The 70,999-nt window shown below is 52.6% G+C and overlaps 2 long non-coding RNA genes across 3 annotated transcripts; one reads left to right on the top strand and one right to left on the bottom strand.

Moving 5' to 3' along the window:
- Nucleotides 1-9,519: 9,519 nt before the first annotated feature.
- On the bottom strand, nucleotides 9,520-45,111 carry LOC146404288 (uncharacterized). The gene is made up of 2 exons (XR_014844917.1): nucleotides 44,881-45,111; nucleotides 9,520-18,123 (listed from the first exon to the last, which is right to left on the bottom strand). It is a non-coding gene; the product is annotated as an uncharacterized LOC146404288 (long non-coding RNA).
- Nucleotides 45,112-56,399: 11,288 nt separating this feature from the next.
- LOC146404289 (uncharacterized) lies at nucleotides 56,400-68,422 on the top strand. Of its 2 annotated transcripts, XR_014844916.1 has the most exons (7): nucleotides 56,400-58,163; nucleotides 62,661-62,835; nucleotides 63,471-63,689; nucleotides 64,792-65,320; nucleotides 65,542-65,778; nucleotides 65,932-66,103; nucleotides 66,981-68,422. It is a non-coding gene; the product is annotated as an uncharacterized LOC146404289 (long non-coding RNA). The 2 variants fall into 2 exon arrangements; XR_014844915.1 differs by lacking the exon at nucleotides 56,400-58,163 and having other exon boundaries at nucleotides 62,517-62,835; nucleotides 63,484-63,689.
- Nucleotides 68,423-70,999: the final 2,577 nt, after the last annotated feature.

Here is a 70,999-nt window from a genome sequence, read left to right on the forward strand (position 1 = left end):
CCGGCACAATCACCAACAGTGTGAATTCAAATATCCACTTGGTGGCTTAAGGGACCTTGACCAAGTACCTTGACTGTAGTCTAAGGCCGAGCTTCCTCATCTGAACAAAAGAATAAAATAGTGCCTATGGCATAGTAGGGTGGTGAGAACGTACTGCGTGGATTGAAATAAAGTGCCAGGTGCGTAGGAACTGTCTTAGCCGTTGCAGTTATCGTCATCAGCATCATCATTATTTTACCATGAGTAGTAGTTTAATTGGCACCATAGCAGCAGCATAATTATTATTATGCAATTATTACTACTACTATTAGTATAGAAGATTTCAAGCTAATCCAGCTACTTGCTCTCTTTTCTCCTATTTGCCAGAATTTCTAGTAAAGAGAAACTATTACCTATCATATTTTGCTTAAGAATTTACCCATTTAGGAGTTCCCGTCGTGGCTCAGTAGTTAACGGATCCAACTAGGAACCATGAGGTTGCGGGTTCCATCCCTGGCCTTGCTCAGTGGGTTAAGGATCCGGCGTTGCTGTGAGCTGTGGTGTAGGTTGCAAACGAGGTTCGAAACCCATGTTGCTGTGGCTGTGGTGTAGGCCGGTGGCTACAGCTCCGATTCGACCCCTAGCCTGGGAACCTCCATATGCCACAAGTGCAGCCCTGAAAAGACAAAAAGACAAAAAAAAAAAAAAGAATTTACCCATTTAGCCTAATAAAACAATAAAAATGATAGCTACCATGTATTAAACTCCTCATATACCAGGATCTTTCCACAGATGATGTCATTATTCTTCAAAGCCTATTGAAAATAAATGTCGAGACAGCGAAATAGGGACAGAATGGTCTTTTTAACAAACGGTGTTAGGACAACTGATAAACGCAAAACTCTGAGGAGCAAACGCAGGAGGTAAATCTTCATGACCTGGACGTGAGCAACGGTTTCTTAGACATGACGCCAAAAGTTCAAGTCACTAAAGAGAAAAACAGATACGACGGAAAGCTTTTTGTGCTTCAAATGACACCATCAAAAAAGGGAAAAGACGACACATACAAGAGGAAACAATATTTATAAATCACATAACTGCTAAAGAACTTGTGCCAGACTCTATCAAGAACACTTAAAACTCAATAATAAAAAGAAAACCCAAATAAAAATCAGTAAAGCATTTTCTCCAGAGAAAATGCATCAATAACCAAAAACGCACAGGCAAAGACGTTCAGCCTCATGAGGCACCAGGAGGACGCGAATCAAAATCACAACTCTTTTTCCGTTCGTACCCAGGAAAACGGCTAAGATCAAAAGCACACACAGCAACAGGTGTCGCCAAGGAGGTAAAGGAATCAGAAAGCCCACGCACTGCTGGAGGGGTTAGAAAGTGGTACCACCACTTTGGAAAACAACTCGTCAGGTCCTCAGAAAGTTAAGCCTAGAGTTTCCAGGTGATCCGGCCATTCCACTCCTAGGCACAGAGCCGGGAGAAACGAAAACATGTGTCCCCACACAACTCTGTACCCAGATGTACAGCATACTCGTTCTAATAGCCCCCAAAGCGGCAACAACCCAAATTTCCACCCACATACCAGAGGAATAAACAAAACATGGTATCTCGACACAATGGGAGCGCATTCGCAATAAAAAGAACGGAGTGCTGCTAGTACAGAAAGGTGGAAGCTTGAAAACATTACATGAAGTAAAAGAAGCCAGTGGCAAAAGACCATACCTTGTATGACTCCACCGACAAGAGCTGTCTAGAGCAGACAAGCCCATGGACCGAGAAGAGCAGCTGAGCGGTTGCCGGGGGCTAACAGGGGAAAGGAGGCCCAGAGAGGCTGCGCGCACGCGGGCATTTTGGGGGTGAAGAAAAGCCTCTAGAGTTAGAGCGTGCTGATGGCCGCAGACTGCGAAATAAACTAAACCCGCTGGAATCACTTTAGAAGGGTAAATTTGATAGAATATAAATTATATCCCAATAAAACTGTTAATAAGAACACTCCCCCCACCAGAATCCTAATGAGGCCAGCTCATTTTCCCTGTTTTGTGGGCAAGAGAACAGAGGTCCAGGGGCGAAGCAGCTTGCTCGGGGTCAAAGAGCAAGGCAGCAGGGCCTTCCATTTAAGCCATCATGCATCTCCTTTCCGCCTCTACTCCAAAGCTTTGGAAACCAAAAATATTTCCTCCTTAAAAGGAAGAAGCGTCTCCGGCCCCAGCTGGCTTAGATCCGAGGTCACCTAATTCAATCCTCATTTTCCCAAGCCCTTTAGGCCAGCTCGATCCCAGGTTCCGGGCAGATGGGTAGGTGGCGAGGCCCGAGGGAAGCTGGAAAGGTCACAAACTTATGACGGTGGGACCGCCCACCAGACGGTGGCCCGCTGGCTGCGATCGAGAAGTCTGTCCCAGCCATTGATGGTGACGGCAGAGCTTCAATCCAATTGCTCACAAATACCCATTCATCACTGGGACAGCAGGGTGACGGCGCCGGCCTTGCTGGGACCTCATCTTTCACGTGCACGGGCTTAATGAAGTAAATGGTCCTTTCAGCCCTAATGAGCCCCGTTTCTGGAGCTTCCCCCAAAGTAGCATCCAGAACCTCCTCCTGTACTTATTACACACAGTAGCTATGCGAGCTATGGATCCTAATTATCCACTCACCTGCTTCCGCCACTGCCTTCCCCGTGCCATTCGTAAAGGAAGGGCGGTGTTCTATTGATTAAAAATATATATATATTTTAAGGCAATGCCCATCCTTAACCCACCGAGAGAGTGCAGCCTCATAGATACTAGTTGGGTTCTTAGCCTGCTGAGCCGCAGTGGGACCTTCCACACCATAGAAATTTCCCGTCACTGAACAAAAGCTGTAGTACCGTGTCCTGAGTGGATACTGTGTGCCAGGCTCTGGGCTGAAGTTGTATAAACTTGATCTGTTTTGGTTCTGCCAGTGACCCAATGAGGTAGCGACTCTCACGACCCTGATTTTTCAGCTGGTAACGGTAGCCCAGTGAATCTCTGAATGTCTCTGAAATTTATTCTGAGTGGAAAGATTCTCTCTGGCTCACAGACACGGTGAAGACGTGGGCTATGTCTTCATTGCTTTAGAGCTTGCTGTATACACCTGCAAACAGCGATGCCAGGCAGGGAACGGGCAGACAACGCGCATCGTCTTCCATCTGATCCCAGACGCCATCCATCCCAAGCGTCAGCTGCCGCAATTCCAATTTTTCCATTCATAAGGCAAGAGTATACAATTGTGTGCTTGAGAATGAATCGGTTAGAATTGCTATCATTATGCTAAGGCCAAGGGAGGAATGGAAATATGTTTTTAAAATCTGAGTAGTTTAGGGACTTCCCACTGTGGCCCAATGGAAACGAATCCAACTGGTGTCCACGAGGACACAGGCTCCATCTGTGAGTTAAGGGTCCGGCGCTGCCGTGCGCTGTGGTGTAGTTTGCAGGCCTGGCTCGGATCTGGCATTGCTGTGGCTGTGGTGCAGGCCAGAGGCTCCACCTCTGGTTTGACCCCTAGCCTGGGAACACTCATATGTTGAGGGCGCGGCCTTAAAAAGCAAAAAACGGCTGAGTAATTTAGCCGAAAGCCTTTCTTTTCCTTCTTGGTAGAGATGAGATGTTCTCCCACCATTTGGGGTTATTGTTCTGACTAGAGGCTGTGGCACCCACGTTCTGACAGTTGGCAACAATCTTCTGGCACTTGGGAGGCCGCCCCCAGTGACTCAGGCAAATCCAAAGCCAACAGTTGGACTTCGTGCTTCCGCTCGCACTTGGCTGGGGGAGCACGTGAGGTGTTCTCTTCCACCCCCAGCGCTCAGAGCCGTGGTTTTGAAGACCCGCCTCCCAGGTCAAGGTCACTCAGCCAGACGTGCTCCACCAGCCTGTGGCCTCAAGGGCTCGCCGTGTGATGGCAGCGCCATGGGCAGGATCCCACGCCGTCACCCCTGCACGCGAAAGGGCCCCTTTTCAAGGGCCTTCCAGTTTCCACTTCGCCCTTGGGGACGGGACTTAAGGCATCGTCCCAGGGGCTTACGCTGAGGATGACCGAGGAAGGCGTGAGCCCCGCCCGAGGCTGCCGTCGGTGGCCCTGGTCCAAGGCGGCCTCTTAGATTCACCCCTCACTCCCCAGGCGATCACGTACCAAGGCTGTGTTGGTTCTGCCTGTTCCCACCTCACTCTACCACCTGGAAGGTGAGTTTTCTTGTCGTGGAGGTGGGGGTTGCGGGGGTATGAGGTTTCTCTCGTGGTGCCAGGGTTGGCTGGGGGTATGAATTTGTTTGGCTTTATCCCCTTAGGCAGAGGGAGGTCTAAGAAATGGAACGTCTTCATTTCTTTAACCCTCTTTTCTTGGTCTCTGCCTCTCTCCCGCCTCTCGATGCTCCATCTTCCTAACGTCCTTGCCCCAGTAACACAGCACCCGCGCCGCCCGCTGGACACCTAAGTGTGCCCGCGCCCCTAGGGGACAATGAGGAGACGGGGAAGAGAATGGCTGCGGTCCGTCCGGGGCCGCGCAGGCTGGGAGAAGCCGGGAGCTGCTGGAGGCTGGGGTAACCCAGACGCCCGCCAGAGGCCCCCCAGATCTTTGTGGTATGAAAGAAGCCATCCAGAACCCACTTGACCCATGCTGTGGCCTTGGAAACCCAAGCCTCCACTCCAAATTTCTGCTCATTCCCGGAGCCTCCTTGGGCCCTTGGCTCCAGCTTCTTCACTAGCCGCCTCCATCCCTCCCAACCCCAGTAGGGGCTCCAGGGCCTTCTGCCCGCATCATCAAGATGTAACACCCATCACCCAGCTTTCACAGGTTTAGAAACGGGGCCGAAACGTTGCAGGTGGGCTGCAGACTCCCCCTCCCCACCCTGCCTCTGCTCCTCCCTCCTCCCCTCCTCCCCCTCCCCCCCTCCCCCTCACTCCACCTTCCACCCACCCGCCCAGCTTCCTGCAGCCTCACGAGCTGATCTCAGCCACACGTGTGCTCACTCACTGTGGGCAGGGTGTGTGGGTTCGAATCCTGACTGAGGATTAACGAGCTGTGTGACCAGAGGCAGTGGTTTGAGTCCCAGTTTCTTCACCTGTCAAATGGTACCCCTGACTGATGGGGGTCCCTGGGGCCTGGAGACAACGTTTCCAGGCATGGCGGGACTGACACGCAATGGCACTCAGTAAAGGCGGCTGCTTATAGACATGAAAGTATATGAATCATTTCTCTTTAATCATCACTGCAAATAATAATGAAGGCAGCATGACTCATTAATTTTGTTGTTTTATTTAACGACGACCAGCGGTGTGTTGGTAAATACACACCTCTCATTAGGGTTAAATCACAACCAGATGGAGGGGCGGGGAGCGGCAGCCTGACCTGCTGCGTTGGCTGACTTCCCTGGGGTCAGTCCTCTCACCACGGCCACGTTCAAACCAGCAAAGTGCGTCGCCGAGCACGGGGCTGGGGAGAAACGAGGGCCGTCAGAAGCCACGCGCGTGGCCCGGCACATCTTTGACTGATGCTCAGATCACGTGTCCAGACATCGTATACTGATGCTGACAAATTATAGTCATATGCTCACCACTGAAAAAAGGAAATATGGTATAATATTCCCGCTGCGTGGAGAAGCGCCTCCTCACAGGAGGCAAGGCTAGATCTGTCAGCTCCTTGTATTTTCTGGCCACACGTGCAGCATGTGGATGTTCCTAGGCCAGCGATAGAACCTACACCACAGCAGCAGCCTGAGCCGCTGCAGTGACAATGTCAGGTCCTTAACCCACTGAGCCACCAGGGAACTCCTATCTCCCATATACCCTTGATCCCACACACGGTCACTTCTTGTCACCATTTGTGTTCTCATGATTTTTAAAGAACAAACCCCTAAGGGGTGTGTGTGTGTGTAGATGCCTAAATGGGCACTGGTTTACGACACTCTTCTCTGAAGAGGGGCATAAATATGGCTTCTATTTGAAAATCAGCCTGGACTACATGAAACTCTTCCAATAGCTTGTAACATCCATTTAATGGAGGACAAGGTACAGGAAAAGGACACACTCCTTCATTTAAACAGTAAGCGCTCTTAATTGTTTCATCTTAAAAAAAGAATTTCCGCCTGTAATTATCAATATGTTCCCATCACCCCAGGAAATAAAAAAACCTCCTTTCAGGGCGTTTTTAACACCTGTAAATCCCCCAGATGTTAGACTGAGTCTGTGCGAACTGAAGAGGAGGAGTGCTTGTTTCATAGTCTGGCAGTTCCTCAGCTTGCTTTTTATTTTCAAGTCCTTCATTGTGTTTTGATCAGCGCTGGGTAAGCCACGTTTGGATTAAAAGCCCTCGGCATGAGGACGCGCAGCAGCCCCGCGCCGGCGCCCAGACTGCACGCCTCCAGGCCTCAGCGTCCCGGGTGGGGAAGCTGACATCCTCAGACCTACAGGGGCCGAGGTCGCGCGCCAGCGCTCCCTTCGCAGAGGAGCAAACCCAGGCCCGGGGGGCCCACGATTTCCCTCCCGGGGTTCTCAGACCTTCCACAGGGCTCTGGGCTGCCCAGCCACCCTGCCCCGCACGTCCCCAAACCCACGTGCACGTGAGCGCGCGCACACACACACACACACACATGCATAAACACATACACAGATATACACGCACACACATGCACACATGCATAAACATACACATATATACACGCACGCACACACATGCATAAACACATACACACATATACATGCACATAGACACACACATACACACACTCAATGGGATGTACTGTCAAAACAAACTTTGGCTATGCTCAAAAAAATACAAACATAAGAATTTCATTTTTTTGAGATAAGCAAATATCTTTCATTTTTTACACTTTTATTTTTTTTTTTTTTTTTTTTTTTTTGTTGTTGTTGTTGCTATTTCTTGGGCCGCTCCTGCGGCATATGGAGGTTCCCAGGCTAGGGGTCCAATCAGAGCTGTAGCCGCCAGCCTACGCCAGAGCCACAGCAACGCGGGATCCGAGCCGCGTCTGCAACCTACACCACAGCTCACGGCAACGCCGGATCGTTAACCCACTGAGCAAGCGCAGGGACCGAACCCACAACCTCATGGTTCCTAGTCGGATTCGTTAACCACTGCGCCACGACGGGAACTCCTCATTTTTTACACTTTTAAATTATAGTTGATTTACAGTGTTGTGGCAATTTCTGCTGTACAGTGAAATGACCCAGTCTTACATGTAAGCACCCATTCCCTTTTTGTATTATTTTCCATCGTGTTCTATCCCAAGAGATTGGATGTCGTTCCCTGTGTAAGCAGGACCTCATTGCTTATCCATCCTAAATGGAATAGTTTGCATCTCCTGACTCCAAACTCCCTGTCCATCCCACTCCGCCCTCCCCTCAGCAACCACCAGTCTGTTCTCCATGACCGTAAGTTTGTTACCGCTCTGTAGACAGGTTCATTGTGCCGTATATTAGAGTCCACATATAAGTGATATCATATAGTATTTGTCTTTCTCTTTCTGACTTACTTCACTTAGTAGGAGAATCTCTAGTTGTATCTGTGTTGCTACAAATGGCATTTTTTTGTTCTTTTTTATGACTGAGCAATATTCCATTGTCTATATGTACCACATCTTCTTAATCCATTCATCTGTTGGACATTTAGAATTTTAATAATAATCATTTATTTCTTTAACAAGTACTTACTGGACACCTCAATCTGCTGAGTCCTGCCACTTTGCTACCGTATATTCTGAGTTTATGATGGCATCGCGTTTCCTCTCGGGTAGAAACAAAGGAGCCCTTGTAGACGTGCCCTTCATGAGCACCAGAAACTCGACCACCAAGATACGGTGAGATCTGGATTAACCCGGATAAAAAGCCCAGGAACGTCACTTTCTGTTGTTTGTGACTTCTTCTGTCGTTTGTGACTTCTTCTGTCGTTTGTGACTTCCTGGACCTTACACAGACAAGAAGGATTTCGCTGGAATGATGAAACCCTCCCTGCGGAAGGGGAACGGGCTGTGGTTTCCTGGACAGCTAACTGCCACGTGACTGTGACCATGGACTGTTAAGGTTTCCCCCGAGTCATGCCGCCAACGGAGCCAGGATGGATTCGAGAAACAGACACTTCCAGGATGGCACCATGGTCCAGCCCCTACCTGCTAAGTGGCCTTCAGCAAGTTACTCCACTGCTGAGGCTCCTCATCTGACAAAGACAAGGAGCCTCCCACTTGGCTCCACGTCTCATCAGGAGAGAAGCTGTAACCACGCCCGTAGAGCTTCCAGGACACAGAACCTCCCACCCCTCAGGCCTGTCACCCTGCGCACGAGCCCCTTTCCTTATTTCCCCCCTCCCTGTAGGGACAGGGGTGGAAAGGGGTGAGGAAATTCAGGGGGATAAACAGGAGGAGAGAATGGATGCAAAAAGAGAGGGTGTGGGATGGAACAAGAGAGGCTGACACACGGGGCCCAAAGAATAAGAAAGGGAGAGAGGGCCAAGGAGCAGCAGGGCCTCCAAGACCCGCCTTCTGGGACCCCGGCAGCATCAGAAGAAAGCCCTGGGGAAGCTTCAGGCTTCCTCTGACCTATGCTTGACCATCACATGGTGTCATGTCCATTGCATCCTATCGGCTACAAGCAAGTCACGCGGCCACCCAGACGCAAAGGTGGGAAATTAGAGTCCTCCCTGAAGCAGAGGGCAAAGTCATGCGTTTTGAAAGCCACGTGGGACGGGGCCATCATTGCGACATACAATTTAAACTGGGGACTTGGGACAAAAATCTGACCATCTCCCCGTGATGTGGTACCTAACGTATGCAGCTGTAGCTTTAAGGTCAAAAGTGCCTTTGTCACCGCTGAGAGATGCTGTGCCCTGATCTTAGGTTGTCTGTTCACTAGTTCAGTCCTCGAAGCCCTGCCAGCCCCGTCAGAGGCCAGGGAATGACTCTAGTGGGACCAGAAGGGGAACAATTTGGGACACCAATCTATACAAGATTTAAAATAACAGGTCTAAAAGCAATCGCTGGAAATGTAATGCTAATTGAATCTGTCAGAAGTCCACGAAGCTAGCAAGCTATGCATCATGGGAACAAATGACTCAATACGATTCCAGAGGCGGTAAATGACCCTCCTACGGGGTGTGCTTCAGTAACAGAGGGTCCTGGAGTTGCTTCCTCATGAAGGTGCGGCCAGCACTTTGGCTACCCAGGGTGGACCCTGCAAGACTGGGCCTGAGCTGCGTGGCTCCTGGAGCAGCACGGGTGCTGGCCTCGGGGTCCTCACCTCGGCCCGCCCTTCAGGAAAATCTGAGCCTCCCCTCTAGGGAAACAGTAACCAGATAATTAAAGGGTGATCCGCCACTGTCTTGGCCTTGGACTGCAGATCCGCTATTCCAGGCATCAAATCCCCGGCCAAAGTAACTCTGGGTCAGTGTCAGGTGACTGTTCTGATGCTGGAGCAATGGGCTTACGACGCGGGCAGGTCTGCTTCTACAGCTTTGCCCTCTGGAGTTTACTCTGTACTTGGACGTGTTCCTTCCAATCTTAATCCATTTTTCTTTTTCTTTTTTGTCTTTTTAGGGCCACATGTGGGGCATAGGGAAGTTCCCAGGGTAGGGGTTGAATCAGAGCTTCAGTTGCCAGCCTACAACACAGCCATGGCACCTCGGGATTCAAGCCAAGTCTTCGACCCACACCACAGCTCACGGCAATGCCGGATCCTTAACCCACTGGACAAGGCCAGGGTTCGAACCCACATCCTCATGGATACTAGTCGGGTTTGTTATCGCTGAGCCACAACGGGAATCCCATTTTTCTTATTTTTAAGTGGGGATAACAATGACCCTTGTCTCCACAGCATCATTGTATGAACTTGATCACGGGAGGGGGGGGCATTTTCGTCCTTCCTCCAAAGCACGTGCCCAGCTGAGATCAGCAGCCACAGACCAGCTTCCGAAGGCGTGGGGTTGACCACGGTCGGCCCCACCACTACAAACCTCTCCCTGTCTACAGAGTTTGGCTTATGGTTTGCACATTAAATAAAACACAGAAGATATAACCTCCCCTCTCTGAACACACAGTACTTGGTACTGCAGGGCAGGGAGCATCTTGGCCACAGAGGCTTCTCAGAAAAAAATGTTAGTTGCCACAGGGGCAGTGCCAGGACTCAGCCGTGAGAAGCCACCAGCCAGGCCATGGGTTAGCAGTGTCTTCAGAAGACACTTAAGGTTGATCTGAATCAGAAAACTGGGTCATGCCTGAGCTTCTCTTATCAGCCTGGTTTTCTTTAGGAGCAAAAACCACCCCATTTCAAATGCCTGAACAGCCTCAGAAAGTCAAAACCAACCAGGCTTTTGCACGGAAACATGAACCAGACCAAGGGCTCCCCTGGAGGTGACTCAGAGAAGCGCCCACCTGCATCCCCTGCTGAGTCCCCTGCAGAGGTACACGTCCCACCAAGCCAGGCAAGAGGTCGTGGTGGCTTCGCAGCTGCGTTGCTCGGCTGGTATCAGCGTTCATTTGTGCAGGCTTCGTTTCCAGAGCTGCAGCGTGCACACCCTGGGGTGTGCCCGGGGGGATCTATGCGGCTGCTCTAAAGCCCCCAGCCCCCGCCATGTCCCCTGGGACACCCACCATGCCGCCCTCTGGTTCTAGGACGGCGGGGCCAGGCCGGGAGGAGAAGCAAAGTCAAGGCAGAGACGGGAGCTGGAAGACAAGCACGTGGAATGAGGCCTCCCTCTCCCGCGTTCGAAGCCAATTTCCCACCTGGCCACACGAGGACATTTAATTACTGCTGTGCTCGTCACCTCCTGCAAGTCATTCATAATGACCCTCTGTAAATACCGGCCCATCTCACAGCCAGAAGCCACCGGCCACCCCCTCCTGCCCCACCACGGCCGCCCACCGGCTCCCGCGGGCCTTCCTGCAGGTTTCAATCCTGGAGACGGACCCTAGAGGCAACCCGGTTGAATTCACCTTTCAAATGAGATTTCTGGATGCATCCATTTCATTTCCGTCGCCCCCTAATGCTGTGGAGGGTTTTTTTTTTTTAATTCTATTAAAAAATGCAATTAAATTTGTCTCATGGAATTTGCTCTTTAAAAATCCGGACAGCTGCTTGCTCGTGGCAGCATCATGCCCTTGACTCCTTCGCATGGCTTTTCTTCATCTCCGTTCAGTTATTTCACTGAGGATTAAAGATGGGCTCACCAGATGGCAAATGCCAGGATCTCTTCCCCCCCACCCCCCGACTCAGAACAGTATCCTGTCGGCCGGGATGCACAGCCCAGGCCCCTCTGTGCAGCTCTCCGGACAAACAATTGTTCCTTTTAAATTCACTCAACTCCAAAGAACAATGAAGACACAGCTCAAGAACAGAAAGCTGAGCACACAGCTCTGGGAACATTCCGGAGCCCCGCCCCGCAGGCCCCGCCCCACAGGCCCTTCCTCTCTGCATCTTTCTTGCTTCCTTTGGGCCAGGAAGCCCATGAGGTCGTGTCTGCGGCGAGATGGTGGGTGTTTCCAAAGAAAGACTCCGTAGACACAGCATTCTGCTTGCCGACAGTCAGGGATGCGGGGGATTTGGCCTGGCTGGCTTTATAAACTACCGACGGGCCTGCTCCTTGCAAAACACTATTTTTATCAGTTAATTACACAGTTTTCTTATTAAATAACAACGGGAACACATTTCTCGTGTGTTTTCTTGTCGCGATTAATTGAACCTGCCGCCCTGCACAAAAAGTCCGGTTCTCATCTCCGCTGCCGGACGAGGCACAGCCCTTGACAGTTCAGCTCCTTCTATGAACAGGAACGCGTTCCACTGCCAGGCCGGTCCTTTCCCCGAATCCCCGAAATGAGTTCCTTCCCTCACAAGAACACGTCTCTGGGTCTAAGACCAACGTCTGCAGAACAGACGTCGCCCTGGAAATGACTTTCCTGCTGCGGTTCTGCCTGTGCCTGCGGGCACGTGGTCAGGTGCAGCGCAGAGCCCGAGCAGCCCGGTCGGTCACACTTGGGGAGGAGACGCGACGTGGGGAGAGAGGCCTTGTCGTGCTCATTTTTCAAACAGGCCCACGTGCGATGTGACTGGGCTGGGGGTGGAGCAGGAAGGGAAAGGCCAAAGCCAGTGACAGTCACTGCGGCCTGGGCTTTTCTATTGCTGTTGGTTATTCTAATTGATAATCACTTTAAAACTAGTTTTATTATGTGCTTAACCCTTGACCTAGAAAGGGGACCCAAGTCAGGCCCTCATGTTATTGCTCCAACCCACAGAGAAAGACTAGAAGGCCAACAAGAAAAGCCACAATTTTTGAGGCCAAGTAGTTAACCACAGCAATTACAGAAACGGTCCCGAGAAAAGGAAGTTCAGGTGTTTTCTCAATATATTCCTTGTGGTGGGCGGGCAGCCTCTAAGAGAGCTGCCTCGGGATCCCCCCTCCTGATAGTCAGTCCTCCTGTGCTCCCTCCCTCTTGAGTGTGGGCTCAACTTACTGATCAGCTTCTAATGAAGAAAACGCTGCAGAAACAGGAGCTGTCACTCCCAAGACTGGGTTACCCATAGCCTGAGGCCTCTTCCTTGGGGGGCCCCTCACTTGCTCGTTGACCGTAAGGAAAGCCGGCCCTCTGATGAAAACCAGGCCACAAGATCCTGAGAGGGAGGTAGAGAAAACCAGGGGCCCCGCGTCTTACAGTCCAGGAGCCGCAGAACCCTCCCAGCAACCACAGCGGGGAGCTTGGAAGCAGGTGCCCCCAGCCCAGAGCACAGGCTAGTTTGCAGGCCAGAAGAGAGCCTGACTGCAGCCCCGCTAGAAAGTCTGGGACAGGAGCTCCCGTCCTGGCTCAGCAGAAGCAAATCGGACTCGTGTCCAGGAGGATGCGGGTTTCGATCCCTGGCCTCTCTCCGTGGGGTGAGGATCCTGCATGGCTGTGGCTGTGGTGTAGGCCACAGACGTGGCTCAGGTCTGGCGTGGCTGTGGCGTAGGCCACAGACGTGGCTCAGGTCTGGCGTGGCTGTGGCTGAGGCTGTGGTGTAGGCTGGCAGCTGTAGCTCCGACTCAACCACTAGCCTGGGAACTTTCACATGCCCCAGGTGCGACCCTAAAAAGACAAATTAAAAAAAAGAAAGAAAGTCTGAGACAGCAGCGCACAGCTAATCCATACCCATGACTCCTTATCTCATGGAAAACATTGGCTTTGTGGGGGTGTTTTGGTCATTTCAGGGCCCCACTCACAGCATATGGGGATCGAACCCCCCACCGCACGGCTCCTAGTCAGATTTGTTTCCGCTGTGCTACGATGGGAACGCCTGGCTTTGGTTTGTTTTTAAGCTGCTAAGTTTGGGAGTAATTTCTTAGTCAGCAATTGATAATTCATACCCAACTTCTCCCCAGTAAACTTAATCCAGAATTAACACGACATACTGCAGTGATGGCGGGAAAAAGTCGACTGCTTCCCTGTCTTTTACTCATGAAATGATTAATCAACCAAAACCCTTTTTCCCTGCCAGATATGATCTTAAAAACTTCGCAGCACCCCCCTCCCCGACGCCATCCCCAATGCTCGGGGTTGGCAACGGAGGGAGAAGCTAGTCACCGCCCCCTGAGCCAAGGGCAGACTCAGAGTCAGCGGGCCTGAGGTCTACTCGCAAAAGCCCAGAGACTTTGGGGAAGCGTTTACCCTCTTTGAACGTCGTCTTCATCTTCCGTAAAATGGAGACGGTCTCTTTGGACGCTCTGCGGTATAAGCAACAGAACTCGACAAAAACAGTCTTCGGAGGACTCCTCGTCTTCCCAGGCACCCTCCTCAGGGGCTGGGCTCTGCTCTTTTGGCCACAAGCTGGTTCCAGCAGCACCACGTCCTCCTCAGGGAGGCTCCCCAGCATGAAACGGAAGCGCTCTTATCTCCAGGTCTGTAATTGAGTAAAGATGCCCCACCCAGTCCCCAGCAGAATTCCCCAGCGCCCTCTTTGCCAGACTTGGCTTTCATGCCTCATCCTTAAGGAACGGATGGCCGAGGGCACTGAGGCGACCGTGACCTGCTAAGACCGCCCCTTTTCACCCCTGGTGTTGGAAGACACCCAGCCTGTCCCGAAGCATCTGGTCCTCCGGAGAGGAGCTGGCAGATGCTGAGCTCCTGTAGACAAGAACAGGGGAGGCTGCTGTTGGGTGCGCATTCGTCCCTGTGGGTGGGCCAGGTCCTGTTGGATGTGACACACGTGGCACTCATGCCTTGCTTGCGCTGCGGGCCCGTGCAGGTCAGTGAGGGCGGGGCTCGAGGTGGGCCCACGGCAGGGGCCTTGGCACGGGCTGCAGCAGCAGAGGAAGCCCCGAGGCCTTTCCTTCTTTGTCAAGTTCACTCACACATCTTTGTCCAGAGCAAATGAGGGCCCCGCGTCACCTCACGGGGGCTGGAAAGTGCCAGCTTCCATGGACCCGGAGAAAGACAATGGAACAGGAGTGGTTTTCTCCGACCCCAGTAAGCAAACACCTCGGATGGCAGTGAAGCCTCATCTCCTCATTAGGTTTATCGAGGTTCAAATGAGATCGTGTGTTTATTCGTTTCTCATTCATGAAACACCTAATATGATTTCCCAGGCACTGGCCTGGGGCAGCTCGGCAAGACACAGTCACGGCCCCTCCCAGATGTGACCCCTGAGAAGGGGACGAAGTGGCTCCGGGTCCTTCCAAGCTGGCTCGCCTTTCCTTCCCCTTCCAGGTCTAGCGTGCTTCTCTCGCGTGCCTGTCCTCCTGCGGTTGGTCTTAACTTTGTCTTCCTCTTGTTGGTGTCAAGTCCTCGCAGGGCCCTCAGGAGGCTATGTTGCGAAAGGGGACTGGTCCGGAGTGGCTCGGTGTCCAGGGGTGGCAGTGACAGCGGCGGGGACGACGCTGAGCCCATATTCACAGACACCGTCTTTCCTTGATCTCGCTCAGCCCACCGAGAGGGAGAAGATGGGTTTGATCTGGCTCCTTTCCAAATTCCTTTCCCATGGCTTGGCTGCCTCATGGGAAACGAGATTCCTGCTCGAGTCAATTCTAAGCGCTCATCCACCTCCCCCTTTAACCAGCACCGTTATTGCTGGTTTCGCACCTCTTGCAAGTGTCAGCTCCTTAAAGAAGGCGTCATGATACCGTTTGAGTTGACCAGCCTACGGTTACAGAGAGGCCCCCAAACTTCAGTGGCTTCAGGCAAACTACCAGCTGGGTCACCCGCTCAGTTCAGGTCTGCAGGGTTCTCCACCTGACCAACAGAGGCTCAGCCTGATGGCGGTTGTGCACTTTCAACCGTGTCTGCCAGAGCTGCCCTGGCCATTGGCAGCTCCACCAACTCGAGAAGAAAGCTCGTGGATGGAGCTCGGAGGAGGTTTTCTGGGGGCTGGGTTTAGAAACCATCTGTCACTTCTGCCCACATAGCACTGCGGAGAGCGCAGCCACGTGACTGCCCCCAACAGCAAGGGAGGCTGGGCAACATCACTTAATGTGTCCCCAGGAAGGAAAGAGAACAGATTTTGGTGGCTAGCCAGCACTCTCGCCCACACTCACCCACACGACTTCCTGTTTTTTAATTTGGCAAAAGCTGAGATCACAGAGTGTTTCTATCCAGCAATGTCCTTTTGTCCTGACAAGGCCATGCTCTTTCTGGGAGGAGAGGTTCTCCAGGCTCATGATGCAGGCAGTGGACAGAGGCCACTGCCCACCTTCCCTAGAGCACAGCTTCGCCTACTGTCTTGATCAAGTCCTCCAGTTCCAGACAGATCACCTTGAGACCTTCCCAGCAGAGAGAGAGACCAGAGGATGCTTCCCAGGTAAGAACCACCCTTTTCCAGCGGTCACCAAAGGAGAAAGACTGATGTGAAACACACGTCATCAGCCGCAAGACTGGGGGAGGGTCTTCTCCAAGAACCACTCTTCACTCACTCACTGAACAAGCATCTGCTGAACTTGTGTGGACCAGGCCCTATGCTATAGACATGGGCAGTGCACGGATGGACCAGACTGGACTTCAGAGTCTGGATTTATAAAAGAAAGCACATAGGAATATATGTCTATATCTCACGATAAGCAATTATCAAAGAAGAAGGCGGCCCCGAGGCAGGTAATTACAGCAGAGGTGGGAGGGGTGGCTAAGCTAAGACCTGAAGGTCAAGGTGTTAGTTGTGCAAAGAGAGTGGAGGAGGGGCAAGCCCTCCAAGGAGAGGGAGCAGCACGTCAAAGGCCAGGGAGAAGGAAGGCGCCTGGCATGACTGAGGAAGAGAAATGTGGCTGGTGTGGCTGCAGATGGTGAAGGAAAAGACGGTGAGAGACGAGACTGGAAGAGCGCAGGCTCAGGTCGTGAAGAGTTTGGTAGGTCACGACGAGGAACTGGAATTAATCCAAATAAACTGGGAAAAGCCAGCGGGGGCTTTATGAAGTAGAGGACATGAACGCATCCGTCTGCTCAGGCAGCCACAGCAGAGGACCATGGCCGAGTGGCTTAAATAACAGAGATGCATGGTCTCACGTTGTCCGAGGAGGCTAGAACCTGAGATCCCGGAGTCCGTAGGCGTGGTTCCTTTCAAGGCCGGGAAGGAAACCTGTTTCATGCCTCCCCCAGCTTCCGTGTTTGCTGGCGATCCCTGGAACCTCTTCTAGATGGCATTGCCCTCGTGTCTCCACATCACCTTCCCTCTGAGCATTTCTCCTCCTCCTCCACGTGGCATCGCTTCCAATGGGGCCCTGGTCAAAGCGGATAGGCACCCACCTGCTCCGCACGGCCTCATCTCAACGACTCTCTTTCCAAACCAGGTCACTGCGTCCTGAGGCACCGTGAATGGGGGCGGGGCAGCTCCCCCCGAAACACGCACTTTGTAAGGTTCCTCTCTGCTCGGTGTGAACGGGGAGAGCAGGCAGTCTGAGCAGAGGTGGACAGGCTGGTGGGAAGGGGGATGTCACTGCTGTCAAGGTGAAGGTCGATGTGTACCTGGCCGAGGAGTCCAAGGGGATGCAGCCTATATTTTGTCGCTCAAACCAGCACGACCGCTGGTGGATTGTATCTTGCTGGTGAGGGAAAGGGGTGAATCGAGGATAACTGTAAGTTTCTGGCTTGAGCCGGAAGAAAGATGGTGATGAAATTTATGAGATGAGGAGGAATTGGGGATTAGAGACACATTTTGGGATAGAGCCCCGTGGTTTTATTTTGGATATGTTAAGTTTGAGGCGTGCACGAACCATCCAAGTAGAGAGACCAAGTAGGCCGTGGCATATAAGAATCGGGAGTACGAAGAAGTCTGCTGCAGATATCGACGTGGAGGCATCAGCATACAGCAGCTTTACAATGGCTGGGAATGGGAGCGGTGGGGGGTGTCCTCCTCCCTGCTCGTCCTGTTCCCCAGCCGGCCCCGCTGCACCCGTGCCTTATCCTGGCATCTCCACGGAGCAGCCCAGGGGTCAGGGATGTTCTGAAGTGCAGGCGCAGAGGCTCCGTCACCCTTCCTCAAGGGAGGCAGAGTGCTGGGGCCCTGACTGTCTAGTGAGCCCCCGTGACGGGCCACACTGGGCTCTGCCCGGATCCACGGCCCTTGGTTTCTGGAGAAGATGGAGACGGAGCTCTCCCAGGTTTGTATCCAGCACAGACCGTCTGCACCCGAGGCACCCACGCAACCCAAGGTGCATGGCCACTAAGTCCTCCCAACACGGGTAAGCACGCGTCCACACAGCGCGTCCCTTCCCCAGAAATGACCTAAACTTTGTGAGGTTCACGTGTCCCTGGCGATGATCTCATTTGCCTGCTTCAAAAGCGCTTTGGTCTGCACAGCCTGTAGCAGCAAATTTACACTTCAAAAAGCAGAGTTTTTTCCACACCGTATTCACGTAATGGGTGAGAATGTAAAATTCGTTCCGTTGCTGATGAGGTCCTTGAGCCAAATGAGAGGTGTTCATTTGTCAGCACAGACGCACAGCCCGAGACGCGGTTAGGTAGCTAATCCAATAATGGGTCTTGATGCTGCGCATTTATTTATACACAGTGTGTCTTGTTATCTGTTGATAATCAGGACCCACAATTTACTCTTTCTTGTGCATGTAGTGTGAAATAGCAACGTCGCCCAGACACATTGCGTTTAAGTACCAACATGCAGACACATAGGAAAAGCGCCATCCTCAGCAAAATATTTTATTTGCTTTCTGTTAAAAACGGAAGAGAGAATTGGTGCTTAAACTCAGGCCTTTTAATACGTTAAAATATAAACAGTAAATAACCTACGAGGCCCTTCTCAGAACGAAGGGTTTAAAAAAAAAAAAAAAAAAAAAAACCGAAGATGAGATTTCCTTTATCATCGTGAAGCAGCCTCATCAAGTGGTTTCTTCTCCTGCTCCTCTAAGAATTCTATCTGCAGGTCAAATCCTACACATATTTTCACAGAGAATCATAGAAACCAAAAAGATTCCTGGGGAAAATCTTCAACCACCTTTCTCTCTGGCTACCTGGATCTTACAGCCCCTCTGCTGACGGCAAAGACACACAGTATTGCCAGGCAGGCACAGAACTGTAACAACCATCTCAGGCAAAACCTTTCTGTAGAACATAGTTACTTAGGATTAAATATAAAACCACCACGTGTCTATACACTCTTGCAGAGACTCCACGCTGCTACATTACATTGTTTCTTACCCTGCGGATGAGCGTAAATGTCCATCACCAACATATACAGACACTTTCCGCCTCATATAAAGTGTAAAATCCAACATTTAAAACAAGCAGGCATTGCTATAGGTATCTTCGATGATGATGCGTCCTGTAACATATTCCAGCTACAATAAAGCCTATGGGAAAGGGAAGACACGTCAGGATTAAGCAGTCTGTTAATTGCGAATTGTGGCACACCTTCAAAATCTATGAAAAATCCTCCAGCACTTGGGGAAACTCGGCACAGTTGCCTTGCCATGCTACTGTCTCTCGGACGGGCTAGAGGAACCCAGCCAGGGAGGACGCAGGGCAGCGTGTGCCATTGCTGCTCTTCCCACTTAGGGATCTCCAGCACAAACGAGGCTGAAGGGACCGGTCGCTCTGTGATTTACGACCCAGGAGGGGGGCTCGTGCCCTTTTTTAAGCTGAAATTTATTCTGCAATAAATACTTCCATGTGGGTGCGACATGATGTTTTATTGGATTTTACACTCGTTTGGGAAGAAATCGCATTGGGAATAGCAAAGCCTGCGGTTTGTGGGTACCACGTCTGTAACGGGAGGGCTTTACACGGGTAGGGTGTTGGGGCAGGAGAACCGGGCCCATGAAGAAATGGCTACATGCTGGCAAATCTCTATTACGGTCATACTTGGCTGGCTAAGTCCAGCAGGTTTTTGGTGGTGGTTGTTTTACCTAGGCTGGCTAATTCCTCAGGTTTGGACTCGAGTAAAGAATACATGAACCCAGGCTACATTACATCCTTACTTTGGTTTCAGAAACAAATCTTTCTTGGACCAGCCAGTGTGATCTGCAGAGTTTTCCTTATATAAAACACCTCCAGAATAATGCACTTCAGTAAGATTTACACTTTATTACTCTAATGATTCTACAAACATATCCACAATGTGATGAAAGGCAGAGCAATCCCGGCCTGATTGAGAGCTAATAAAAATCAGTCCTGAAAACTGAAAAGAGTGCCCTTATCATCTTTCTTTCATTTAGAGCTGATTACTAGGGGATTATAATGCAATCACAGCTATGTGTGAGAGGTAGCTATGGGAACCAGTTTTAACTGTTTATCTAGCCAAAGATCTTAATTTAAGTTTGAACACTCTGATTCATTTATATGTAAGACACCAAGGAGACAAAACGCAGAAGAAACAGATGCACGCTTGTTCTTTCCATTTCACTTCATAAGCGACCAGCCAATTTGTCTTTCAGGGACAAAATTAATTTCTGATGACAATGTGAGCGAGTAATAAACTAGCAGTTCCTGTCCTGGGAAACTCGTTAATGCCACGCAATGTTCTGGAGTTACTTAGGAGGGGGAAGGAGCTTCGCTCCTGGAGTTCCAGGGACGCTGTACGAGGCTACCCATCGTCCCGGTTCTTACGCCTGTAGAGGCTCATGACACCTTTTCTATTGGCTGAACTGGGAAAGTTCGAAATAAGCCGTGATGCTCACCCTTGCTGTCCTACCGCGTATTTTTTTTTTTTTTTTTTTTGTCTTTTTGCTATTTCTTGGGCTGCTCCCGCAGCATATGGAGGTTCCCAGGCTAGGGGTCGAACCGGAGCTGTAGCCACTGGCCAACACCAGAGCCACAGCAACGAGGGATCTGAGCCGCGTCTGCGACCTACACCACAGCTCACGGCAACGCCAGATCATTAACCCATTGAGCAAGGGCAGGGACCGAACCCGCAACCTCATGGTTCCTAGTCGGATTCATTAACCACTGAGCCATGATGGGACCTCCCTACCGCGTATTTTTAAACGGCTGCTTTTCCTTCATAGTCTCGCCATGATCCAGAGCTGCTCAGCACAAACCTCCAGCCCCTGGCTCCCCAGCCCTGGTGTAGGAGCGAGGCAACACGTGATGAGATGAAAATAAGTCATAAGACCTCCCCTCGGCCCAGGCTGCTATGAGGACACAGCCCTTTGCCGGCAATGAGCTCCATGAGGAGCTCGGGGCCACGGCACACGCTTCACAGAGGACCCGGGATGTCGGAGAGGAAACCCCCAGGAAGCGATGAAACGTGTGAATCCGCTGCCCTCGGGAGAGAAGGGCTTCGGTGTGTTTGACAAGACCCAAGCATGGACACACTCAGGAGGAGGAGGCTGGCCACTGCCTCAAAAGCAGCCCGTGAAGCCGTCTATGAGCCCGTGTCAGTGGCGGTAACACGGACAGTAGTCATAGCAATAAAAGATGGCATTTATTGAGCACTTACTGCATCCCAGAGAATAAGGTGGATGCTCGACATACCTTATCCCGTATAATTATCACAACCACCCTAAGCAGAAGCCATTTTTATGGCCACTCTCTAGGCAGGGACACTGAGTCCCAGGAAAATCAGCTGCTGGACGCCACAGCTACCAAGCGGGAAGTCGATATTCGAACTGACGGGTCAGGCTCCACACTCATCTTTCGCGCTCTCAGGAGGCGAACCCTGGCGACTTCATCTGAACCGGAGTGACTCTCCCATCGCATCATGCATCCAGGCATTTCCACAGTGCAGGACTCTGCTCTTCCCCAGCCCATGGCTTCGTGCTCTGCCCCCCCACCCCCACCCCACGTGGCCGGCCTCGGTGATCTGCTCTCCAGGGGACCTCCCCATGGCACACCAGCCGTCTATTAGTGTGTTCGTAAAACCTCGCTCTCTCCCACCCTCTGACAGTTTTCATATGCTCCACATGAAGCATCCTTTTCCAGAAATACTTTTGAAGAAAGTCTAAAGTAAGCTGAAAAGTATTACATTTTTCATCTCAACAGGGAAATGGATTTAAGAAAAGGAGAGAAGAGCCTGCAGGTCTTTCAGATTTTAAAAAAGAATTCAACACACTGCTGCACGGGCACAGGGAACACGTCTATCACAGAAACCAAGAGAGCATCTGCATTTCCACGCTGAAACGGTGCCTCCGTCCTTGCTCCTGATAATGACTTAGAGTTCCACTGAGCCTTTCATCCGAGGGACGCGGGGGGCCCTGCAGAAGCCGCCCACTCCCTCCACCACCGAGGCTCCCTCTCCTCCGAGGTGAAGGGGGGACAGCTCTGCAGGGGGAGAAGCGAAAAGGACAGGCGAGCCCTGACAATGCCATTGCCAAAGGCACCTGCAGTGACGGCCCGACCGTCTGGGCAGAACGGCCCCGCTTGGAACCCAGCCCGACCACCTTGGGCCTCGACGGCAGGAGATGAATAAGATGCTCTCAGGGCTTAGAGGAAGCCGGGCTCTGTCAGGACCAGCACATCTTATCACGGCCCCATTTCCCATTTCTAAAACTATGTCAGGACACTGGGGGACTTTCCTCGGGATGATTCGCACAACTGCTCGCCCCCTCGGGAGTCAGGCTTGACCAGGGCGAGTAAGGACTGGTCCGTGGTCCATGGAGAATGGGATCCAGCTGCCAGCTTTGCTGAGTACAAACTTTCGATCGTGTGACACGCAGCAGGGGTCACAGCTCGTGCCCTGGGGTTTAAGACCCAGGATGAAGGTCAGACCCCCTCCCCGCAGGACAGCAAGATGCCTTTCTGGACGTGTCCTTCCTGCCATGCCATGAGTTTGCCCAGAGACGAGTGTTAGAAGGCGCTGCCGGGAGTTCCCGTCGTGGCGCAGTGGTTCCCGTCGTGGCGCAGTGGTTGACAAATCCGACTAGGAACCAAGAGGTTGTGGGTTCGGTCCCTGCCCTTCTCAGTGGGTTAAAGGATCTGGCATTGCCATGAGCTGTGGTGTAGGTAGCAGACGCAGCTCAGATCCCGCGTTGCTGTGGCTCTGGCATAGGCTGGTGGCTACGGCTCCAATTAGACCCCTAGCCTGGGAATTTCCATATGCTGCGGGAGTGGCCTAAGAAATAGCCAAAAAAAAAAGAAAAGAAAAGAAGGCGCTGCCGGACCCTCGGTTGAAACCCCTCTCTCACTTTCCCTCCTCCTTTCCCTTCCCCAACATTCCACTCAAGAGTCATCTTCTGAGAGTTCCCACTGTGGCTCAGAGAGTTAAGAACCCAGCTAGCATCCATGAGGATGTAGGTTCCATCCCTGGCGTTGCTCAGTGGTTAAGGATCCAGCATTGCCATGAGCTGTGGTGTAGGTCACAGCCGTGGCTCAGATCCTGTGTTTCTGTGGCTGTGGTGTAGGCTGGCAGCTGGAGCTCCAACTCGACCCCTAGCCCAGGAACTTCCATATGCCGCGGGGGCAGCCCTAGAAAAGGAACAACAACAACAGCAACAAAAGAGTCTTCTTCTCCAGCCCACATTTCTTGGATCCTCTGAAGCTGGGCTAAGTGTCCCCTTCCTGTTTCTAGAGCGTCACACACAGCTCTCGGGACTGCACTTTCCGTGCTGTCTGATAAACAGCCACCTTCACTGAACACTTACTGTGCATTGTCCCTTTGCACGTAAACATCCCTTTTCATCCTTAGGGATGAAGTGCTATTATCCCATTTTACAGGGAAGAAAACTGAGGGTCAGCAAGATTAAAATCTTACAACGAGTCAATGGTAGAGCTGGGATTTGAAAGCAGGGCTTCCACCTCCCAGCCTGCCGTCCGCCCCTGGCACCCTGGAACCACTGTACCCACCCAGCACTGATACACAGCCAGGCACTTCCAGAGCATGACACACACCTGCTGAGCAAACACAATCCTGCAGTGTGCTGGTAGCTAGAATAAACCAGCCGCACCTGCCCAACCTTCTTCCAGGTGACAATTCTCATTTGCCCGGGGAACAATGAAGTGTGTGTGTGTGTGTGTGTGTGTGTGTGTGTCAAGGGGAAGCACTTAAGGGTCCCTGGTGTCACGCTGACACAGCAGCAACTGTGTTGTCTTCCTGATTCAGGTGTGTTCTCTTCACCGAATTCCGTCAAGCCAGTTCTGCGTGTTGACACAGAAGGTGTAAGAGAGCACACCAGGCATCACTGCATAGTCACTGCCACACCCGCCTTGCCCCCTTCTCCATCAGCGCGGCTGCCACGTGGCAGCACCACGTGTTTCCGCAGAGGAGGAGGTGCCAGGACGGTGGTGGCAGAGCCTGGTCTCCTTGGGATCAGCCGACAACCGGCCCTCTCCGCCTCCTCCCTCCCACGTCACACCCAGCAGCTCAAGTTCCTCTAGCTTCTCAGGCTCTCCTTCCAGCCTTTCCTGCCTTAAGACGGCTTGGGCACAGTCTCACCCGTTCTGCCCTCAAAAGCCATCCATGGCTCCCCACTGCTTCCAGGATAAAGGCTAAAGCCCCCGGACGGTCAAGCCCTCCACCGGCTGGCTTTAACCTACCAGTCCAGAGGGTGCTGCCCACTCTCTAACTCAACCCCGGAGCCCCCCAGAGAGTCTTCCCACTGGTCGCCCACTGGACCTTACGTCTGTCCAGCCATACCCTGCCTACCTCAAGGCCTGTCCCTGTGCTTCCCGCCCCCCGCCCCCGGATCCCCAGTGACCTTTCTCAGCATCTCCGGCACGTCTGTCCACCTTACAGGCATCGATCTGGTACGTTATCTCACAGGGGCCTACGCTGTGATTTCACTTTGTGGACACACGTGTCCCACATCCCTGGGGAAGTGAGAGGTCCCTTGGCGGCCGAGGGGACTTCTCTCCTCTGCTCTCTCCCGCTGTTTCAGCAGGAGCGGTCAGTGTTTTCGCGATTGTTCCATCACCATTTAGCCAGACCTGCGTCTGGCCTCACGCTCTCTGTGCACCTGCCGCTCCAGGCATCCCCGAGTCCGCATCATTCTGGGGACGGCCCATCTCGTCGCTTGTTTCCAGCTGTTGACGCGAGAACTGTTCCTCCGCCGGAAACTCTTAACCTCGAGGGTTCCCCTCCCTCCAGCTCCAGTTTCTCTGGAAAAATCCGTGGCCTCCGCACTTCCTGAGAGTCCTCTCTCACCCCACAAAGTGGTCCCCCAGCCGCTGTGTTCACTCCACTCGGGTGGTCACGCTGTGTGCTAGGACTCTTTCCGTGGTGTGTCCCAGAAAATCAACTTAAACTGACAAAAAAAGATGAGTCATCTCAAGCGCCGGCACCGGCCGGAGTGACGCTCAGCTCAGAGTCCCCGACGGGAGCTTACGTCACTCCTGTCTCTCCTTCTCCTTCTCTTTCCTTGTCTCCTGGCTCTGCTTCTCCTCGGGGGGCCTCATTCTCTGTGCAGCAGAAAGCAGGTGGTGATGGGAGGGGGACACGCTGGCGTGGAGTTCCATCCTCCCGGCCACCTCGGAGCCACCGTGCACCTTCCCCTCCCAGCACGTCTTAAACCTCGGGGGATGACTGGCCTGCGTGGTTTTACTGCGGCCACGGTCTGGAGTCAAGTCGGCCTCGGGTCCCACTCAGACTCGCCCCACGTCACGAGGTGGAGGAAAACTCCCAGGACGAGCATCTCCCAAACCGCTTAGGATTGGGACGAGAACTTCCCCATGGGAGGGGAGGGTGTTCCCAGGAAAAGGGGGGATACTGGACAAACAAAAACAATGTCCAGGCGTACCACACAGCCTCTGTCCCCCCATCTCCTGAGAGCTCTCTTAGGGTGTCACTGTCTGTTCCCTCCATCTACTGAGAGCTCTCTTAGGGTGTCACTGTCTGCTCCCCATCTACTGAGAGCTGCCTTAGGGTGTCACTATCTGTCCCCCGTCTACTGAGAGCTGCCTTAGGGTGTCACTATCTGTCCCCCCATTTCCTGAGAGCTGTCCGTCCTTGGCGCCTGCACCTGCCCACATTTGATAAATATACAAACAAATGCATGTTCTGAGCGCCAGTCAAATGCTTGTGTCTAGAGGACGAAATACCAGGTTGTGTTCAGAAGCTTAGATTCACACCGGCTGGCCCCTGGCTGCTGCTGCTGCTTTCCCAGCCGTTGCCATGGCGGCTACAAATGGGTTCTCTGCTCGGCAAATCCACGACGTGTCCAAGTAAGACCCAAAACTTTAACTCTGGCAGGATGTGAACCTACGGTCAGCCACCTACTTCGTTAGGCCTGAGTCTACCAAAACTATGATCATAAAGCACTCAGAGCAGCGTGCCGTCAAATTGAGGACAACAGGGAGAAGCTGGAGGAGGGTCAGCCAAAAGACGTCTGCGTCTCTCACCGGATGGGAGCACAGAGCTGGCAGATGAGTTGATTTCTTCGATCATCCAGTTCGTATATGCGCAGAGCATAAGACGAAGTCCATTCGGGGATCACGATAAAACTGGGTTTTATAACCCTGCTCAGTAGTAAACTCTTCAAGGAGGAAAATCCTTTCTTTATCTCCATGTAACCGCTACAGCAATTGCAGCAATTGCTCGACAAAGACTCGCAGAGGGGAGGGTGGAATTAAAATACCCCAGCCCATCTAGAGTTTTCACAAACCTAAATTTAAACCTTAAATCTGATGAGACCTTGACTTCCAGACCAGAACCACCCTCTTGACTGACTGACTGCTTCGAGAAGAACTTCATTTATGATGCTGGACATCTCTCTGTCCACAGGTTCTGCAATTACGGTTAACAAAAATGCTTTTAAAAATCCATTTTTAAATGAGGGACTTATTTTCCTGTCATCTGCCAAAAGTCTGTAATCTTTTCCTAACAAATTAGGCACCAAAACATAATGAATGTAGTGATCATACTTGATGGTGCCTCATTAAATAATTTTAGCCCAAACCACACAAACACACACTCACACTCACTCACAGACACCTTCTGTTATTTTTCAGTAGTAAATTCTTTTGGAATCCTATTGAATGGGATAGAAGAAAACCATATTCCTTAGTCTTAAAATGCTCAGGGCATTCACAAGAAATTTGTGGCTAAGTCTTATTTTATTTCATCGTATTTTATTTTATTTATTTATTTTGGCCATGCCTGCAGTATGTAGAATTTCCGGGGCCAGGGCTTGAACTCGCACCACAGCAACAACCCAAGCCACACACCCCATGCCTGCAGACCAGCAGTGGCTTTGCCTGCTGGGTAATGCCTGAAGTATTGTTACCTGGAGAGGGGGGGGAGATCTGCCAAGAGGGGGTCTCCGATGGGGCTGGGAGTGCAGCAGAGGCAGAGCAGGGTCAGAGACAACTCTGGACCTGTGTATTAGCCGCCAGTGAGAAAACGATGCGAAGGAAAGCTGCTCAGCCTGGAACAGGGGACCAGGCATCCTAGGTGCCCAGATATTTCCAAGTGACTCTATAATCTTCACCCAATAATTAATTTTTCTTTTTATGCTGGAAAATGTCCCAATTTAATAAATGATGTAGCTGTTTTATTGGTGCAGTGACGCTGAGTTTCTCAACCCAGTGCCCAGCATCTGTGAGAATGCTGCCTTCCCCAGCTGGTCTGCCGTGCAGTTGTCATCTCGTCCAGGGTCTCATGTTATTTGGGCATGGGCGCCATGGTGTAAACACAGACACCCTCGCAGGTTCTGACACTGCTCGCCAGGCTCCATGTTTCCGAATCTGTAGCTGCTGGTTTTAAAGATTGTCATTACAGTGAAAACCAGATTTTAAAATTCTCTTAGAGGCCTAATGGACTCCTAGGAATATATGTGAAGACACTTTCTAAGGATTGTTAAATATTAAAGGAGAGTATAAAAAGGGAGGAGCAATTTACTCCACAGAGGACAGAGATTATTCAGAAAATGAAAGGTAACTTTTTTTTTTTTTTGGTCTTTTTGCCATTTCTTGGGCCACTCCCGCGGCATAGGGAGGGCCCCAGGCTAGGGGTCTAATCAGAGCTGTAGCCACCGGCCTACGCCAGAGCCATAGCAACGCGGGATCCGAGCCTCGTCTGCAACCTACACCACAGCTCAAGGCAACGCCGGATCCTTAACCCACTGAGCAAGGGCAGGGACCGAACCCACAACCTCATGGTTCCTCGTTGGATTCGTTAACCACTGCGCCACGATGGGAACTCCAAAGGTAACTTTTTTAAAAAAAATTCAGGCAGTTCCAGAAGAGATTCCCAAAGACAATGTATCCATCCAATAGTAAAAACAAGGTGCTATTTCTCTTAAAGTTTTCAGAGGAAAAAAAAATAATGTAAATGGAAAAGCATAATGTTTAAATAAGAAATTCAAAGGGCAGTCTGCACAATTGAATGTATTATAAATGACAAACAGAGACCTGACAAACTCCAGGATAGCTCTCAAAATATGGCACAAAAAGATGAGCTAGCGAATATGAGAAAAAGTAGAGGACAGAGGGTCAGTGACTGGCTAGCAGGAGTTGGTAAGACAGGACTATGGGGGCGGGGAGCTAACCAAAGACGTAATACACGAAAATTCTCTGAACTGAAAGGAAGACACCAGTCTTTTGATGCCAAAGGCCCCTAAGTCATGAGCAGTATGAACAGACAAGAAGAAGAGATAAACCCACTTAGCGCTATAGCCTAATGAGATGTCTGAAGTCCGAGGGTGCAGAGGAAACCCCAGCCTTCCAGAGAGAATAAACAGGCTGCTCACAACAAAATAAAGGTTAGGTTGACATTGTCTCTCATCAGATGCACTGGAAGCTGGGAGATAACCATGGCAAGGAATTCGAAGTTCTATGAAAAATTATTTTAAACCTAGAGTTATATATTCAACCAAACTATACAGGGAATGCAAACAAATAAAGACAGTTGCTGAAATGCAAAGCTGGAACGTTTGCCACCATGAAAAATAATTACTCAAGGAGATGTTCCAGGAAAACAAACAACAGAAAGAAGAGAGAGAGCGAGCGAGTCAAGGAGATGATTGCACGAGAATTAAAAGGCGTGCAGCTGAGCCAAAGGAAATAAATAAAGCTAAAAAGACACTTTAAAATGATGCGTTTGAACTTAACACCCTCAGAAAGCTCTCTTTTAGGGAAATAGGCTGGTGACCCAGGATCAGTTTATTGCTCTTTAGGTCCACCCACAGATGCCTCGGTGTGTGGTATATATCTGCATAATCATGGGACTGTTGTGTTGGTTTTAAATTTTTTTAATCAAATTGCAAACTAAATGCAGAAAACATTATAATCATAAAACACCATGCAAATATAAACTTTAACAATGTGAAAATGACATCATCAAAATGGGGAGAAAAGAGGAGAGCTATAGAGGCAGGCAAGCAGGCAAGTGAAAGGGCTGCAGTATCTACGTTCAAGATACCAGTGAGGTTGATGGGAAAGCCATCAATCGCCACGCACGCTTCTCGAAACCATTACACCTTCAATGAACGCAAGTTTGGACGGAAACAAAACATTCCTCTTTCTTAGCCTAGTAGCTTGATCTCAACAATGATTTCTTTCTTCTCTTTTTTTTTTTTTTTGTCTTTTTGCTATTTCTTTGGGCTGCTCCCTCGGCATATAGAGGTTCCCAGGCTAGGGGTCGAATCAGAGCTGTAGCCGCCAGCCTACGCCAGAGCCACAGCAATGACAGATCCGAGCCACGTCTACAACCTACACCACAGCTCACAGCAATGCCGGATCCTTAACCCGCTGATCGAGGCCAGGGATTGAACCTGCAACCTCATGGTTCCTAGTCGGATTTGTTAACCACTAAGCCACGATGGGAACTCCTCAACAAATGATTTCGAAACCAAAACATTCTTCCACAATGTGAAGTGAACTTAGACAATGTATCTATTACAGCCCTTTCTCCCTCACAGGTGGAAATAGAAACAGGCTTTAGGCAGGACCACTTTAGAGCTATCCTCTGATCAGTCATGCAGTTGGTGCATTATTCATGCCCTTTGCAATTTGTTCTTTTTTTTTTTTTTTTTTCAGCCCCACCTTCGGCGTGCAGAAGTTCCCGGGACCAGCGATCAAACCCGTACCACAGCAATAACCCAAGCCACAGCCGTGACAACACCGATCCTCAACCCACGGAGCCATGAGGGACCTTCCGCACTTTGCAGGTGGGAGACAGGCAAAGGAAACTCCTGACACAGCATTTAAAACCACGGTGATGGGAGTCAGCAGGGTCTCCACAGGCGCAGAGCTCAGCTGAGCTGAAAATGCCCAATCTCAGTGCATCTGCTGATGGATTAGAGGCGAGGGCTGTGTTTCGTACTTGAAAGAGCATCTGCCCCATCCTCAAACATTACGGAACCATAACTTTTATTAAATGCAAATTTTACAGTTGCACTTTAAAGTCAAAGTCCTGGGTAAACTGCGTAATGTAATCACCATATGACCATCACTTTGAATTAGTACTGCAGATACTTCTAACTCCTTAATTATTTATTTTTAAAATATATTCCAATATTTTAATTATGTTCAGTTAAGTGTACTTGAATATTTGCGGCATTCTGCATTATTTATATTAGAGAAAAAGCAGCCTAAATCAATGTGCTCTGGCATTCCATAATTTGTGCTTGCCTATCTCTAAAGTAGATTTATATATAGCTATCAAATGGTTATTCTGGATATGCTATGATTTAAATTTTTTATCTGAATTTTATTTTAATGTACCACAAAAATAAAATTTATGGGTTTCTTTATACTAGTAAGTGTCTTATCTGATAATTCATATTCAGTATTTGCAGAATACTAACTAGAGCTGCCCGCTCTCCGATTAGATACAAATGTGTAGATTTCAAATCCCCCACCCTCACCCCCAGCCCACGCCACCCCTGCCACTTTCCTGGAAATATTCTAGATTTGGATGATTCCAATTTTCTGGCAGCTCAAGGGTAAAGAGCAAGGGAACTATATCACCTTGGAAGCACATTAGCAGCCCCAAGAGAGCTGACCATGTACCGAGAGGCGGAGCTCCTCACTGCTTCAGAGAAGAGTGGGGACGGGGAAGCTGACACAGATGTGGGCTCTGCTAAAACTGGCCTCAAAAATAATGAGAGTCACTCTGTTCTTTGGTGTCTGTCCAGCATCTTTCCCGGTTTCCAAATTCATTTGAGTCCTTTGGGTGCAGAGGATGAAACCATTAAGTTACAGGGTTTCTGTAACCTTCTTTGTGTCACACAAATCCAACGGACAGATGCCCGCTAAAGAGATTACAGCTTGAATACTTCATCCCAATTTGGATGTTTTGAAACAAGCCAAACCTGGCCTTAAATGCGATGCACACAATTTAGCGAGTGTAAAATCCTAAGGCATGAACGTGACTGTAAATGCAGCCAGAGAATCTGGCAGGTGGAAGCCACCCAATGGCCACCTCTGCATGTCATCCTCGCAAAGCAAAGCTGGGAGAATGATGAACATGCCCGCTGCCCGGTCGAAGGTACAGGTGGCTGGCGACAGACGGTCGCACTGCCTGGGGGCAGAGAGCTGCCCCTGAACCCCAGGCCAGGTTAGCAGGGCTGGCCTCCCCACCTCCGCAACGGTCTTTGGACTCTCTCTGCAAAATGACAGTATGTTCTCAATTCTCCGGAACGTGGTTCGTACCCAGGGTACCACAGAGCAGCTGTCACAGGCGTGGGCTACCTCAGATTGCCCCGACATAAATTGCCTAATTTCTCTGGGCTTCATTTCCCCGTGTGTTCTTCTGACACAGGTGTTGTAATAGGACTCAGGATATAAAGTCATTTCGAGAATTAAAAAGCACATAACGGTGTCTGGTCCCTGAGAAGAGTCTGGCTATTACCACTACGGTTACTCATAGCAGCTCGGAGTCCAGGGCGGCCGGCAAAGCTCTGCAGGGTCGTGTTTGCCGTCCTCGACCTCCCCGCCTGGACCCTGTGGTCCACCTTGTCACCATCACCTTCCCGGCCCTTTGCCTCCCTCTTCAGTCACTGCTCAAGGCAGGCGAGCTCAACAGTTACCAGGCAGGTGAATAAGCTCCCAGACCAGGAGTCCTCAGAACAGCCAGAGCCCCACCACGTCCTCCACCCAGAACCTGTGAGGGAGAGGCTGTTGGGGCCACTTCCTGCACTTCCCCTGGCGAGTCCCATCTCCTGGGTAAAACACAGCCAGAAGGAATGGGAGATAAAAGGGAGGGGAGGGGAGGGGAGGGGCTAGAGGTCGAAAACTGGGCTTCTTGAATAGAGGTACAAAATTACAGGAAGTATAATACCAGGGTACATCTCAGTGGAAGGCTTCTTCTGGACATTTCAGTACATGCTTTTTCAGCACGTCTGTGTTGGAAGACGAATGGGAAAGAAAAACAGGAAATGTTTGGGGAGAAGCGTTTCATATGGTGAAGAGAACCCCAAAATCTCATGGGGCTGCAACTCGGGAAGAAAGGCGTGAAGGGCGAATTTAGGGAGAGCAGGAGAGCAGCCGGTAAGGAAGGTAAGGTGGCTGTGTTTAGAGGCAGATGCGTGTGTGTTCGGGGGGAGGAAACACTGAATTTTGAAGACGGCGTTACACTGGGGTTAAATGAGATGGAGTCCGCACCCAAAGCAAGGCGCGAAACTAAAACCAAGTCTCCTCGTTCAACTTTCCCCTCGAAAAGTTTAGTGGAAAAAACGCTTTCAAAAGGGAAACGGAGCAGGTGCGACTGGGAGTTCCCGTCCTTGGCGATCCCAAGCAATTGTGGGTAACGGCCTGTCCCGGATCAAATGACTTCATCCTAGAGGACCAGATGGTCCAAGCTCGTCTTGTCTTTGGAGGGTTTAGTGAAGTTCAAGCCAACGTCGCCGCCGCACGGAAGTTTAGTAACGTCGGAAGGCACGACCTGCACTTTCTCCCAGGCTCTCATCCAGCAGCTCCGGCAGACTGGCCGCCGTGCCCGGCCTGCTGTCCTTTTATGTGGGTCCTCGACTGCAAAATAGCTCCAGCTGTTGAAGAACTAATTAACCCTTTCTCATGAGAACTGGTGCCCACTCCGCACCGGCTTGACTAAATCTCACCTTAGAAAGGTGTGCCGTGCCCAGGAACCCTCACCGCGGCTCCTCAAAGCCTCGCAGCCTTTGCCCCAGGATAGCTCCTCTGCCAAGGTCCTTGTCAGCCCCTGATGAGCACCTGAATCGCCCGGGGATCTTGATGCACTTCAGATCCGGTCGGCAAGTCTAGGATGGGGCTGGAGACGCTGCATCCCTAACAGGTGCCGACGCTGCGGACCAGATGTGGCTGGGCCCCGCCTTAGAGGCTCCCCAGAGACAAGCGGCTGAGCCATCACGTGAGAAACGGAACACAGGTGCCAGGACAGGACAGGTGAGTCCAGAGCAGAAATGGCCAAGAGATAGAGAACTTTCTGTAAAGCTTTCCTATCAGCTGCTGCAACAGTATCCCCCCAACAGCGACTTTCACAATGTGCCAGCTGGAGGGGAGATAATGGCAGGACTCGAGACATGGACTTTATTGCCAGGGCAGATAATCACCCCAAAAAGGGGAAGAGAGCCAGAAGGCATTCGTATCTCTGGACAAATATGACTTGCAACTTATTATCGTGTGAGAAGCATAAGGGGCAGCAGCTTCGTGATGTTTTTTTTTCAGGATACAGAAAAATTGATAACGGGGTCGGGCCGTGCCAGAGCCCCGTCCCCCGCAGACCCCGAGCAGCTCGGGCATCCTTGTCTACCGAGGGCGTCAGTGTGATTAGACACGTCAGATATAGGAAGATCACGGAAGAAGCGTGACAGGGCCACGGACCCTCTGCACCGCAAGGGCAACGTTTGGGGTAACGGACAATGATTGCCCCAGAGGTGGTGCTGCCCCGCGTCCCTCCCCTCTTGTCTAGAAAAGGGAAGGTCGCAGAAATGGCCACGGGGAAGCAGACGAGGTGCAGGTCCCCCGGCCACAGGCGGGTCCTCCCCGCGGCCTCTGCATCCCGGACAGGCCCCCCCACGGAGGGTGTCACAGCTCGTATCATTAAGGGGCTTGGCTGTCTTCAGGCAACAGCTCAGATTTTTTTTTTTTTTTTTTTTTTTGCCTTATTACCAATCTGCCTTTCTTAGCAAAGGTCATGCAATGGACAGGGAACGTCTCATCTTCGTTATAATCCACTGTTTGAAACATTTCAATGAAGCTTCAGATCAGGCCCCGGAACTGAGGCTGTTTTAACGAGGGGAGTAATGGCCTCCTGTTGCAGGTGGTTCCTGGCACACCATCGGCTTTAATTCGTCTTGATCTTCCTGCACCCTTTGATAGCCAGGATCAAGCGTTCCCTTTATGCGCCTCAGGCGCGGTGGAGGACTTCCAGGGACTCCACTGACGTGGTTTTCATCCCTGCAGTCCGAGCCAAGCTGCTCGTCACCAGCAAGCTCTCCACGTTTGTTCAGTGTATCAAAGATTAAAAGACGGCTGAAAAGACAGGCCCCGTGTGCTGAACTGTGAGCATCTCCCCAAAGCCAGTGTCCCCCAAATGAGTGAACATGGAAGGGTCCTGAGAGACAGGGCTAACCCCTCTGATGCCCGCTCCCCAGGAGGAAGAGGCCTCGCGGAGAATGTGCGATCAGCCGTGCGGGCATCGTGGGTAAGGGGGCACACACTGGGGCGTGCGGGAAGGTGCTTAGGGGGCGTGTGCGTGGCTGCGCGCAGGTGCACAGGCAGGTGCATCTGGAATGGAGCCTTTTGAAAGTTGCACTGGCTTCATATCGGAGGGTCCTGGCACTTGTGACGTTTCCTTTCCTTCACAAAGACGTGTGTACTTTAAGGAAAGTAATCCCTTTGAGGATTTGTTACATTCCTCATCCTGGACGAAGGGCAGGATGGACGGATGAAACACCCTCTTCCAGTACTGAAGGATTTCATTCATTCTACTCATTCTTTACAACTTTGGAACCCCCCGGGGGCCAATCGCCTTGTCAGACTGTCACTGAGGGGCGGCCATGTAGGTGAGAGATGATCTCTGCCTCCAGCCCTTTCCAGTGGATCGTCGATTCGGAAAGACTTCTACTCAACAATAATTATGCAGATACTTACGTAAGGTCAAATGTGAATGCACCGCGCAGGAGAGGCCTGGGTTCCTATGCGCAGGTGTGTGAGAGGAGCCAGCCTGGTCTGAACAGCTGCATTTTGGTGCATGTTCGCAGAGAAGAGTGGGGTTGTCGGCTGGCACTGCGGTGCTGAGGTGGCATGGGAAGAAAAACGAAGGCATCTTTGCCAAGACGAGGCTATGAGCAGGTGCCTGCGGGCATGGATGTCAGCCACAAACAGCCTCGTGAGCTTTTGACATTTACTGCAAGAAATGACAGATAAATATCCAGGCACATTAAAAAAACCACTTTATGGAGGTGAGATTGACACGGAAAAGTCACATACACTTAATATACACAACCCAGTGAGTCTGGGGACACGTAGACGCCTGTGGAATCAGCGCCACCGTCAAGGGCACAGATGTACCTTCACCTCCCAGTCCCTCCTGCCGCCATCATTACCAGTAATAGTACTGTCCTGAGTATTTCGTCTGTGCGTGGCAGGAACACTTCCAGTAAGACCTACCCCCTTAGCACGGGCTCCGTCCGCAATGCAGTGTTGTTAGCTCTGCCCACTGCGCTGGATCATAGACCCTGACTCTCGTAACTGAAACTCTGGACCTCCAATCATCACCTCAGGTCTCCCGCCCCCAGCCCCGACCCCCGATCCCCACCATTCGACTCTCTGCTTCTCTGAGTTTGGCTATTTTAGGTTCTGTATATAAGGGGACTCGGATACACTTCAGTGACCTGCAAGATGGAACAGCCTAGAGACTAAATGCTTGGACTCTGGAGCCAGAGGAGCTGGTGTGGTTCGTAGCTGGGTCAGTCACTACCTGCGACCTCGGGCAAGGAGCGTGGGCTGTGGGTTTCCACTTCTCCAGCTGCGAGAGTGTTTAATGGGAGTACAGGTGTCACGGGGTTTATCTGAGGATTACATCAATTAACAGGAATCATGTGGGAGTTCCCTTGTGGTGCAGCAGGTCAGGGATCTGGCGTTGTCAGTCCTTTGCCCAGGAGCTTCCACATGCCGTAGGCAATGCCAAAAACATTTTTTAATTAAAAAAGAAGTATAATGTGCTTTCCATGAGACATAGAGGCACCTGCCCACCCTATGCAAGGGGAGCCCTAGTGCCTCTCCCGGCAAAGTCACACCTAAGCCTCTCCTCGCCTCTAACCAGTCTCGGTTGGCCTTGTGAGGCCTGCAGCCCGGAGGATGCTTTGCTGGGACAGCCGCTCTCCCGGGCCGGGGCAGCTCCCGTCTCAGAAGGGCCGCCTGTTCTCAGCCCTGCCTCCTTCGGGGACAGGGCCCGCCGTCCTCCCGCCGGATCCCTGGGAAGGGGTCATTTGAAAGAGCGGCTCCGGTGCCTTTCCCTGCCTTAAGCTATTCTCACGAGCAACCAGCCAGTTTATCGGGAAGGGCATCAGCAAACACCATGTGCTTCCGTGCCGTCCGACGGCGCTGGCCCTGAATTGAAAAAGCCTTAAAAACGGCCGGCAGTCCTTTGATAGACGTGGGCAGTTTGTCTTTCTTTTTCCCCTGTAGGAAGGCCTCTGCAGCGCGCCCCTCACCGCAGCCGTGCCTGTCACGGACCATCGGCAACAGTGGCCAAAACTGATTTCCCAGCGTTCCCGTCCTGGCTCAGTGGTTGACGAATCCGACTAGGAACCGTGAGGTTGCGGGTTCGATCCCTGGCCTCCATCAGTGGGTGAAGGAGCCAGCGTTGCCGTGAGCCGTGGTGTAGGTTGCAGACGGGGCTCAGATCTGGCGTGGCTGTGGCTGTGGTGAAGGCCGGCACCTACAGCTCTGATTCGACCCCTAGCCTGGGAACCTCCATATGCCGTGGGTGTGGCCCTAGAAAAGACCGAAAAAAAAAAAAGACAACAACAAAAAAGCCTGATTTCCCACACCAAACATTAAATCCAATACACTTTTCATAGGTTGTAACCGACAGAAACCTTGGTTTCGGCTGACGTTTTCAGGGCCTTTAACGACACTTCTTTGGGACCCCAAAGAGGGAAGAGGAGTGGCAGGCGTTGAATGAGGTCGGGGACAGGAGCAGTTTCCTTCCCGACGAAATCATTAGCTGAGGGTGGGACACTGCCGTGGACGTAACCCTGGAGCACCTGCTCAGGTGGCCGCGGACCCCAGACCCGGGGAGGGGGGAAGCCGAAGAAAACACGGCCCGGCGGCCCAGGCCTCCCTCGGAAACTCCCTCGGAAACACACCTGGGCCACTGGTCTGGCCGGATCCCTGACGCTCACTGAACCAAGGAGCACTTTTTACCTGGATAAACCCAGGCCAACAGACTCCCTTAAAGAAGGTTGTTGGGCTTTTTTGTTTTTTGAGATTTTTTTTTTTTTTTTTTGCTTTTTAGGGCTGACCCTGTGTCATGTGAAGTTCCGGGCCTAGGGGTCAAATGGGAGCTGCAGCTGCCAGCCGGCACCACAGCCACAGCCACAGCCACATGGGATCCACGCTGCCTCTGTGACCCACCCCACAGCTTATGGCAACAGCGGATCCTTAGCCCACTGAGCCAGGCCAGAGATGGAACCCGCATCCTCATGGATACCAGTGGGGTTCTTAAGCCGCTGAGCCACAGTACTTCCTAAGAGGTGTCAAAAAGCCAGTCGGGGGCAAGGAGCTAGAGCGGAGGCCTTAGGAAAGCTTGCAGTTAGTTCTCTGTCTCGCCCTAGGCCTGAGGTCAAAGGGTAATGCCCGAAAAACACCACGCACGCGTGCCAGGCCCAGCTCCGACACGCAGGCCGTGCGTGAGGTCTCCTCTCCCGGGCTCTGCTGGCCCCTCAGAGATTTGGACGCAAAGCTCAGCAAAGTTTTCCAGTTAGTTGTCAGAATACCCGGGAACTCCACCCCGAAATACGTCTGCTCAACTTTGACCAGAGCCCAACCCTGTGCCCCTTCTGCCCGCCTCCCCCGAGGGGAAGACAGGGCACAGTTTGCACAGGGGACAGATAAAATGACCCGTGCTCTGGCCCCTCGGAATGTGGACTGCAAGCCGCGGCAGCTTTGGCGTCAACCCACTGTGTGCCTGGTCCCTTCCCCCTGCTCCCGCTGGAACCGGGAGCAAGGTGCCCAGCCTCACCAAGCCTGGTTTTCTCTGCGGAGGTGCATGTCACCTGATATGCAGTTGCTCTGAGGTATCCCCCAAGGGCCTCTAGATAGTTCTGGGGCAGAGCCGGCCTGCAGGGGGACTGGGGCCTCCTCCTTCATTCTTCGTTGGGTCCTGCTGAGAATCACGTGTCGGATGCATCTGCTGAACTTACTGCAGTTCCTGGCTCAGTAAATGCAAAGCCCTGTCCAGAACACCCTGCTTGTCGGCGTCCCCCGAACCCACGACCCACCCCAAGCCCCAGCCCCCCGAGCCCACGACCCCCCCACCCCCGAGCCCCAGCCCCCCAAGCCCGGTGGCAAGAGCGCGTGCTTTCCCCGGCCCCGTCACTCACAAGTGGGATGCGTGATCCTCTGCCGGGTGACAGTGTCTGTGCACACAGCATCTCTCCAGTTTAGCCAGAAGCTCAGCGAGCACTGGGTCCGGATTAAAATTATACCACCCTTACCCATCCTAAGAGCTCCATCGATGTTGGTGGCGTTATTAACTAAACATAAGGATGTTCTGATGAAGGCGTGAATTTAATATTTCCATGAAAAGATACTATTGAAGGGTGGGATTCCTGTCTTTCCAGCCTCTGTCCACCTGGGGGTCACAAGCTCCTTTTCCTCGGGCTGGATAACATGAGGTGTCTCAGCCTCAATCTTTTTTTTTTTTTTTTTTTTTTTCTGTCTTTTTGCTATTTCTTGGGCCGCTCCCATGTCATACGGAGGTTCCCAGGCTAGGGGTCAAATCGGAGCTGTAGCCACCGGCCTATGCCAGAGCCACAGCAACGCTGGATCCGAGCCGCGTCTGCGACCTACACCACAGCTCACGGCAACGCCGAATCGTTAACCCACTGAGCAAGGGCAGGGATCGAACCCGCAACCTCATGGTTCCTGGTCGGATTCGTTAACCACTGCGCCACGACGGGAAGTCCTAAATCATTTTTAAAGTGAGGTAGAGAACAAATAAATAAAAGTCAAGGGATCTGTCCTTCCTGGGCCAGGATGGGGAGCATTAGCCCAAAAAGAGTTATTTAGGGTGAGCATGGAAAACAAAAAAAATCAGAAAATTCTTCTGGTCCGCGTCTGCAAGTGCTCCTTCGCTAAGAACCCCTTTGTCTAGGAGGAAGGCTGACTGTTCTTTTCATCTGCAAGCTGCTCTTTGTCGGGGGAGGGTCCAGGGGCACAGCTGGTTTGTGAACCCGACAGCACCCTTAGCCCTGCGTGGGTCTCTTCCCACCCTGGCTCCGGGAGGCCTTCCTCGGCCACAGGCAGCAGCAGGAGACCAGCATGGCTCACACTGGTTGGTTCAGGACAGAAATCGCAGCCCAGAGCTTGGGGGAGAAGGGGCCTGAGTGGGGCTAAGGGCTGAAGCCAGGGCTGGGCTTCTGGATGGACGGCCCGTGGCCCCCGTGCTGGCCGTGTTTCCTTTCTCTCTCTCCCACGCGCCTCCCTGCCGTTACCCCTGAGAACTGAGCGTCTGTCGGTCCCCAAATGCGTCCTTGGCCCTGGATCGCCTCAAGCACTCTCCATTACCAAGTGCTGGCCTTTCTGGGGGCCCCGCTTTTCCAGATGGAACCTTCCCAAGAAAGAGGCCCAGGAGCGATGCTGGTCTAGGCCTTTGTGAAATCGACCCTCCAGGAAAGTCTCTGTACTTGCCCTTCAAAGAGACGATGGGGTTACACTTGGTGTTTTTATTTTGCTGGGAGCATGTTGCACATGGTAGCTGCTCACACAGCACTTCTCCGTGTTTGATGAATGAAAAAGCGAAGTTCTCCCTAATAAGAAGAGTCACAGGTCTTCTTAAAGTACAGGGGCTGTGTTTCTGCTCGATGACTCATTCCCCTCGCCTCAGACCGAGCTCCGCCCTTCTAGAGCCTCACTTCCTGGGTGTGACGGACCGGGACCCGGGTGAATCATGCCCTGCAGCCCTCCCTCCTGAACCCAAGGCCCAGAGGGCCACCCAGTCTGGGCTCAAGCCCCCTGCGGCCAAGGCCGTCCTTCCGCCCCCTCCAAAGGCTGTCGCGCTGCCCTGGGTGCAGGGTCCGTTGCAGTGAGCAGAGGGTAGGAGGCTCAGGCAGAGACAGCTACTCTTCCTCGGCTTCTCTCCACGCAGAAGTGACACGTGGGAGGCTAGTCACGGCGTCCTCTTCCCTCTAAGCCCTGGACCACACTTCCTCCCAAAGTGCTGACGGCTGCTCCACCTTCTCCCTAAGCTCTGGGCCCAGGAAGCCAAGCCCTGGTGTTTCCCACACAGATTCCCTGGGGCCGCAGCACAGACCCCCCAGGAGGCTGGAAAGGCAGGGTCACCGGTACTCAACTGGATCTCACCACGAGGTTTTGCCAACAGAAGGGCCTGTGAATGAGCCCCCCCCCCCATACAGTTGTATTTCCTGACTTATTAATCCATTATTTCAGGTCCCACAACTGAAGAACTTTTTTGCTCTGTGAGCGGTAAGAATTTCCAGTTAAAGACAGTCATTGTAATCCCAACACCCACTCTGTTCCTAATTAGCTCTGTAATTAAATTACCAATTAAAGAGAGCTGAAAAAACTCTTCATTGGCTAAAGTGTCCTTAATTATGATGTTATATCCTCCAGGAACAGAAGCAGAAATATATATACACACACTCACACACAGAAATTAAATATATATGTACCCGTCTATAAATGTCATCTTTTCATAGACTTTTCATACCAGAGCTTCGCACGCAAGCTCCACGCCAAAGTTGTGACTCTCCTTGGTTTTTCTTGTTGTTGTTCTTTTTTTTTTAAGAGGGTGGGTGGGAGAGAAGAGGGACGACGCTAGACGACTTTATGGGCTTAAACTTGCCTCGTGCAAATAGTGATATTGATCAAATTGATAGGGCCTGATGCGAAAGGGAATTGAAGACACTTCCAAACGAGGGCAAAACAGTCAGTGAAAAGGCACCTACCACGCGTGACGCTTTCACTGCAGGGCGAACTTTTGCTACCTCCTGACTCTGCTTTCTCTCCCAGCAAGAGCGGTGGGGACGGTCTAGGAGGCACAAGGGGGGGTCGGAGGCGTCCCTGGACATCGCGCCTTAGTGGGGTCCCTGGGTTGGGCTCTATCAACCTCCATGTGCCTTTCCGGTTTTCCAAAGGCCCAGCATAAAAGAGGGAGTTAAAAACAGCTGGGAACAGGAAGGAAAGAAACTTTCTATTTTCTTTTTTCTGTATTTATTTTACAAAATTGACCGTTTTTCCCTGAGGGCGCAGAATCACTCGTGTGTTAATTAAGTTCACGCCGGCACACACCAAGGCAGGAAATACCACAAAAATAAATAAATAAAGCTTCGTGCAGCCAAACTGAGTCGGTGCCGGGGTTGCCCCTGGCATGTAATGAGGTGACACACTACCCCTTCTGTTCAAGCCTTGCAAGTCCTCAATGCGCCGAGTCAAGCTCGCCTCAATTATTGGGGAGTTTCATTCATTTCCCCACTTTCCCCGCCTCCTCCACCCACCGCCTCTGCCAAGGCAGCCCACATACCCGTGCGTTTCAGGGCGCTGCTTTTAGGTGGTGAAGCTAGATTTTGTGTTGTGTACTTCAATCAGGGGGAAAGGAATTTAGCACAAACATTCCAAAGGAAACTCTAGCAGGGCGACGAAACTGCGTGGAAATTTTTATCTCAAGGGGGGCATGGGTTTGGGAAAGTTCTTATGAAGCATCAATTTTCCAGGGACTAAAACTGAACTCTTGCTGCAGCTACCGTGAGCATAATAAGAGCCACACTGGAAACCAGCCTTTGTGTGTCTGTGGGTTTATCCTTTCGAATGAGCCCTAGAAAAGGAATCCAGCACGCGCAGCCTTAGGCTTAATGCGGCGGAGTTCACAAAGGACACGTGATTAGCCTTCCTCCCTTTAAAAAACAAAACGAAAGCACCTTCCAGGTGTGTCCTGGCATTTTCCTGCTGAAAACTCAAAAACCTGAGAGAGAAGTGAGGAGAACGATGCCCCACGGTTTAGAGCTGGAGCTCAGACCCAGCTTCTCGTGGCCACACTTTCCTCCTCTCGGTTCCCAGAAATGATGGAGGAGCGTGGTTCCGTGGAACAAAGGAGGAACCTTCGACTGTCAGTGGCTTTTCCAGAAACAGTCACAGAAAATGATGGGCCATCAGGCCACGTCCGGAGAGCAGAGCAAAACCAACATCCAAAGCTCCAAACCTGATCATCTTGACTCCGAGACACTCGACCCGCTTATTAAAGCCACGCTGGCCGAGTCCGCTCAAGTTTTAAGGAGCCAGCCTCTCATCACCTCGCAGAGACGGTTCGCCTCCCCGAGCGCGTGCTGTTCTGTTTTTGGCTGAGAAAGCGGCTCCTGCTTCGCCCCTGCTGCAGGACCTCCTTCTACTCAGCAGGCTCGCTTCCCACACGAGCTGCCATATGTCTTACCCTTCAGAAGAAGTTGGGTGTGAATCCATTTTTATTTTAGCAAAAGGACTCTGATTCTGTTCGTCATTAATCTTCTCCCTTTGTCTCATCCCTCGTCTCCTGCCAAATGCCTTTTCAAGCCCTCGCCCGACTCCTCGTAAAGGACAAAGCCTCCCTACGCCCCCTCTGTGAGGAGATGCTCTGGGAAGCGAAGAAGCGGCCGGGGGATGCTTTTGTGTCGTGAAGGATCTGTGGACATTCGGCCTTTTGGAAAACGCCCTTCACTAAAGGGAACCCATGAGAGAAACGCAGGGTCGTCTACACCCGTGATGGCTCAGTGGCCCCTGGCACGGAGATTCTCAGACTTTAGTCTCCTTAGAGAATCCCGGGCAACGTGTTCAAAACGCAAAATCCTGGAGCCCCGGCCTCTCTGGCCCAGGAACCCAGGAGCACCGGGTGCTGCCAGCTCTCCCGGTGACACAGAAGCGGGGCTCCCTGCAAGGCACACCTTGAAACCACTGAGCCAGTAGATGTTTCTCCACAATCGCAGAGACCTTGCGGCCTGGGCTCTGGCAGGGCCCGGCTCCAGGGTGCTGGAAGGTTGAAGGGGTCAGGGCCGAAGGGCCTGGGCTGAGACAGGGGCCTGGGGGTCAGAGGTCACCTGCCCACGTCTTTGCAGAGTCTAAGGAGTAACTTAGGTTTTCTTGTTTTCAGGAGCTCCAGACGCACCCACTAGCACAAGAAAGGGCCGCCTGTTCCCCTTCCTTCTGCCATCCCCCTGCGGGTTCCTTAGAGCAAAAGGCCTGTGTTCTCCCAGGCGCTGGCTCGTCTTTGTGTAGCTGGGTTTTCTCCTTCCCCTCAACTGTCAGGACTCAGCCCACACAAAGCAGTTTCCTTGTTGCGAGTCACATTTTTCATGTGTCGCATAACGAAGCTGGACTTTGCAAATCAAAACGGGAAGCACAACATGTGATCCGAATGCAGTGTTTTTCCAACCACTGGCGCTCCAACTGTTTCGTTTTCCGTAAGTTTTTTCTTAAGGACCCAAGATATGGATCCACCAGGATTTCTCCTTCTGCCCCATTCAATTCGCACACAAGGTAGAATTCACAGACCCTGGCTTGAATTTCTCTTCATATAAATAATTAATTCTACATTTAAAACCACGTTAAGATGTTTTATTTCTTAATCAGCTAATTTGACTGGGAAACAAAGATGCCTTTTATTCACATTTTCTTTGAGTCGTGGCACTGCAATAAAAGTTCCCCACAAGATTTGGCCTTTGCTCACACGTTACTGGGCTGCCAATTAGTTTCCAGAGTCGCTATTTCACAAAAAAATGCTTCTCACTTTTAAAAAATGTAATTGGGTGTCTGTTCATCACAGAGTTTCTTGTGTTCAAGCCCCGGGTGTCACGCGTTTTTCGGTGGACTTGGGTCGGCTTTGAAAAATTTCAGACGCTGAAACCTGAGACGGGCCCGTATGCGAGAGTGCGTCCCTCACATTCGCTTAATCATTAAGTGGATATTTAAATGGACTTGTTACACCGGGAGACTGCCTTAAAGTGAGCCGTGCCGTTTACGGGACTATTAATTAAATGCGAGGACGGCACGGGATACGGCCATGGATTTTGGTAATCACTCACACTGGCCCCGAGCTGCCCTTTAATTTCCAGACTAATTAAACTAAGACACTGAACAGCGAGGGTGGGTGGCTGGTCTGCGCGGCCGCTCGGCCCATGGTTGGAAGGGGAAGGGCGCATTTTTCTTTTTGAAAGGAGGGAAAAGAGTAGGAGAAGAAAGAACTCGCCTGAGTGGACCTGACTCCACTCCATTCACGGCTCCCTATTTGTTCCACTCCTGGATCAAGTTTTTAATTTAGCAAGACTGCACTGGAGGGGGGGTTCGACCCCATCTGTTTGGGGCCAGAGTGTACCCCACCTGGTGGTGCAATTGATTTCTGAATTAACTGGGCTTTATTGCAGCACAATAGGCCGATTGTTTGGTTGCTTTTAAGCACTAGGATTCTTGGAATCTGATGGGCAAAAAAATAAATCAGACGGCAGCGTGCAGCCCTCTCGGCGGCTAATTGCATTTGACCCATTATCCTCCTCGGCCCCGGTTCAGCCTCTGACACGGCCGACTTGGAGCCTGAAATGTGAATGGAGGGATTGCTTTTGCAGGTCATCACACTGCAGAAAGTCTGTTCCTGGAACGCTCTCCGAGGCCCGGACAGGAGAAGAAACAGATCTGGGTAATTAGTCCTGCCCCCCGCACTGCCCCCCCGGGGGCGCCCAGCCCCGGGCAGCAGCGGAGACCCAGGAGCCCTGCAGCAGGAGTGTCAAGTGCCCCGCAGGCTTGGAGGGGATGTCCCTTCCTCCCCCGACCCCAGGCCTCATCCTGCCTTGCCGGCTCCATCCTCGGCCCAGAGGCTGTGCCTTGCTCCCCAGAAAGCCTCTGAAAAGAGCAGGGGCTTATAAAGCTCAATTCTCTTTACAAAGAAAAGTTCGCTCATGGGACGCTCATCCAAAAGCAACAGCTCGATCCCAGATTAATAGCGACTCCTGGGCCCAGGGAGGAGTGCAGAGCTAGGAGGGTGATGCCCAGAGCTAGGAGGGCGGGGGCTCTGGGGCTCAGGCAGCTCCAGCTGGGAAGAGAAAGGGGGGCCACGCCTGGCTCTCCAGGCTTGAAGGAAAACTGGTCCCAAAAAGGCAGGGGATGGAGGCCCCCAGGGAGCAGGGCGCTGCCGGCAGAGCACCTGCAGACCCAGAGCTGCCCCCCTGCAGGTCTAGAAGGGGGCGTCCTTTAGGATGACGGCCGCGTCCAAATCCCAGCTTCGCTGCGTGCTGTGTGGCCTTGGCCAAGGGGCCACACTCTTCTGCCTCAGTCTACCAAAGGCTCAAACAGGGACAGTAACAAATAGTAACTCCGCCCCAGCTTGTGAGGAACCCGAGCTAAAGCTGGTGCAGAGGAGGCGTCTGATAAGTTCCAAGAAATGCCATCCTCAGAACAAGGTCAAGTGTTACCTGTTTGCTGAGGAAAAGTCAGGGTCTCCCCAGGAGAAGCACAGGTCCGACCAGCCACAGGGAGGCAGCACCTTCTAGCAGGCTGGCTTCAGGCAGGGTGAGCTCCTGGCGTGTGAGACACTCACCTCCTGCCTCGGGGGAGGGTCGAGGCGCCTATGCTGTGGCCCTTTTCAGGCACCTGCCCTGCTCTGTGCCTCCAGGACAGGCTGGGGAGGTGCCCTGGTCACCACTGAGCTCCGACTCCTCCCCCAGGCCCAGCAAATCCCGCTTCCTGCTGGATTTCACCCCGGTTTCTTTTCTGAGTGGGAAATCAGGGGACGATCCTTCTATGAGCATTTAACTCTATTTCCTGTGTGTATTAAAAAACCCGACTCTAGCAGTACTGCAAGAATCACTCCCCCCACGTTCTCAGCTCAGAGACAGAACGAGGAGCCGTGTTCGGAGCCAGGTCTACACTGCACCTGGATCCCTATATTTGCCGGTAAATAGAAGCACATGGAGTTATTAATTAGCACTTATGAGCTCATTAGCATTCATCAGTAATGTCAACACAAGATGACGAACTAAGCTGGATTGTTTGGGCAGGGAGATGGAGGAAACTTCTCTCTGCACTTGGACTCGTATAAACGGTACTTCCCTAGAATCGACCCCTCCTCGGAGTCAGCAGAAACAAACACAAACAGGGTACACGGGGCGGGACAGTGGATTCCCGGGGTATGAGGGTGGCCTCTCCGGGGTTCCTGTTACTAATCTGCTTCATATTGAGTGGATTTGAGACTCAGTTCAAAGAAAACACACAGGAGCAAGCACTATCGCCAACCAGGGTGGCCATGCGTGAGTTTTTTCATGAAATGTTCAAGGTGAAAGGAAACTCAGAGATCCTTGCACCAGCCCTCCGTGTTTCAGGTAAAGAAATCCGGGCCCTCAAGCCGGTAGCAGAGCTGGGTCAGGAAATTGCACGTCTCAGCCTCTTTCTCTGTAACTCAAAAGTGGATGACACTCGTCCATCAGATTTGGGACTGAAAAAAAATCCATCTGGGTCCGATGTTATCACTGTGTTTCAACGGTCCTTCTCCCCACCCAGAACACACCCGTCTTCCGGTCTGACGTCTTTGGGGAACCAAGCGGCACTCATGCCCCCTTTCGGTCAGTCTTTCAGGCCAGCCAACAAGAGACTGTACTCTGGTCCCTTTCCGGGCAGAGCAACCAAGTGAATCACTGGGGGAAACACTCGGCTTCTCATAGAAACAAGATGGAAATCACACTGGGCTGAAAGAGTCCAATTTGCTGGAGACCGAAAGAGGCTCCCAGGCGAAAGAGGAGCAGCTGGGTGAAGGAGGGGACTGACACGCTGGGAAACCTCGGGACCTATGAGGGCCTTCAACCAACTCGCCGTTCTCCCAGCCGTTTGGAAATGTGACCCTTTGCATGCAGATCTGCAGCACTGGGATCAAATCTGATAGGAGAGGTAATAGGTTAAGAAGAAGCCACCTTGGAGTTCCTGTTGTGGCTCAGTGGTTAACGAATCCGACTAGGAACCATGAGGTTGTAGGTTCGATCCCCGGCCTTGCTCAGTGGGTTAAGGATCTGGCGCTGCCATGAGCTGTGGTGTAGGTCGCAGACTCCGCTCGGATCCCGCTTTGCTATGGCTCTGGCATAGGCTGGTGGCTACAGCTCCTATTCAACCCCTAGCCTGGGAACCTCCATATGCCGCAGTAGTGGCCCAAAGAAATAGCAAAGAGACCAAAAAAAAAAAAAAAAGCCACCTTGTAAAGCTTCTCCCATATCCAGTTTTTACCAGGTGTTTTGCTCCCCAAAAGCTACTCACAAGAGGACAGTCCCGCGGTTTTGGTGGTATTGTCTTATTCAGTCTTAGCCGAATCAATTGCCGTCTGATTTCTAAAGGGTACTCTGTGTTTCTTAGTTATGACACCTGACTTCAGACTTGACCATCACAGCCGTCTGCGTCTGTGTTCAGTGTGTTGGTTAGCATCTTGGGCTAGGATTGAACAAATGTGGCATTAGATCTAGACTAGTTGGGAAGTGATGGAAGACTAGACTAGATCTAGTCTAGACGGGAAGTGATGGAAGACTAGACTAGATCTAGACTAGTCAGGAAGTGATGGAAGACTAGACTAGACTAGATCTAGATGGGAAGTGATGGAAGACTAGACTAGATCTAGACTAGATGGGAAGTGATGGAAGACTAGACTAGATCTAGACTAGACGGGAAGTGATGGAAGACTAGACTAGATGGGAAGTGATGGAAGGAAGACTAGACTAGATCTAGACTAGACGGGAAGTGATGGAAGACTAGACTAGATCTAGACTAGACGGGAAGTGATGGAAGACTAGACTAGATGGGAAGTGATGGAAGGAAGACTAGACTAGATCTAGACTAGACGGGAAGTGATGGAAGACTAGACTAGATCTAGACTAGACGGGAAGTGATGGAAGACTAGTCTAGACTAGATCTAGACAGGAAGTTATGGAAGACTAGACTAGATGGGAAGTGATGGATGGAAGACTAGACTAGATCTAGACTAGACGGGAAGTGATGGAAGACTAGTCTAGACTAGATCTAGACGGGAAGTGATGGAAGACTAGACTAGATCTAGACTAGACGGGAAGTGATGGAAGACTAGACTAGACTAGACTAGTCGGGAAGTGATGGAAGGCTAGACTAGACTAGATCTAGACAGGAAATGAGGGAAGACCAGGTACTGACCCAGGATACAGACTGTTCCATTCGTACAGGTTTTTAGGGATCCTTGATTTGGTAGAGCTAGTCCAAGTGGGACATCCTAGTGATGTCATTTTTCAATAATACCACACTTGTGCAAACAAGCAGGCTCTCCTGCTGGTAGACTGGCTGTGTTTACTTGCTGATTATTCCAAGCCATCATTTTGTATTCTGTGTGGTTGTTAGTGAATAAAACAACCAAGAAGCCAAAGGTGGCCTCTAACTCATATTCGAGTTCATCTACATAGAGCATTGGCTTCCACCCAGAATCCAGTGTTGACTTTTAACTTTGTCAGAGCTTGTTGCCGAAGTAGTTCAGGTGTTTTCTTATTTCCTAACACATGATGGGCTTTCTTGACTTTTTTCCTTCCTGGCCTATCAGTTCATTACTGGATACAACATTATCTGATCATTAGAGTTCAGCCCCTTCTTTAAGCTCCCTTGGGATGCTGAAATCCTGGGTTTTGTGTCCGGGATTGGGTCATAGTCTCATGTGGGTTCTCTGTCTTCAGAACGATCATCTGGGAGTTTTACCGCCCCAGCCAAGGAGGCCTTTCCAGGCACCAACAATGTGAGGGGCTTCTGGGCAGTCATCTCAAAATACCAAGGGCCTCCCAGAGCCCTGGGCTTGTAATCAGCCACTGACTTCTCCTGCTATGCCTGTGGGCATTGCAGTTTTAAATAATTTGGGGGAAATGGGGCAATTTTCATCAATCTAGAATAGCTGAAAAAGCATAAGCAACTCTGCTCGCTGCTGCAGACCCTCCCAACAGAAAGTGATCTCAACGACATCTTTTTAAAAGCCATTCATTCCAAAAGATACATGCACCCCAATGTTCCTAAGCAGCATTATTTATAATTGGGAGCAATCTGAGTGTTCATCAACAGATGAATGGATCAAGAAGATGTGTATCTTCTTTATATATATATGCACACACACAGTGGAATATATAGATCTATACACACACACAAAATGACACAATGGAATACTACTCAGCCATAAAAAAGAATGAAAGTTTGCCATTTGCAGCAACATGGATGGACGTGGAGGCTATTAATGCCAAATGAAACTAAACAGAAAAGAACAAATACCATATGATATAACTTATATGTGGAACCTAAAAAAATATAACAAGCTAGTGATTACAACAGAAAAGAGGTGGACTCACAGATCTAGAGAACAAACTAGTGGTTACATGGGGAGAAAGAGGTGAGAAGGAGCACTGTGGGGGTAAGAGGGTTAAGAGGTACAAACTATTAGGCATAAAATAAACTACAGATACATTGTAGAGAACAGTTTATATAGCCAATATTTTATAATAACTATAAATGAAGTATAACCTTTAAAAGTTGTGAATCATGGTACTGTACATCTGTAACATATAATATTATACAGCAATAATACTTCAATGAAAAGAAAACCAAATCCAAAAAAATAAAAGCCAGAGTCACTAGTGTCTGCTGGCATTGAGATGTGCTGTCCCTCTAAAATGCTTTTGTAACGTGTCATGCACGGTGACCAAAAGACACTCAAAGAGCTGTATTTCAGGGAACTAAGGAAGGTGGCTGCAAGCAGCACACCGAGGAGAGAAGACCGACAGACGCGTTCGGCCCCCATCCCCCGCTGAGACCCTGTCAATGTCCCCGTGCCACCCACCGGATACAGTTCGGTTCCTCCAAATGGAATAGCAGAGCCCTTCGCTAGCTGACTAGCTCACCCGCCTCGCCTCTGCCATCCAGCAATACCCAGCCAGGCTACTTTTACCTTTTCTCTGCCTGGAACATTCTCTCACTACGTCCTGATCTTCTCTTCCTTCTTTTGCAAGACTGAGCGCACTCAGGCATCGACTCCTCCTGGAAGCTGTGCATCCCTGTCCTTCCTCTCTGGCCACGGGTTGAATAAGACACCTCTCCTCTTTGCTCATCTCTACCGTCCCGCTGACGCTAGTATTTATAATGGTTTGGTTAAGTATCTTTTTCCTACACGCAGCTGTGAGTTTCTTAAGGGAAAGAGCTATGTCCTATTGCTCTTATTCTTTTTCTTATTCCGCGTGTGAAAACAAAACCGATGACACTGTAGAAGGGTAATAAACGTGCAATGGGTGAGTCATGAACTTCGGATGGTATGAAAAGGCTATATTTATCTATAGAGATGGTAAATGCGGGCCAACAGCCCTAACTGGTGAACCAGAAATGGAGGCACTAATTTTGAGCCCAGCACGCAGGCAGCCTGAAACTGAGCCCCCAAGAGAGCCGCATCTGTTCCCACAAGCCCAGTCCCTGCTACCACGGCTGGATTCAGGATTGCAACTGATACCATTGCCTCCTCCTTCCAATGACCAGGTTAGATTTCCTTCATCCTCAGGCAGCACCTCCTCTGGTCTGCACGGCTAACCTGGCAAAGTGACCCAGCCCCTCGTCCTTAAAGGACCTGAGCCCCTGAGCCTCCTCTCAGGCCGTGGTTGATGCCTTTGTCCATTCACCATCCAAACTGGTGACAGCACACCTACAGACCCCCAGTGGTTCACCTGGGTGTTAACGGAGTCTCCGTGGCCCCGTCGTGTAAGTACAGCCCTACCTCCCCTGAGTCAGGGTGGATCCTGCACTAAGACGGCGGTCCCTTGGCACATGGCATTGGAAATGCCAGCCAATCGCCAGAGCTTGGTGTTCAATGGCCCTCTCACTGTGTCTGCTGATGGAAGTGTTCTTTCTCCCTTTGGAAACCAAGGCGTCGAAGCCTACAGAGCCCGGAGCTGTGGGGAAGGGCAGCGGAAGTTCCCCAAGGGGCTCGCCAGGAGGCATGGCAAGCAGAGCCACACCCACCTCTGCCCTTGGGCTCCTGTGACCTGTTGGGGCACAGTCCCAGATGATGGTCCCTGATTCAGAGCACACCCTGCGCCCTAGAGTACAGGGTCTGACCCTCTCAGACAGCATTCCCGAGCTGGTGCTCAGGTTGGCTTTCAACAGGCCCTTCCATCCATCATCCTAGAAGTAGAGCCGCTCCTTCCAGATGAGACAGAACGAGCAGGTCCCAAGGCTGCATGCCATAAAGTGTGTTGTTGGCTGTGCCCTGGTGTGATGGGGGCCCCTGCCAATGGATCCAGTACTCCAAGCCCTCAGACACAGGTGGTGGTGCAAGCAGAGGCTCTGCCAGCAGGAAAGACAAACCATGGAACATCACTTTTTCAAGTTAGAAGGAACTGCTGCCCCTGCCAGCCTGGTAGCTAACTCGTCACCAAGTGGCTGGTTGCTGATGTCGGAGGATAAGGCCATACTGGGAACTGTTCTCTAGTGCTGGCGGACTGGACGCTGGTGGCAGCAGTGGCTGTCATAGTGTGGTGAGTGGGAGCCGTGCCGTGGACCCGTGTGTGGCCACCAACCCCGCAAGCATGGCCACTCCATCTAGGCGCCCCCTGCACCAGCACGGGAGTGAGGTCAACGAGCCTTCTCGTTCCATCTTTTTTTTTCTTTCTAGGGCCACACCCACAGCATATAGAAACCCCGGGGCTAGGGCTTGAATCAGAGCTACAGCTGCCGGCCTACGCCACAGCCATAGCCATGCCAGGAGCAAGGTGCATCTGAGACCTACACAGCTCATGGCAATGCTGGATCCTCAACCCCCTGATAGAGGCCAGGGATCGAACCTGTGTCCTCATGGATACTAGTCGAGTCCATTACTGCTGAGCCACAGCAGGAATTCTCATTCCGGCTTCCTGTCTGCTGAATGGCTGTCCGTGTTAGGCGCTCTCGGGTGGGTGTCAACGTGATGCTGCGGCCTCCATCCTGCACGCCCGCTCCCGCAGCCTCGCTTCTTTCCCACATGTCCTTGTCTCCCAGTCTTCTTCCTTCCAGCTCCTGGCCCTTCAGCCACGCCCTCTGTCCTCGCGCACGAGTTTATGTATGTCCTTTCCCCACAGAGTGGATGAGCAGGCACTCCATTTGAGGTTTAGCTCACGGGAGAAATTTCCACTCACGGGGGACCTCAAGGCCAACCCTGTTCAGTACAGCAGTGGTTCGTTTTTAGCTGGCAGCCACATACCAGCACGACGCATTCATCACCCTGGCTCTTATCTTCTCCATCCACTGGTCCTAAGGGACCCCAGGCCGCCACAGATGAGCCCTGAGCGAGTGCTGTGCAGCGGTGGTAGAGGAGGACGTGGGCTCTGGGCCACCTGATCACACATTTACACGTGCCCTCCGGCCCCCCTCGTGTTCAGTCCTGAAAGCACACCTCCCACCTTGCAACGGATCGGCTCTGGGTTCACCCACCCAACCTATGACGTGTTAGATCTAACGGAAAACCGTTGACAGTGGACTGTTTGAGCCTCGTAATGATTTGATGGCTAACAGGCAGGGTCCCGGGGCAGACGATGGCTGCTTTTCAAAACAAGCGTCTATCCTCCAGGCCTCCCAAGGAGCAGAGTCACCTGGTGAGATGCCCCCTCGTCCTGCCCATCTCTGAGCCCTCTCACCCTCTCTCCCACCTACTCTCACGATAGTGCGTCTCCTTCACCTCGTGTGGACTACTGCTTTCTTCAGGTCTCTGTGAGCCTTCCAAACAGGGTACCAACAGCAACCCAGGATGCTGGCCAGATGTCCTGCATCCCGGAAGAGTGCTGCCTTATGGGTAAGCACTGCCTCGCATGACTACATTCCACCCAGCGTGACCCAGTACTCCCAGGACCCAGTCTCTTAAGAGCGTCACAGATCCTACCAGCACTCTTGGCTAGACCCCGCAGTTCCTTCAAGGCATAGTGCCTTTCCTCCCCCAGCCAGCTCAGCCGCTCCCCCGCCAGCAGCGCTGGGGTTACCTGCTTCTTAGTCTGGCTGCCAAGAGAGAGGACGCGGGGGCAGATCTTCAAGAGAGGAGAAGCATTTGTCCACAAGGCAGAGGCCTCTGCGTCTTCCTCCAACCTGAAAGGAGCAGTCTCGGCCTTTCTCACCAAGGAGCGGGCCCTTTCTGCAGCCCAGAGGGTTCAGGGGCATCTGGATACTTGAGAAGCTCAAGTGCATCAACTCAGATGTGGCTTTCTCTTATCTCAGGCCCTGCTCTTACCCAACCAGGACCCTGGCCTTCCGTGGAAAGCCTCTAAACCATGAACATCAACTCTTTCTTCGCTCCCACTCCTGACGAGGCGCCTCCTCTACATCAGTTTTCACATCACTGGTTAATTACTCTCTGTTTCCAAAGCACGAGCTGCCCAGAGCAAGAGCGACCCAACGCCATTGTTCTCCTAATCGGTTTCCCAGCACTTCTCAACTGCGGGTGCAGAGTCTCCCACTAGCGTGTCCCCCTGCCAGTGCCTCATCTCCTTCCACCGCCGCCACCTTGTCCCAGGACCCATCACTGCAACACCCACCCCTACAGACGGGTCCTCCCTGCCAGAGGCCGGCAGGTGGCCAAGCTGCCCAGGACCCCATCTTGGCATCACCTTTCTGGACCACTTCCGGTACTGACTACTGAGGCCGGGTTCCCTGAGAAGCAGACTCCGAATCGAGGTTTGTGTGCAGGGAGTCTACTAGTGCCCGCTCCTGGTCACCAGACTGGTAGACAAGCAAAGGAAGGACATGGGACTGGGCCACGATACGCCCTCGAAGCTGAGCTCGGAAGCTGGTTTGCAGGAGGAGCCGCCCCGAGCTGGGGAGACGGACAGACCTCTGAAAGCCAGTGCTCAGAGCAGGCTGACCCAGCAGAGCGATGTGACACGGGCTGAAAAGACTCATGTAAGCTAAGGCCGAGGGTCAGCAGAGGCCTGACGGCGGAGGGCTACCCACCAGCAGCGCTGCTCGTACCGGGGGGAGCATGTCCTTCAGTTGTGAGGGGATCTGGGTGGGACAGCGAAGGGACCACCACAGTGCCAGCTCTACCCCCTAAACCGGACGACTTTGGGCAAGACAGGCATGCTGTCCGGGCCTTTGCTTCTGGCCTGTTAAAATGGAAACAACAGGCGTGCCTCCCCACAACGCTGTCACGAAGACGAGATGAAATACTAATGCAATGTGCCTCCATGTGGACCCTGGCGCTTAATAAATACTGTAGCTTCTTCCCGCTACGCGAAGCTTTGGGTTTGTATTTGAGGCTAAGCCTAACCCATAGGATACAACAAGAGGAGCTGCTAGATTGTGGGCGAAGTTTAGAAGAGGTGACGACCATGGAAACAGACAGGAACGACTTCAAAGAGGTCAGCAGAAACCCAAAGCCGAGACAGGTGCAACGTTCTAAGGGGGAGACAGCCTCCAAGTAAGACATTAACGAGAGCGAAGGCCCGGGAAACAAAGATGCGGCTGGCAGGGCAACGAGGCTGGCCTCCTGGCTCTTGCACCACTTCCTGCCCACAGCCAACGGGGGTGGGGTGGGGTGGGGGGTTACGGAAGCTTGGAAGTCCAGGCAGAGGCAGCTGGAGACCCCAAAAGACCCTGGTGCACGCGGGCTCAGTGGTGGCGTGAGGGGCGTCCCTGAGGAAGGAGAGGTCTTGGCAGGAGAGGGAGGAGAGACGGACACAGAGGAGAGACCCTCGGAGGAGAGAGGAGGCGGAAAACAAACTAGAATCAAACATCAGCCCCCAGAGGGAGAGCAACAGTCCAAAACACCGAGGAACGTGAGACCTGATGACCTGGTCCTTTCGGAAGCTCCAATTCAGAGAGTTAGGGTCCTGCAGAAAAGAAGAAGGAGAAGAATCCGAGGCCAGGTCAACGGAGTTTCTTCCTTGCAAACAATGCGTGTGTGTTTATTAAGCAGCCCTGCGTTGTGCTATGTTATAAATAGCTCTGAATTAATGTCCCTTCCCCAAGTGTCTACTTTTCCAACAGGTGCAAATATGACACCATCTGCCCACCAAAAGAATCTAAATGTCACCAACTTCCCTGGCAAATGTAACTGGCTATGTAAGACCCTCGTTTATTATGAAGATGTGTAAGAATTTGTACTGATAGCAGATAGGGGCATAAAATGAGGCATAAAGGTTAACTCTCTGAACCTGACTCTCCCCTTCCAACAGATCCATTCATTCCAGAAACATGTGGGGGGTCCCCACGCCCTAGGCTTTGTACGGATGCAGAAAGGTGGCCTCGCCGAGTTAGATTCACGCTGTTTGCGTGCCTGCCCCCCACCGCCCCCCAGCAGAAAGAAGAGGCTCCACAACGCAGGAACCGGGGCTTTTCTGCTCAAACATCCCAGGGCGGGCACCGCACCTGGCCAGGGGAAGCGCTCCATAAATGTGCACAGGTTTCTGAAAAAACTAAACACCCAGAAATAGCTCTACGTGTCTACGACTGCTGTTAAAAACCTGCACCCTGAAGCCTGGCCTTGCGAGCCGCTGTGGGCCCCCGGCACCCCCGTGCACCCCCGTGCACCCCGGTCTCCGCTCCCTTTCCAACAGGAGAACTGCACTCGCCTTCCGAGCATGGGGGATTCCCACAGCCCTTTGCATGTGTGGGGACAAGTTCAAGACCGAGGCTGGGCCCCACACTAGGACGTGCCTTTTTCCTAAAGATTTTGGCCTCTGTGGAGATTTTTATATTGAACAGAAAAATAGAATTCCGGGTCTAGAACTCACTCCAAGTCACCATCCGCCTGTTAGTGTGGGCTGAGCGCGGGATTTGGCACTTCTGATTAATGCCAAGGCCTGACTGCCAGCAAGTGGCTGGCAGGACAGAGGAATTAATGGGACACTGGGCTTCTCTCTGACGCGGGCCTTGGGGTCCCACCGGGGGAGGGAAACCACACTCCAGCAAGGTTCGTGGCAGGTGAGTGGTCACTGAAGCCCTGCACAGGGTCCAATGCAAACCCACCTGCGCCATATATCAAAGTCCTGGTCAACTGGGGAGAAAGGAAAGTCGCCTCCCCCGCCCGCCCCCATCCCACTGCGGATGCCCTCTAAAAGCCGGGCTCCTCCTCTGGGGGCCTCCCTTGCTCTCAGAAGGCAGGCAGCGGCGGCTCTGGCCCTAATCAGGAACACAGACCCTCCCTGAGCCTGAGCCCAGGGGCCCCGGGACATCGGCGGCAGGACACGGCACAGGCCCATTTTCACAAGTGACAACAATCAGGCCCCGGACACTCACCAGGCCAAAACCCACCCTAAGCGGGTCGTCGCTGGCCAGCCCAGTGGCCCCGGTTACCGTCCCTCTCGATGTCACCCTGCTGAGGGAGTGACGGGACACACCCACCTTCAGGCTCCCCGGGGACCTGCAAGTGACCGCACGCAAGCAGGGCGTCCCAGGAAGGGCCTCGGTCTCCCTTCTCCTTCGAGAAATATACCCTGTGTCACAAGCCGGACTGTACGGGAAAAAGCACCTCGGAGTTTCTGTCCCCTGCGTTGCGGGGGAGGCGGCGGCAGTGCGAGCGGCTGAGCCCACGGGCGCCGGTGACAGACACACACGTTCGCCCCTGGGCCCCGCATGACACACCTTTTCCCCGAAACCCCGTTCTCGATGGGAACTGAACTGGCACGGGAGAGTTCCCCTAAGTAGATTTAAATAATTAAATTCAAAAATCCTCAAACCACTTGCTGTTTCAAATTTATTTCTTTAATAACAACTCAGACTCAGCAACAGACTGGATTAAGCTCTCATTTATTCAAAATTTTAGGTATATGCAGCTCTGGGTGTTGTTTTTAAGTATTTAAGGGGAAATTTGTGCGTGGGGAAAACGAACAGGCTGCCGCATTGTAAATTCATTTCCTCTACGAGGAGCGGCCGGCCTGCCCGCCGCAGCTGTCCCCAGGCTGTCCCCGGGCAGACGCCCCTTTGTGTCCCCGGGGAGAGCAGGCGGCCCCACACTCTCTGCGGGCACTCTTTGGTCAGCGGCGCCAGGCAGTTGGGCAGGATCAGCTGGGGTGGTTTTCATGTGGCAAAGCAGAGCACCGTCGGGGATCCCAGGGTGACTTCTAAGGATCCACTTTCATCCGCGACCTCAACCCATGCCTCCCGCCAGGCCCCAAGGCAGGAGGCCACTGCGGCCTGAGCAGGGCTCGCTGACCTCTGAAAGCACCGCCCCGGTGCACCCAGCAAAGCCCAGGGCAGCGCAGCAAACAGGTGTTAGGCGGCAGGTAGCAGCCCCGCGTGGCCCCTGTGCACACTAGAAGTTTTCTCCAAACCGGCGAGGTTCTCGTACCTTCAGCGCCACCCTGGGCATTCATATTCTTTTTAAGTACAGAAACCTTAATTAGCTTTTGACCACAGACCGGATCGGACTTCCCCTGACGGGGTCCCCATCGGTGTCCTGCCCGCGCGGGGGCGTGCGCTGTTTAGCATCTGGGTGCCTGGGCCTGCGCCTGGCTCCCACTTACTGCAAAACTCTGAAAAGCCTCCCTTGTGCGGCTGGATGTTTCCCCCGCTCCCAATTTCACAGGAGTCATTCCAGCACCAAACCGTAATTAGCAGAGGGATGGGCCTCCGCTGACATGAATGCGACGTCTTGTTTTCCACGAGGCCCGCACCGAGCAAACAAAGAACCCAGTCGAGCTGTCTGGCATTTTATTAGCTTGTATTGTGCGGTGCCCGCACGGAGGGGAGATCTTCGAGAGGCATCCAGCATCGGGTGTGCGGCAACACACAGACTTTGGAAGAATATTCATTTGGGTTCCATGAGGCAACTTTTGTCGTACCGCCGCCTGTGACACAGGACAGCCACTTTTACAGTTCTCTTCCATAGCAACTTTATCGTCACCAGACTTTTGCATAAATGCAACCTTTCCTCTTTAAAATGCCAACACTTCTTCAGTTTTGGCAGCCGTACAGCACTGCTAATTATTTGCTCATTATGTGTGGTTAACTGATGAATCATTAATAAATGAATGAATGGCTAATATATTTTTATGGTAATTGGAGATATAACTGATTGCAGACTTCCTCGGCTTCGCGGGACGGCGCTGACTGCGCAGTGGCGGCCTAATTGTTTACAGACGCTATTTCTGCCTCCACCCAGCGTTGCCCACAGTCGAGGCTCAGCCCTGGCACGGTCCCATCGGTCCAGGGTGGTGGCTCGCCGAGGGCCCGTCTAGGCAGAGGGTGTGGGCAGCGGCACAGCCACGCTTCCTTTCTTGTGTTTCTGTCACCTCGTTTGTTTCAGCTCCGCGGACACGTAATCACGGCTGGGCCTCCCTGCCGTTTGCTCGCGATTCGAAGGCTCCTCGTGGACCCTCTCTGCTTAGGCCTTGGCACGGCCGCCCCGAAGCCGGAAGGCTGCTGTGGTTACCCAGCCTTGGCGCCCCGTCCAGAGCTTATAAAGAGGCGGCGGCTGACACACCAACCCGCACGCCATCCAGCTGCGGCTGGCTTTGCCCGGAACAGGCCAGAAAACGGAGGCCAGGGGCCACCCAGCCTGGCATCTCTGTGGTTGAGCTGAAGGAGGCCCTTTGCAAAGCTTGGTGAGAAGCCTGGAGTCGGCACCAGAGACAGACGTCGAGAGAATGAATCCAGCCGGAGATCGTGCGGGCCGAGGTCCCTGACTCACCACTCCGCGCTGGTGAATGGGCTCAGACATGACTGCTGCGTCACATGACATCTGTCTGTCACACTGCAAATCCGTCCCCAGCTCTAGGTGAGTGACCAAGAGTCTGTATTTGTTGATGATTCTTGTGAAAATGAAGGCTGGAATACTGGCCCAACATGGCTTGTTTAGCTTCGTGCTAACAGACAGAAGAGCGCGTTAAAAATGCGAAGGAGATGACCAATTCTTAATTATAATTGTTTAACCAGGTGGGTAGTTTCTCCTAATGAACATTGCCATGAAAACAGAATAACTAATGGCAGTCTTAAAGAAGGCTTTGTCTTTCCACGTACTAATGATCACATATAAAGATGCAGCGAGGCCCCCGTGTACTTTGCTAATGATAAGTAATTAAGCACCAGGCGTGGGAAGCCCATGAAAAGGGTCATGTTAATGCAAGAGAGGAAATTAAAAATGCAGTAAAATAAGTTGCCTAGAAAAGATTAAATAAACTTCTGGCTTCTCCTCATTCCAGAAGGAAAAGGGCGCCTCCCACTCTCCAGCAAAGCCGAGTCCAGCCACTCGACAGCTGGCTCTCAAGTCAGTCAGGGCAAGGGCTGGCTCGCTTTCTGCCCACATCTCCATGTGGTCGGCCTGGTTTGCAGGCAGAGGCCGTGGCTTCAAAGGGCACCTTGGGTCCCTGAGAGCGAGGAGGGACCCCTGGGGGACGGCAGCCGTCGGCCCGGCAGGGTGGATGTTTGCCGCTGGGCGTTGTGCTGGGCTGGGGCCGTCTCTGCTGATACTCTGCTTGCCTAGGGCCCCCTGTTCACCAAGCTGGCAGCTTCCCATCTCGTAGGTGAAAGGCGGAGGGCAGGGCGAGCGCATAACCTGCGTCTCCTCACACGGCCTGCTCCCCACCAGCCAGCCCGCCGCAAGCTCCGGCAGGTGGCACAGGGCTCTGTTTACACACATCGTGTCCAGCGCACCTCGCCCTGCCCCGGATACACAGAGTGCGAGGGGGGTGCCGGCTGAATGAGTGAGGGAGTCAGTGAAGGAAGGTTCAAACCCCATCAGCTCTAAACATCACTCCCGATCCAAGCAGCCCTGCCGCCCAAATGCGTGGGCTGTTTTTGTCTCTCATTCAGGTACTGAGAAAGACACTAGGTTTTTCTTCAGTGTACTGTCACCAAAAGGATCCGAAACGTGAGGCTTTAACCACACGCCTGGTCTTTGCAAAAAAACCATGGCATTGGCGGTGAGCCTCTCGTGCCGGAGTGAACAGGTGTCCCAGCATTTCTCTTAAGCGCTAGAGACACAGAATGGATCAGACGCCTTTTCGGCACGAGAAAAGGGACCTGCATGGGGCTCTCCAGAGCTCCTAAATAAGGGCAATTTTTATTCTTTTTTTAGAGTGTAATGAAGCTCTTAGACCGCTGAGGATTTTTTTTTTTTCCCTCAAACATTCCAGACTTGTTGATCTCCAGCCTCTCAAGACTTCCCCAGCCCCTCACTCTGCTGGGTGGTTAGTCCTCTGTGAGGGAATCGAGTTTTCTGGGGCTGCGTCCAGGGCTACCAAGAAGCCAGCCTTGATCTGGAGAAACCAGCCAGCGGCAACCAGCAAGAAAAGCTCCGTCGGATGTTTGGGTGGCTTTTCCTTTCTGGGGGGTTGTTTTGTTTGTTTGTTTTTTTTCTTAAACAAGCTTTAAGAAACCAGTCATAAGGCAGAAAATCTGGGGCTTAGATCTTTCTGCCTCGTTCTAACATTCCTGCAGAATCCAGATGAATCGTTCCCTTTTACATAACATGGGCCACAAGGCCACGCTTCCTTTGTTATCAGAGTGTTGTCAGCGTCATCCGCAAGCCCGCTGGTCGCCGCCACACGCAATTTCGTGCCTGCCTGTGGGAAAGGCGTGTGGCATTTGCTCTGCCCTACAAATAGGGGCCGCCAGGGGCCAGGGGCCGAGGGGCCCCCTCTCACCATCGTCTCCTCGCAGGCCCTGGTTTCCTGGGCCAGGCCGGGTCCTTCCTCCGGAGCAAGTCCAGCCGGGCAGGGGCTCCCTGCAGGCTTATCCTGACCCCCAGTGGCCAGCCCTGTCACCACCCAGGCCGGCTCCCCCTCCGCCCCCGACATGCCTCAGATCCCAGGGCCCACACACCGGCCACTTTAATTGACAACCAAGGCAAACTTCGGTTCTCACCAGAATCCACTGGGTGAAATTTCGCAACTGCAAGTTTCACAATTCAATTCCCTTGAAGCCAAACCCAGTTTCCCTGAGCTTTCACTCCACGCCTCTGCCTTTGCTGCTCAACTCCCTTCAAGGTTCCCTTCCCACCAGCACCTGTGCTTAGAGCCAGGCCTGGAGATGGTTGAGTTCTCTTCCTGGGGGTCCCCGCCCGGTGCCCCCCCGGCTCTGAGTCCACATCTCCCCACAGCCGGGACTGGACCGGGCCCAGCCCAGAGCGGGTGTCTATGGCCCAGGCTGTCCCCTATGGCCCAGGCTGTCCCCTGTGGCCTGGGCTGTCACTTATGGCCTGGCCTGGCCCTTCTACCCACTCAAACTGTTTCATCAGCCCCCAAAATCAAACAACCTGAAACAAAGCTTCTGTGGCCGGGAACAGAAAGGAGGCAGCAAACACGGCCGACCCTGGGGGGAGGGTGGCCGGCGTTGACCAGCAGAGGCACAGGGCGCCCCGGACCTAGATCCTCAAATCACTGTTGTTCAGCTGAAGTTCAAGCTCACCTCGGGGCTCCCTCCTTTATCTTTTGTGAAGGGAGGAGCAGTTTCACCATCGGCTTCTGACCAGACCCGGGCACAGCCAGGGGACGTGGTGCCCCAGGAGTTGGGGGTGATTGTTTATCAGGCGGAAAACAGGAAGAGCACGGTTTCCGGGGCCTCCCCAGGGGCTCAGATCTGCCAGGGCCTCAGCGGGGTGCCCTGACCCGGGTCCTGCCCCTCCCCCATCTCTCCTGCATCCGGACAGGGCCTGTCCGAAGGCCCTTCACCTACCGTCACCTTTCCAAACACCCCGGTGCCTCCAGAGGGTGAAACAGACGTCACAGCCAAGGTGACTATTTTCAGTGATAATGGAGTAAACTGCCCCTGACACCCGAAGGGACAGAAGTGGGTACATTCTGAACTGCCCTTCCAGCCACTGAAATGCAGCAAAAGCCCACAAACGCAAGCTCTGCTTTGCTGTCACCTTCCACTCGAAAATAGGGGCGGGGGGCGTAGCCTCAGGGACATATTGTTACCACGGACTCTGAAAACCGCCTCTGCAAGCTTGTCAGTTAAACCAAATGTTACACGGAAAATACTTGGCGGGATTTAAAATTAGACCCGCACACATTACTTACAGATGTTCCCATGCAGCACGCTTGAAACCAAACCACACCAAGTAATAAACCCCACCATGGTGTATTTTTTATACCCGCGTTAATTTTTATTATATAAGTAGCTGTATGGAGAAGGTACCTCACACTGCTTAAATTCAACACGCGGGAATGAAATCAGCCGTACCCCTTGACAGCATATGGCCCAGCAAATCAAATTACAAAGCTTTCCACATCTCATTAACTGCAATGAGTACAGTGAGTTTTCTAAGAAGTCACATCTTTTTCATGTGAGCGCTGAGCAGTGACTTATGGCAAGAATTCACAGGATGACCCCGGCGCTGAAATTAAGAACTAATCTGAGGTGGGAAGGGCCTCCTGGTCAGGACTGACCATCACGTTGCCTCGTCATTGTTTTAGTTGGCATCGAAGCATGTGTTTTCCCGGTGCCCCGGCTGAAAAATGCCTTTGATAATTTCACTGACAGCAAATAACCCACAGACCGCCGTTTAATGAGTTCAGGCAGGATTAGCTGACAATAAAGAATATAGCATAAATGTTTTTCTGAGAACTGATTTATTTTTTAGCCGAAAAAGAAAAACAGAAGAAGTCACGTGGCAATGCTGAGCCGACTCCTGCGCACGAGACGCCCTGTCGGGGGCGCGGGTGACAGGAGTCCCCGGGCCCAGGGCTGGCTCAGACAGAGCCTTTAGGCTGCAAACGGTCAAAGGCAAAAACACTGGCTGGAACTCACCCTCAGAGGTCGGTTCCTCTTTTGCACAACGAGGAGAAAAGGCTTGTACGACTGCTCATCATGTGGCCTCTGCTTGAGATGAACCACCAATTGGCAGTCTCTTGTGTTTGGAGAGAAGGGAACTGCTCTTTTGAGGCAAGAATCGGGAACCTAGCACCACTCCAGCCATCTTGTTTGGAAGGCCGGAGTGGGGCCAGGAACCTGTTTGCCTCTGTGCTCCCAGCGCGTCTCAATGACACGGGCCCTCCACCGGCCCCAGTAAGTGTGGACCGTGTGCGGACAACCTGCACTGGGGAGGTGGGAGATGAAAGGGTTAAACGGTTGCAAACTGCTCTCCTGTGGCGATAACCGCAGTTTGCCTGGAAGCCTCCGCTGTCACACACGAAGATGGGCCTTTGGCTTCCTGTCACACAGCCGTGCGACAAGGGGCAGGTTTCTGAAGGACCAGAGAGAAAAGGGGTCTGTTGTTCTCGGGGGCACAGGCTTGCTGGTGGCATCCCGCACAGACACTCTCTCCTCACAGCTCCCACCACGGGGACTGGAGGCAGGAGGAGCCGACGGGCCCCTGGAACGGCCGCGGTGCGTCCAGAGGTGGGAGCCGCAAGCCCGAGGATCGGCCGAGTCCCAGGGGACCCTAACGGAGGCCGGGCTGGAAGGCCAAGGTGGCTGCCACGTGGGAAGGTATCCTTGACGTCCAGGTGAGTGTCCTGGGAGCATCTGGGGGCTTGAAACTGGCCCCTAGGCCCAAGCATGGGGGCAGATCCATCCCAGGACAATGGCGAGGCCTGTGCTAAGGGGCCGGGTGGGGCTGGCAGGGCCTAGCCATGGGCAGCAGCCCAAGAGGGGCACCCAGGGCTGGGACTCAGGACACAAAGAAGCCACTCCCTGTTTTCAGCATAATGTAACACGCCCCTGGTGGGGGGGCTACAGGGTGACCAGCCCTGGAGAGGGGGTTGCCCAGGGCATCAGCGCGCTCCAGAGGCCTGAGTGCCACCCAGTGGACCCCCAGGGGCCTGCCCGGCCCCTCGGGGGAGGAACGTCAAGGGAGGGGCCTGGGAACTCAGGGGGCCCCAAAGCCTGGCGTCCAGGGAGCAGACAGAGGATGGAGCCTGAACAAAGGTCCCTTCTGGGACCAGGCCTGGAAGGCGAGGCCAGAGCCGTCAGGGAGGAGGGGAGACGCCTAAGAGAACTCGAGGCTAAACCCACGGGGGGTGGGGAGAGAAGGAGCCCCTGGGCGCCAGGCCTTCAGGAACGCCCGAGGCCACCTGCTGGGGGAGCTGGGGGAGGATTAGATACAATCCTGATTAAATACAATCCTGGTGTAAACCTCAAGCCTTCTCGCCCAGACCCTGGAGAAGGAGTCGGGAGCCACCACCCAAAGCAACTGTCCAGGAAAAGTGGTCGCGCTTCAGCCATCGCGCTGGGCTAGGTCTTCCAAGCGAACCCCCTGTTGGAGCCTCTGCCGTCTAACGTCACCTAATGTAGCCGAACCTGCCAAGACCCTGGCTACTTCACTGGAACCCAGACCAGGGCGATCCCCGAGTGTTGCGAGGTAACAACAACAAAGCAACCAATATGTGCACGCTTTACAGTTTGTAAGCGTCGTCACTTCTCGTTTGCCCCTCATTACTGCTCTGTGAAGAGGGCGCCCGGCCGTAGCTAGGAAGCAAGAGCTGATCTCAGACCCAGGTCTCAGCTTCTAAGTCTGGTGGCATTTTTACCACAGCCAATGGCTTTTTGATACCATCCAGATAACACTAGAATGCTCTGCAGCCTGAGGAAGCATCTAGGTTCTACTCTTTTTTTTAATTGAAGAACTTATTTTTTTATTAAAGGATAGTTGAGTTACAATGTTGTGCCGATTTCTGCTGCACAGCAAAGTGACTCCGTTACACATGTATTTACGTTCTTTTTGGTATTCTTTTCCATCATGGTCTGTCCCAGGGGACTGGATATAGTTCCCTGTGCTGGACAGCAGGGCCTTAGTGTTTATCCATATTCTAAATGCAATAGTTTGTGTCTACTGACCTCAAACTCCTAGTCCATCTCACTGCCCCCTCTCTGCCTTGGCAACCACAAGTCTATTCTCTATGTCTGTGAATGTGTCTATTTTGCAGAGAGGTTCGTCTGTGCCATATTCTAGATCCCACATATAAGTGACGACATATGGTATTTGTCTTTCCTCTTTCTGACTTACTTCACCTAGTATGAGACTCTCTAGTTCCATCCATGTTACGACAGATGGCATTATTTTGTTCTTTTTCATGGCTGAGTAGTATTCCATTGTGCATATGTACCACATCTTACTCATCGGTTCATCTGTTGATGGACATTTAGGTTGTTTCCATGTCTTGGCTGTTATGTGAATAGTGCTGCAATGAACATCAGGATACACATATCTTTTTGAATTATGGTTTGTCCGGATATATGCCCACGAGTGGGACTGCTGGATCATCTAGTAGTTCTACTTTTAGTTTTCCAAGGAATCTCCATGCTGTTTTGCATAGTGGTTGTACCCACTTACATTCACACCAGCAGAGCAGGAGGGTTCCCTTTTCTCCACACCTTCCCCAGCTAGGTTCTACTCTTGAGAATGTGTTCAGGGCTTGAAGCAAAGCTCTCCAAAAGGAACCTCTCCCGCCTTATCTCCCCAGAATCGGTCTGTATCTAAAGCGTGCATGAGGAGCCTTCCGCCTTCATTCCTTCCTGCCTGGGACAGACCCAGCGGCATTGCCAAGATGACATTCTTAGGACAGGCACCTGCTAGATTCCCTTCCCCCTTGGTAGCTGCTCATTGACGGTGCTTGGAATCAGAGCCGCAGCTGCTTTTGCGTCCCAAGACCTTGAGAAAAAAATCGTGTCCAGGCTTGAATGACAGACGAAAGGACCCTACAAATGACCCGATGGCTTTTAAAGCAGCCTTCCTTGGGGCAGCGGGCGCACGAAGTGGCACTGCCCGGCAGTGCCTCTACGTGCATCTGGCCCTCCTCTCCCCGCTCCTTCCTCTTTATTGCACCTCCACGACTGCCGACGTGCACAAGGAGCCGCTGCCGGAGAGGAAATAGGAAAGGCCCTTCTCTCTTCTTTTGTCCCCGCTCTAGTGGGTGAGCAGGACCCAGTTTAAAGGGGGCTCTGGCTGAAGAAATAAAGGCTGCAGGTGAATGTTCAGCTTGGCTGTGCAAGGTGAGTACAAAAATTCTGCTGCATATCGGCGCTTTGGAGGCCTGGTCTCTGCCACGCTTTCCTGAATGCGCTGCAGGCAGACCTCACCTGCTTTACTGCGCTTCACCGATGCTGCGGTTTTTACAAACTGAGGGTTTGTGGAAACGCAGCGCTGTCAGCTGATGGTTTACATTTTTTGCAATAACCTCCCTTGAATCCAGGTGTGTACATTGTTTTTTCAGACATGATGCTACTGCAGACATAAGAGACTGCAGACATAAGCATGAAGCTAGCTTTTCCATGCACTGGAACCAGCCAGTACTCACCAGGTTGAGCTGGTCTGGAGCTGAACCCAGCTTCTCCGAGGTCGGCCCGTGGTAGATGCTCCTTATCCGTTTCCCTGAAGCGACCAAGCACAGCACGAGAGCCCAAGGCCCCCATGCAGATAATGGACAAAGGCAGGACTTTCGTGTTAGTGGGTAAGACAAGGGTTTGACATTCCTCGCATCCTCCCAGGGCTGCTCCGTGACGCTTTTGTCCGCGTGCGTCCTCCTGCGTCAGCTGCTTTACACACAGTCGTGTGCATGTGTTCGCCCCACCTCCTAACTCATTGTCCACACTGCTTCTTGCAGCCCACCTTCCTCTTCCTCGACGGTGGCTCCAGCCCCTTCATGTCGCCTCCAAGCTCCTGCCCAAGTGTTCCCACCCGCACTGCTGGGAGCAGCTCCTCTGTGTTTTCAGGGCCACTTTGCTGTCGTCCTTTGAAGGTTCTCTTGGCGACTCTAGGAAGACTCCGTGGTACAGGTGACCTTCTGTATCTGTGGAGGATCGGTTCCCAGATACCCCCGCCCACGGATCCCAAAATCCCAGGAGCCAAGCCTTGTCTAAAGTGCCGGAGTGCAGCCTGGCCTCCAGAACGCGTGAGAACAGAGCAGCCGTACTCTGTTTCCAACGAACCGATGGCCAAAGCCCCGCTGTGCGTGTTCTCTATGGACTGAACAGCCAGTGGCCCTGTAGCAGTGAAGCCTCACACCGTCCTCCAGGCTGGAAGGGACCCTTGAGTCACAGAACTTGCCAGTTTGCAAACATGTCTCTAGTTGTAACAACTTTCATCTGTCAAATGAGGGCTCTTCATTTCTAAGGTTCTAGAAGCCGGCCGTGGTCATATAGTCCCTCAGCTGGGTGTACTGAAATCTGGGCCAGAGGCACAGCTTCCTCGCTAAGACACCCCCCCACCCCAGCACCCTGCACACACACACAGGCAGAGGCCAAGCTGCCTGCCTCCCCGCACCCCCTAGAATGCTAACCACTGGGGACCGAGGGGTAGTTCCTACCTTTTATATCCTTACATACTGAATCTGGCGCTGGCTCCTGGGCTGCATCTTCTTAACTGCAAACACTCTATACCATCCCTCTCTGGTTCCACCAGCCACCACCCTCCTTCCGTGTCCTCCTCTGAACGTGCCTGATAAAGGCTTTTGAGTGACTGAATGAGTGGACGGCTCCCATCTTCTGTCATCTCAATGAGTGCTGCTCCCCAGCTGACTGGAACCAGACGCCCTAGTTCCCAGGCTGGGTTTCCCTCCAGATGTGTTCTCCTGCGGTGTCGGTTCCACCGTTAAACAGCTGTATCGCTCAGCAGGTACGCAACGTTGATGCGCCTCCATTTCCTCCTCTGCAGAATTGTGGGCGTTCCTGTCGTGGCTCAGCAGAATCCGGCTTGTATCCACGAGGATGCGGGTTCTATCCCTGGCCTCGCTCGGTGAATCTGGGATCCAGCCTTGCCGTGAGCTGTGGTGTAGGCCGGAAGCTGTAGCTCCAATTTGACCCCTAGCCTGGAAACTTCCATATGCTGAGGGTTCGGCCTTAAAAACAACAACAACAACAAAATAGTACTTACGTCATAGGGTTGCTGTCAGCATTAAATGAGAGAGTCTGTTAAAAACGCCGAGAACATTGCCTGGCAATATACATTGCAGAATACTCAATAAATATTAGCTGGTGTTATTTCATACTTCATCAAACACAACCTTCGTCACACATCGCTGTGCTTCTTATTTAATTTGTTGACTTTCCAAAAAGACTGTAAGCTCACGTCTGCCGTGGTCTTATCCCCAGCGTGGTGGTCTGGCAGGTGGTCAGGGGTCGATACAGGTCTAAATGCACCCCCGCGAGAATGGGCGCGCTGAGGGCGGACACGAATTTCTTCCACCTGTGACATTTCAAAGAATGGTTGAAACTGGTGCCTCTATAACATTTGAGAAGCAGACAGGAGACGCTATTGCCAAGTGGCTACGTGCGCAGAGGGCGAAGCCAGAGGGGATGAATTGGAAGCCCAACTCCAACCTCAGCAGAACGTGACCGTACATCAGCCAGCTTCTGTGCCTCTGTTTCCTCGTCTGTGAAATGGGAAGGACGATAATAGCACCAACCTCGGAGGGTTTTCAGGAAGCTTGAATGAGTTCATGTTTGGAAGGTCGTCGGCATCACGTAAGTGCTAGCTGCCATCTGCGCCATTGGTAAGGACATGACACAAAGAAGACTTGAGAGAGGAAAAAGCCACCATGGCTGGAAGGCAGGGCTCAGAACAGGCCTGGGGCCAGGCCAGGAGGGTCCTGCACCATTGACCTATGGTCCGAGTATTTTTGGTTCACATGGTCCAGGCCACTCTTGAGGGCAGGGGCTTGGGGGGGCGGGGATTCTAGAAGCCTGATTTGCACTGCCCTGCCCCCCAGCTCTCAGCACAAACCCTGCCCCCAGGGAGGGAAGACGCATCCCGGCCCAGCCCTGCTGCTCCTCGGGGGCCTGTTGAGGTCGCGGCCACTCCTCCCACCCCGCCAGCTCCCCCTGGTGGACTTTGTCATCACCACGTGGTTCAGGGACCCTCCAGACCCCCGGGGTGGCTGTCCTCTTCTCCGCTGCTGCGCCTCCAAGCCCGGGCCTCAGAGGAGCCCGGCTGCCACAGGACAGCCACCTCCTCCCTGGGCCTCACCGTCACTGACCCAAAAATGGGTCAGATTTGCTCAAGATTCATGACTTTTACATAACGCTGCTGTTAAACACAGGTGTGCCTAATTAAACGATTTGAATAAGATGCTAATAAATGAACCCACTGCCTTGCGATGGCCAAGCTCTCACTTCAGGATCGCAACACGAGTGCAGATACGAATGCCTGGCTGGCGACGGGTTAAAGAAGTCGGTATCGGCAGGGCTTTCAGGAAGGATCCAGCGCGTGGTCCACGAGGTTCCTCAACTGATGGGGCAGCAGGGACAGCTTCCCTCACTGGTGCCCGCTCACTGCCTGACGGGGGGCAGAGTCCATCCAGGCAACACACAATTTCAAAAATGTGTTTATCTTCTTCTTTTTTCTTTTTGTGGCCACACCAGTGGCCTAGGGAAGTTCCCGGGCTAGGGGTCGAATCGGAGCTGCAGCTGCCGGCCTGCTCCACAGCCACAGCAGCTGGAATCCGAGTCTCGTCTGTGACCCACACCACAGCTCAGGGCGACGTCGGATCCTTAACCCACTGAGCGAGGCCGGGGATCGAACCTGGGTCCTCATGCACACTAGTCGGGGTCTTAACCCTCTGACTCGCAATGGGAACTCCTAAAACGTTTTCTGACAGGGATGCAGTCCCCCTTTAGACTGGCATGCCGCGGCATAAAGGCGGAAATGCAGCTTTCTTCGTTCCACGCAGGGCCTCGCTCTCTGGACAGAGGCGGGAGGTGGGACAGGCAGACGGGAACGTCTGGGCTCGTGGCGAGATTATCCTGGAAGAGAAGACCGTTCAAACCGCTTGAAGCCCGTTGGGATCCAAGGTAAGCGGCTTCACAATCAGCCAAAGATAAAATGTTTTGAAAAGCACTGAAACTTCCTATAGTGAGGGGTTAACTCCGTGGAGGCATCTGGCTGCGTGGAGAGGGGCCTGGCGAGCAGAGCTGAGCGGCGGGCAGGAAGGGAAGAGGCTGCCTCCCGCCCGGGGCACACAGCCCACAGGCCTCCTGCGCGTGCTGGCCGGTGATCGGCCAGGAAGGATGACAGCGTGGCAGCAAGAGGCCACCGCGTGCTCCGAGGGGCTTCAGATCCCTCCGTGCCTCTTGGTTTGACCCTGGCTTCTTGACTCCTCACGTTCCCCAGCACTACCACGGACCAGACCTTCTAGGACCAACCCTATACCTCTTCCTCCAACCTCCTCTTGGCCATGAACTCAGAAGCCAAGGACCCCGCTGACATCCTGCTGCGGATGGATGGCTCGCACCGGCTGGGACCCCAGGTTTTCCTGTTACGTGTCACCGAAGCCTCTCACAAGCCCTGGAAACATCATCAGGCACAGGAAGTTCTCAGCAAGAATCTGATTTTGGTTCTCCGTGACTCCCCCTCAGGGATTAGTCTTTGTAGTACAGTTTCCAGAGTTCCCGCTGTGGCTCAGTTGGAAGGAACCCGACTAGTAGCCGTGAGAACACGGGTTCAATCCCTAGCCTCGCTCAGTGGGTTAAGGATCCAGTGCTGCTGTGAGCTGTGTGTAGCTCGGATCTGGCATGGCTGTGGCTGTGGCCTGGCAGCTGCAGCTCCGATTCAACCCCTAGCCCAGGAACTTCCATATGTCGCAGGTGCAGCCCTAAAAAGAAAAAAAAAAAAAAAAAATACTGTTTCCGATCAGATAAAGCACTGACCTCAAAGGATTTCCGTCTCCAACTTCCTGTCGAACCCACCCCCAACGCTCAGGTGCCAGCGCCTTGCCGTCCAGCAGCCCGTGGAGCTCCCAGGGGGGCACCGTGTCATCCCCACGCCGTTTGCCACACGCCCCCCTGCCTGGTGCTCGGCGCAGAGCGCAGGGAGGGGCCGAGTCACCGGCCAGTTACACGGCTTCCTGACCCGCACGGTCGAGTCCTCTGAACCGTGTTCGGAACCTCTGCTGTTGGCTCAGCAGCCACGTAGCACCATGCAGTGTGCCCCTCAGCAGATGAGCCGGGCTCCTTGCCCGACATGGAGACTGGTCTTTGAAACGGATCACGTGTTTCATGAGAGAACAAAACAGCATAATTAGCTATCGGTCGAAAGGGACAGCCCTCTGCCAGTGCAAGGGGGATGCTGGCCCTGGGGTCTGCTCCCTCTAACGAGGCAGAGCTTCTGGATGGCGGCACTTGAAAGACGCTCTATCTCCCTCCCTGTTGTGGCGAGGGCTCTGCTGCTGCCACCCAAACCCTAATTCATGAGAGACCCGGACCAGAAACAGAAGAGAGGCATCAATAACGGCTTCCCCTGGCCGTCCAAGCCCGACGGGACTCTCTGCTGACATCCGCACTGGACCGCGCCCGCCAGGAGGCCAGGGGCCTTGCCGGCCTGTGTACCACCCACCGTGTCTCCAGCCCCTGGAGGGCACCTGCCCACGGAGGCCATTTCCTAAGTATTTGCTCAATTAAGCAATGAATGAACGAACCAGGCAGACCAGGGCCCCCCTGAGAGCAGAAGGGCCCAAGGTCACAGTGGATAGAGCTGCACCTGACATGACACACCTGGGCGGAGGCCCGGCCTTCTGACTACAGAACCTTGAATAAATCACCTTCTTTCTCCGAACTGTTTCCCCACCATAACATGGGAGTCACAGCAGTAGACAGATTCCACAGCACTATTTTATGGATTCAATGGTAAAAGTTGTGTGCATGCATTTCCACGTGCCATCTGGACGTCACCATGCATCC

This window comes from Sus scrofa, chromosome 4 (genome assembly GCF_054392235.1).
Source record: "Sus scrofa isolate SSC_HxYL_T2T_F1_AM1 chromosome 4, Sscrofa_HxYL_maternal_Yorkshire_Landrace_v2.0, whole genome shotgun sequence".
Lineage (NCBI taxonomy): Eukaryota > Metazoa > Chordata > Mammalia > Artiodactyla > Suidae > Sus > Sus scrofa.